At 36.3% G+C, this 72089-nt stretch overlaps 3 protein-coding genes across 5 annotated transcripts in view; 2 read left to right on the top strand and 1 right to left on the bottom strand.

The window, feature by feature from the left end:
- The window catches only part of LOC130233289 (uncharacterized), a 22327-nt gene extending 13969 nt beyond the window's left edge, over window positions 1–8358 (top strand). The window contains exons 9-11 of the mRNA XM_056463245.1: window positions 2079–2717; window positions 4773–4847; window positions 7375–8358. Coding sequence (XP_056319220.1) covers window positions 2079–2717; window positions 4773–4847; window positions 7375–7379 — 719 coding nt within the window. The 3' untranslated portion in view covers window positions 7380–8358. The remainder of the gene's footprint in view (window positions 1–2078; window positions 2718–4772; window positions 4848–7374) is intronic.
- Window positions 8359–21369: 13011 nt separating this feature from the next.
- Window positions 21370–53849, top strand: fhip2b (FHF complex subunit HOOK interacting protein 2B). Its single transcript, XM_056463240.1, has 17 exons — window positions 21370–21558; window positions 26249–26327; window positions 26519–26685; window positions 27282–27386; window positions 29870–29989; window positions 30103–30315; window positions 31975–32171; window positions 32256–32373; window positions 34172–34248; window positions 39128–39320; window positions 39641–39810; window positions 42252–42392; window positions 45355–45445; window positions 45566–45706; window positions 49851–49991; window positions 50105–50205; window positions 52998–53849. The coding sequence occupies exons 1-17, from the start codon at window positions 21508–21510 to the stop codon at window positions 53098–53100; spliced, it is 2208 nt and encodes a 735-aa protein (XP_056319215.1). The 5' UTR covers window positions 21370–21507; the 3' UTR covers window positions 53101–53849.
- Window positions 53850–60992: 7143 nt separating this feature from the next.
- The window catches only part of nudt18 (nudix (nucleoside diphosphate linked moiety X)-type motif 18), a 14965-nt gene continuing 3868 nt past the window's right edge, over window positions 60993–72089 (bottom strand). For all 3 annotated transcript variants that reach the window (XM_056463244.1, XM_056463241.1, XM_056463243.1), the window contains exons 3-4: window positions 69241–69454; window positions 60993–62187 (exon numbers count right to left, since the gene is read on the bottom strand). In XM_056463244.1, the coding sequence (XP_056319219.1) occupies window positions 61577–62187; window positions 69241–69454 (825 nt within the window). In that variant the 3' untranslated portion in view covers window positions 60993–61576. The remainder of the gene's footprint in view (window positions 62188–69240; window positions 69455–72089) is intronic.

Genomic DNA, 72089 nt, shown 5'->3' with positions numbered 1-72089 from the left:
GCAAATCCTCACAACGCAAACACATTTAAAAAAAAAACTTGCTACACACACATTTTATGAAAACTTCATTTTCTCACAACACAATGGAAATGTTTCAAGGGGACCCTAAAACGTGATCGATCTGGCTATTTAGGTTATTGTTATTAAGGCTAATAAAAACTAAAGACACAAATAAACAAACAAAAAACTCACCTTTCAAAGATCTCCTACAACAGTAGTCACAGCACAGCGACGTCTGTTACGTTTTTGGGTCCCCTTGAAACATTTCTATTGTGTTCCATTCTTTTTTGGTGGTTGAAACTGCAGCATGTTTTATTAATTGTTTGTGTTGTGTGAAAATGCAGCATGTTTTTAAGAAATGTGTTTGTGTTGTGACGATTTGCAGCACGTGTGCTGTCAAACTGATGAAGATCTTTTCTCAATTTGCAATTAGTTTTTTTTGTAATTGCATGTGTTTTCTTAAATTGCAGCACGTTAAGCTCTCTCGGCCATCGTAGTATAGTGCTCTTCACAATTAGTATCCTTCCAAAGCAGCTTTAAAAAGGTGAATGTTATTACATTACAATCAAAATTACATGGTGTATTGGATGGACTGTATATATACACAGTGTATCTGAAAAGTATTCATAGCGCTTCACTTTATCCACATTGTTTTGTTACAGCCTTATTCTAAAATGGATTAAATTCATTTATTTCCTCAGAATTCTACACACAATACCCCATAATGACAATGTGAAAAAAGAGTTTTTAAAATTGTTGCAGATTTATTAAAAATAAAAAACCTGAAAAATCACATGTACATAAGTATTCACAGCCTTTGCCGTGAAGCTTTTAAATTGAGCGCAGGTACATTCTGTTTCCATTGATCATTCTTGAGATGTTTCAGCAGGTTAAATGGAGTTCATCTGTGGTAAATTCAGTTGATTGGACATGATGTGAAAAGGCATACAACTGTCTATATAAGATCCCAGGGTTAACAGTGCATGTCAAAGCACAAACCAAGCATAAGGACAAAGGAATTGTCTGTAGGCCTCTGAGACCGTATTGTCTGGAGCCACAAGGCTGGGGAAGGTTACAGAAAACATTCTGCTGCTCTGAAAGTTCCAATGAGCACAGTGGCCTCCATCATCCATTAGTGGAAGATGTTTGGAACCACCAGGACTCTTCCTAGAGCTGGCCGGCCATCTAAGCTGAGTAATCGGGAGAGAAGGGCCTTAGTCAGGGAGGTGATCATTAACCCGATGGTCACTCTGTCTGAGCTCCAGCGGTCTTCTGTGGAGAGAGGAGAATCTTACAAAAGGACAACCATCTGTGCAGAAATACACCAATCAGGCCTGTATGGTAGAGTGGCCAGACGAAAGACACTCCCCGCATGGAATTTGCCAAAAGGCATCTGAAGGACTCTCAGACTATAAGAAACAAAATTCTCTGGTTTGATGAGACTAAAATTAAACTCTTTGGAGTGAATGCCAGGTGCTACGTTTAGAGAAAACGAGGTGAAGCATACAGTGAAGCATGGTGGAGGCAGCATCATGCTGTGGGGATGTTTTTCAGCGGCAGGAACTGGAAGACTAGTCAGGATAGAGGGAAAGATGAATGCAGCAATGTACAGAGACATCCTGAATGAAAACCTGCTTCAGAGTACTCAAGACCTCAGACTGGGGCGACGACCTAAAGCACACTGCCAAAATATCAATGGGGTGGCTTCACAACAACTCGGTGAATGTCCTTGAGTGTTGTTTAGAATTAAACGTTTAGAGATGGTGTGACCAAAGTCCCTGTAAAAATTCTGTAGTCTTCGTTGTGACACAATAATTACCTTTGTGTACCTTTGATGTACGTTACCTCTTGATGCTTCTTACGTCGTTGTCGCAGCACCGAAATTCATATGCTGATTCGGTCCAGTGCATACCGGCTACATAGGTACAGCACTTGAGTTTACATTAATTTACATTTTACATTTGAATAGCCAAAATTAGAAGTTTCAGTTTTTTACTCACGATTATCTACGATTGACTGCACTAATTGCTGTATTACTAAGGTATTTTTTCCCTCTCCTGTGTTTTCTTCTTTATCAGGTGGCTGGGGATTCATCATGTGCCCTTGTGGAATCGTTTACAGTCTCAAATGCAATCTTCGAGCTGAAAGCCCTCAAGACTTCGCTGATTTGCTCTTATCATGGCAGCACATACCTAACGTCATCGTTTATGATTTTGCACAGGGTCTCGCCACTCACATGAATCTGAAGGCATCAGAAAAGATGCCGATCTCTCGATTTGAAGGACGCTTGATGGAGCCCACTCAGCATAACATAGAGCAGGCGAAGTGTGGACAGCTAAAAGTATCACTTCCTTGGCTGGAGGAAAAATTGCCAATGGCAGATCCTCACGGTCACCCAGTGACTGGTTCATCTGACCATTATATACTTTATCAGGATAGCATCAGAACAGACAGCGAAGAAGATGCTCTGAGGAAACTCGCACTCGTGCCTCAGCTAGATGGCAAAGTTAATGGTGGAACTGCAAAACAGCTGTTGGCTAAACTCAAGGAAAACTGCTGTTTCTTGAACATGTCTCTGCCATCGATACATCTGTTTCAAATGAGGAACTTCATTCACCACTATAATGAAAAGGAAGCCCAGAAAATAAGCACCAGATTGGCACAGAGTTGTGAATCCAGCTTGATGCAGACTGATGGGTTCGACCAGGCTGTGTCAGGTACGTTTGCATGTAAATGATAATAGACATTTGAAATGAGGTGGAAAGAATAAACAAAATTAAAGCGATGGTTAATACCTCACACTCATGTCATTTTAGTCCTTTGAAACCTTTGTTTGTCTTTGAATCACATATTAAGATATTTTAGGTGAAATCTGAGAGCTCCCTCATCCTCCATAGACAACTTTGTCCAGAAAAGTACCAAAACATCCTCAAAACAGACCATATGCAGTCAGTGGTTTAGTAGGAATAATATCACACTATGAGATTACTATTGTGTGTATTTAAAAAAAAAAAAAAGAAAAACAGTTTCAACGATTCTTCTCCTCAGTGTCAGTATAGGGCACACATTCACAAGTACACTGTATGTATTGCACTCGGTCGCACCCATGACTGATTGCCCCAGATGCTTTAATGATATTACATGTGCTTTGTTTTAAACATAGGAAGTCATGGATGGGATTTACTCTTGTAAATGCATTCACTATAGAGTGGAGGAACTATGACATTAATTTGTATGCAAAAACTCGGAAGCGAGTTAGCATTTTAGCAGTTCTGGTTCCCTCGTTCCAAAGTCAATGGGTTTTTTAAAATGGAATTTTGGTTAAATTGCTTAAATAAGGTTCGTGGCTAACACAAACTCCAGATACTTTCACGTTTTATTCTATGACATAAAACACATCAGTTACATCACACTCTTGAGTTTTTAATTGGTTATGCTAAAAAGACGGTTGCTATCAAGTTGCTAAAAGGGACTACAGGCGGTGTCAGAACTATTATATGTCATCAAGCTGAACTGGACTGGAACGCAACTCGCTTGCATTGGGCATTTGGATTTGTCTGTTATTTAAGTATTTTCATGGTATTTTAGAGTTTGTAGTATTTTTCTAATTGGGAATTCATATTGTGTGTAAATAATGCCGTCACTTTTAAAGACTGTCAAGACAGATTAATTTGTTAATCATTTATTTTAATTAAACAATATTATAAATATACTGCTTACCAGTGCAGCCTGTCTCTTTCCTACTCTCAGTAATGCAAACATGTGAATAAATGTGTAAAAAATACATACATGTTAACTGTCATTTTAACACGATTTTTTCATCGTTTTTTTTTTTCTTCATCTAAACACATTTAACTCTGTCATAACTGCAATATTTACACTCCTCCATAAAATGTGTAGCATATGTGACTGTATAGGCTGCTTTTCGCTGAACTTCGTGACAAAAAAACAAATATTGAATGTTGTTCTGTGTCCGTGATGGAACTTGCAGGCATATAGACATGTCCCTCACGCCTCATTTCTGTCTTCTGTTACTAAGGTAAGGGGGCTTTGTGCACGCGAGCAATACACTAATTATCTCATTATATACTCTTATGATAATACTACGTAGGCACATTTATTCAGTTTTAAAACTTTAACAACAATCGTAAAGCAAAATAAAATGTATTACCCACATAAAAACTATTCAAAAGGCACGTAGGTCTATATACAGATGTGTTTTTGCGTATTTATTTGTTTATAATATATAGCATGGATTATAATATAATGAACCGAGAGAGTAAATCTTTGTCATGGACCATATTTCTAAAAATAAGCTTGAAAATTTGTCTATAGCAGGGTGGTCTGACATCACAGACGAGTGCCCCGAAGGCACTGTAGTCCGTTTATAGCCTAATGTTTGCTTTTCAGTTCTTGCGTTTGCATTTAAAATCCAAAAGTGCTTAAAGATTATTATCGTGTAAGGATTATCCGATTGGACAAAACGTGCAAGTGTAATGAACGGTGTTTGAACACAGAGCTTATTATATGCAATCTTTGAAAAAACCTATGGGAAAATCCTATAGGGATTTTATCGAGGGAACCAGTTTTATGCTAGCAGCCGATTAGCCTACAAGGTGACGTCATAGTTCCTCCACTCTATACTGACACTGAGGAGAAGAAACATTCTTTATATTTAAAAAAAGTTATTTTTATTTTATATTTTCAGTGAACCAACCTATTAAATGAATTACAGACTTGCAAAAAATATACTTAAAATTTGTTTGTCATAGAAAATCCAGGAGATACCAAGAATACCGATGTAATTGATGACTCAATCCTGACATCTTTGGAGGAACTGAGCAGTCGTAAGTGCTTTTAGCAAGTTATCACAAATCCCAATGCAGGTTATAAGGCCTGTTCAAACACTGAGTGCACAGCCTTTACTAGTGATCGAAGCACTGCTTCTTTTTTTTACAGTCTGTGGTTCGAAGCATGTATCAGATTGTCATGTAACTTCAGTAAACAACTTTGTTGCATCATTACGGTTTCAAAACGTTTAGAAAATTAAATGGTTCTCCACTCTGAATCAATTTGGGGTGCGTTTCCCAAACAACAATGTAACTCGTGGCTGAACTATCATAGTATGATGCATCGTTTGGGTAAAGAATGATGTAGCAGTCGCAGATCCATCGCTTGAACCACGTTAGTTATAACGTAAAACGCCCAAATTGAAGCTCTAAACGTAGTGGTAACAACTTCTTTAGAGACGAACCCCATAATTTCTTTGTGCAAATTATATTGTTTTACACGCACACGCATTAAAATAATCCAATATTAGTTTTGGTAAAAACATGCACTCGCTTTCCATATTAATTTAAATATATGTATACGGCACATATAGGGCCTGTGTTTCCTTTACAAATATTATTAAGATTATTACATTACATATTCTATTCTAAAACATACCATCACTTACAAAAGCTAACACGTATTCTAATATCATACATAATTCATACTAATAAAATAAATAATGAGGCTATTAAGAAAAGAAATTTAATATTTATTATTAATTAGAAAATGAAGAAAATCCTACTTTAATAATATGATGATGATTATTATTATTGTTATTATGAAGTAGGATATTGTTTGTTTATTTTTTTAAAAGTCTACTTTTACAATTTGACACATGCAAACCACTGCAGAAATGTTCAAACCAACAGGCCCATGTCATATACAGTACAGATACTTAATAAATAACCTACTATAAATTAAAAGCATTAGCGTCTGCTGTGTTGTTTGTTTTCACAAGCTTTAGAGACGTAACATGAATTCTGCTTTTAAATAATAATTTCGTCATGAGCCACGGCTGTGTTCAAAATGACATCAATGTTTTCGAAGTCCACTGCGAAGGGAGTACAATTGTAAACATGATGATCACTAAAACTAAACTGTAGAAATACTTTGAAAGCAAATTTCAACTATGAGTGATGACTTCAATGCTTTTTTTATTTATAATTCCATGTTTAAATGTTAGAATGTTCTAAACGATTGGGCATAAGGGGGGGGGGGGGGGGGGGGGGGGGTAGCTGGGTATAGAACACAGCCAGGAACTATGTTTCTAACTGCAGCTCCAGGGGTGTAGTTGCAAGCATACAAGTTTGCGACGCAGTTTGCGAATGTTCATTAAAACGATGGATTTGGGAAACGCCAAATCAACAAACTATGTTTGTAATGACGGAACTTGCGACCTTAGTTGGCTAACGATGGTTTCCGGAAACGCACCCCTGAATAATACCTTAAAATCCTGTAGTGGCGAATCACTGAACGGGTTTTGTCATTTTTACTAGATCTTGGATCAATTTAACTGGTTTGTAGATTTTTTTAGGAGACATTGAGTATAGTATGTCCACCGTTATGTTGTGGGGATAGAAGCACAACAAGTCTTTTTTTTATTTTATTTCCTGATGTTAAAATAGCATCCAAATCCCTCCCAGTTTGAGGCCCAAAAACGTTAAGTAGGAGTGCGGTTTTCAGTACAATTATAAAAGAAGATGCTTAAATCTCGGTTTGTGGTTGCTAAATCAGGTTTATTTTGTACATTAACATAACGGATATCCATACAGCAGTGGAGATTAACATTTATCCTGTCACATTTGCGTTCAAAAACAGTGCAAAGTTAAACACACATGCTGTGTGTGTGTGTGTGTGTGTGTGTGTGTGTGTGTGTGTGTGTGTGTGTGTGTGTGTGTGTGTGTGTGTGTGTGTGTGAACTTTGTAACAACATTGTGTGTGACTCATCGTTCTCATTTTCTCTCAGGGAGAGTTTTTACTGTAGTATTTCTCACAAACGTTATACGTGAGATCTGCTTCATGTCTGTCACTGTGCTGTTTATCTGACACAGTCGAGGTGGAGATTGTGGCACACTCTGACAAGAACGTGGGAACGCTGGGCAGGGAGAACCAGCATTAAAGGCACAGGCAACAGAAACAGCTATATTGTGTTCAGAGCTGAAAATTCCAACATTCTGAAAGGTCTAATAAATAATCTGATGGGTGTTTTAAACTTTACAGACACATTCTGGAGACACAAAAGACTCATCTTAAATCTGGAAAATGGGTAAAATGGGTGCCCTTTTAGTAAAACACCAGTCTTGTTCATTGATTTTCCTAAAAGAACACCAAAACACACAAGTTTACTTAATGTCTGCGAATATGTACTGTTTATCAAGGCTGTTTCCGAACTGTTTCCTTCTGGGGTGACTTTGCAGATCCTTCTCATTCCTATACTAAAGGAAGTGTATAAATTAAATGTTAAATTGGCACATGTGCAGTATAAGTATGCAACAAGAAATACTACGCACTAATGTGTACTTTCTCTTTTCTGTTTTGAAGCTTGACTGGGCCTTCTGAAACCGTGTTGTGAAGGGGACACTATACTGTCAGTGAGCACCTGACTGGTGTCCTGACTCTTTGTGGTTATTATAAATCCCATGGAACTTCTCATAAAGAGTAGGGGTGTAACCACATCGTCCTGGCCAAATTCCCCTTATCGGCCCTTACCGATCATGGACTCCCAATCACCCTCATTGGCTCCATCACTGTCTTTCCACTCCATCAATAGCAGGTGTGTAGTGAGTGCACCGGTGCCATTGTCCTGTGGCTGCCGTCACATCATCCAAGTGGATGCTGGTGTGGTGAGAATCCCCTCATGATTGTGAAGTGCTTTGGGTGTATGGCCATACACGATAAATGCGCTATATAAATACACGCATACATTACAGTGTTGGGAAATCATTCTTGACCTGCTCAAGAAGTGAGAGGCTTGGTGAATTCAACAATGACTGTGAATTAAATGCGGTTTTCAAATTTGAATGCAAATTCTCCTGATTTGTTTGTTTTTATTGGTTGCACTCATTTTGCACTTTGTGTTGGGCAAATTTGAATGGGGAGTTGTTTATAAAATAGCATGGCTTTTTTTCTAATAGAAATTAACTTCAAAACATTTTTGTTTATATTTTTGCATAAGTGGTAATATAGTTAAACATATTGTTTGAGTATTTCAGTTGTGATGTTTAAGTTTTACTCAAAAGTATTGCAATTGTGGTTGACATGTTTTACTGGGATTTGTTATTGATGTTTATATTGATGTTTATTTTTGTGATTCTATTAATGTATTCAATTTACAACATCACAAAAAAGGGAAGTACATTTGAGTTAAAAAAAAAGATTGTAAATGCTACATTTTCCATTTGATAAAACATTTTAAACAAAAAGGAACTGAGCGATTTTGGTACAGTATATAATCTGTTGTTCAACAGAATAATTTTTTTAGTTGTTGTCTTCTGTGAAAAAGGAAACGGACTATATTCTAATAAATGGTGGGAAACAAGCAAAATAATGCTGCATTACATTTATAATTTTTAATATTCATTTATTCATTTTCTTTTTGGATTAGTCCCTTCATTAATCAGGGGTCACCACAGCGGAATGAACCACCAACTTATCCAGCATATGTTTTTTTTATGCAGCGGATGCCCTTCCAGCTGCAACCCAACACTGGGAAACATCCACACACTCTTGCATTCACACACATACACTACAGTCAATTTAGCTTATTCAATTCACCTATACTGTATGTCTTTAGACTGTGGGGGAAACCTGAGCACTTAGAGGAAACCCACGCCAACATGGGGAGAACATGCAAACTCCACACAAAATGCCAACTGGCCCAGCAGGGACTCAAACCAGTGACCTTCTTTTGTGAGGCGATTGTGCAACCCACTGCACCACCGTGTTGCCTTATATTAATATCATAAATATTATTACTTCTACTACTACTATTGTTATATTATTATTATTATTATTAACAAAATATGGAAGTAGACATAGGATTCATGCTCCGGAACAGCAGGTGGCGCAAATGTAATGTTTTATTATGTGCTCTGATTACGAGACTGAGCTGCATAATCTTGACACCCGCTGGATCAATATTGTGTGGCTGAGTCTTCTGTAACATGGGAGTGACTCTGACAACAAAGGTGCAGGTGCAAAGGTGCTGGGTAAAGTCTAGATTGAGTACGCGGTTGGCCGGAAGTGCGATATGTAAATCAATTATAGTAGCATTTTTTTTATGACACTGTCTAACAATAATTTATATTTTTACGTTACTGTGACGGTTGGGTTTAGGGTTGGGGTAGGGGTAGGTGTTAATAAAATACAATAAATGGAAAATTTAATAAAAAAATATAAATAATTCTCGTTAACTCCGGCAAGCAATGGTCAACACAAGGGCAAACAGATGTATACAGGCAATCCAGAATCGTAGTCAATAGGCAGGCAGATGGTCCGAGGCAGGCAGCAAACAGGATTAACCAAATAAACAAGGCAAGGATCAATAACACAATAAAGCATGACAAAGGAAACGCGTTGTAATGTCACTAGAACTAGATAACAAGACTCAGACCATAGTGTGTGTTTGTGCTGCTTATGTAGTGCACTAATCAGTCCTTGAGCAGCTTCAGCTGTGGGAGTGTAATCAGTCAGGATCTAGAATATGTGTGTGAACGGAGTGCATGTATGGAGTTGTAGTCCATGAAATGGCAGATTTGTAGTCCATTAGCGCTTGTAAGTGTTTTCCAGTGATCTATGGTGTTTTAGATTGCTGGTGATCGTGACACCTTCGTTCCCTCATTCATTCGATCATATTTTTATTCCTTCCTTCTTTAGGTCCTTTGTTCACTCATTCATTCGTTCATTCCTTCCTTTCTTCCTCAGTTTGTTCAGTCCTTCCTTGAATCTTTCCTTCATTCATTTGTTATTTCCTTCATTCGTTCGCTTGTTCTTTCATATTTTAATTCCTTCCTTCATTAGGTCCTTTGTTTATTCAATAATTCATTCATTCATTTGTTCCTTCCTTCCTTAGTTTGTTCAGTCCTTACTTGAATTGTCCCTTCATTCATTCGTTCGTTCATATTTTTGTTCCTTCATTAGGTCCTTTGTTCCTTCGTTCGTTCCTCCTTTCATTCGTTCACTCACTTAATCGTTTGTTCATATTTTTGTTCCTTACTTCATTAGGTTGTTTGTTCATTCATTCATTCATTCTTTTGTTCCTTCCTTAGTTTCTTCAGTCCTTGCTTGCATCCTTCCTTCATTCATTTGTTTCTTCCTTCGTTTGTTTGTTCATATTTTTGTTCCTTCCTTCATTAGGTCCTTTGTTCATCCATTTGTTCCTTCCTTCCTTAGTTTGTTCACTCCTTACTTAAATCCTGCCTTCATTCATTTGTTCCTTCCTTTGTTCCTCCTTTCATTTGTTCACTCACGCACTCATTTGTTCATTCATATTTTTGATCATTCATTTATTTGTTATTTCCTTCGTTCCTCCCTTCATTTATTCGTTCCTTCATATTTTTGTTCCTTCCTTCATTAGGTCGTTTGTTCATTAATTCATTCATTCCTTCCATAGTTTGTTCAATCCTTCCTTGAATCTTCATTCATTTGTTCCTTCCTTCATTCCTCCTTTAATTTGTCCTTCATTCATATTTTTGTTCCTTCATTAGGTCCTTTGTTCATTCATTCATTCCTTTCTTTAGGTTGTTCAGTCCTTCCTTAAATCCTTCATTCATTTGTTTCTTCATTCCTCCTTTCATTCGTTCACTCACTTACTCATTCGTTCATTCATATTTTTGTTCCTTCCTCCATTAGGTCCTTTTGTTCATTCATCCATTCGTTTGTTCCTTACTTAGTTTGTTCAGTCCTTCCTTGAATCTTTCATTCATTTGTTATTTCCTTCGTTCCTCCCTAAATTTATTCGTTCCTTCATATTTTTGCTCCTTCCTTCATTAGCTCCTTTGTTCATTCATTCTTTCCTTCCTTCCTTCCTTCCATAGTTTGTTCAATCCTTCCTTGAATCTTTCCTTCATTCATTTGTTCCTTCCTTCGTTCCTCCTTTCATTTGTTCTTCATTCATATTTTTGTTCCTTCATTAGGTCCTTTGTTCATTCATTCGTTCCTTCCTTCCTTTAGGTTGTTCAGTCTTTCCTTGAATCCTTCATTCATTTGTTTCTTCCTTCATTCCTCCTTTCATTCGTTCACTCACTTACTCATTCGTTCATTCATATTTTTGTTCCTTCCTTCATTAGGTCCTTTTGTTCATTCATTCATTCGTTTGTTCCTTACTTAGTTTGTTCAGTCCTTCCTTGAATCCTTCATTCATTTGTTATTTCCTTCGTTCCTCCCTAAATTTATTCGTTCCTTCATATTTTTGCTCCTTCCTTCATTAGGTCCTTTGTTCATTCATTCTTTCCTTCCTTCCTTCCTTCCTTCCATAGTTTGTTCAATCCTTCCTTGAATCTTTCCTTCATTCATTTGTTCCTTCCTTCGTTCCTCCTTTCATTTGTTCTTCATTCATATTTTTGTTCCTTCATTAGGTCCTTTGTTCATTCATTCGTTCCTTCCTTCCTTTAGGTTGTTCAGTCTTTCCTTAAATCCTTCATTCAATTGTTTCTTCCTTCATTCCTCCTTTCATTCGTTCACTCACTTACTCATTCGTTCATTCATATTTTTGTTCCTTCCTTCATTAGGTCCTTTGTTCATTCATTTTGTTCGTTCCTTCCTTAGTTTGTTCTGGCCTTCCTTGAATCCTTCCTTCATTCATTTGTTATTTCCTTTGTTCCTTCATATTTTTGTTCCTTCCTTTATTAGGTCCTTTGTTCATTCGTTCGTTCCTTCCTAAGTTTTAGTCCTTCCTTGAATCCTCCCTTCATTCATTTGTTATTCCCTTCATTCCTCCCATCATTTGTTCGTTCCTTCATATTTTTGTTCCTTCGTTTATTAGGTCCTTTGTTTATTCATTCATTCATTCGTTCCTTCCTTAGTTTGTTCAGTCCTTCCTTGAATCTTTCCTTTATTTATTTGGTCCTTCCTTCATTAATTCAGTCCTTCCTTCCATTCCTGGTTCGGATCTTCCTTAATTCGGCCATTCATTCCATTTAGTGATTGTTTGGTGATTTCAGTCATCATACAGTCGACATCCTTCATTTTCTCATCAGTGACATGCAGTCTATAAAAAGTCTCTGGGTCATTGTGTGTAAAGACTTTGCTTCCAAAAGGTTTGTTGCATTTATAAAATGTCCATGTCTTAAGGTTGTTCAGTATGATGCGATTTACTATGTGCGATTTGATTGGACAGGAATCGCAGGACTGATTTTTCTACTTTAGCCAATCACCATAGACAAGAAAGAAATAAAGTAGTGACTGCAGGTTGAATGACAATAGAGGAGTAAATGTACAGATACTGCATTAAAAATGTACTCAAGGGAAAGTAAAAGTTCACATTTTTAAAACTACTTAGCAAATTACATTTCCTGAGAAAAACTATTCAATTACTGTAATTGGAGTATTTGTAATTTGTTACTTTACACCACTGATTGTATACTGTATATGATGATATCTGATCCGAGATACACAAGATTATGGCATGCACTATACATGTATACTGGGCTAAAAAGATACTTTGAATCTAGATTTAAAGTGAAATCATATGTCTCTGGCTATTCCAGAGTTTTGAAAGCAGATGTGAAGATGCTGTGGCTCCTTTACTATTAGAGTACTATTAGAAAGTGTTTTTAGGCAAGGTCCAAAGTTTTCAAGCAGGAATTTATCAGAGTAAAATAAACAGTGCGAGATGGAACAAAAGCTCAGGAGATAAAGAGATAAAGTAATCTGGTGGCAGTCTAGGAAGGAAGTAAATGCCATAGTTAGAGATTGTACAATTATTTTTGATTGGGTTCTCATCAAGCGTGGACCACTACACTTGAGGACAAAAAAAACAAGTTCTCTTTATTTGCTAAAGGTGATGGAGCAGCATTTTGACATATCACTCAACGCACACATACACATATGTCACCAACGGTCGCTGTTATATGTGTAGCCGGTGTGATGACAAATCGATTCTCCCTGAAATCAGGCTCACTTAGGACCCTGTGGTATTTTGCCTGATAAACTAACAGTTATAAATGCATGTACTGTAAATGTGACTACTTGCATATGAAGTGAAAGTTCATTCATTCATTTTTCTTTGGCTTAGTCCCTTATTTATCAGGAGTTGCCACAGCGGAATGAACCGCCAACTATTCTAGCACATGTTTTACGCAGCGGATGTCCTTTCTCATTCTCATTCACACACACACACTCATAATCAGTAGATGTATGATATGCTAGCACTTACATTTGCTCTAGTTTATTCTCTGTAAGTTTTCCACAACACACAAAGTTTCCACTGGAGTTCAATTATTTAAGATGACGTTGAGGCAAATTCCAATTTTACCAAACTCGTCACATATTCCGCATCATTTGCGCTGCCCAGTGGTATTTCTAATTCCAAAAATAACAAAAAAACTACTATTTCCCATCTCGCTTGGACAACACTGGAATACATCAAATCCGGTCAACCGGTCGCAGGTGTTCAAAAAATTTAACGGATTCGCAGCTTAAATCGGATCCGAATTTTCTGCATACGGAGATGATCGGAACTCGCATCTCCTGGACTACTCTCCTTTGGAAATGAATGACTTCCGGTCTGTCACTTGTCGTGTGCAGTGGAAAGGCGGCTATACTTAATTCTGTGTTTGGTGTGAACCCAGCATAAGAACTCTATAGATGCTTAATTTCAGACTAAAGATGAGGTCACACTGGACTTTTCTTCCCATAGACTTCCATTCATACACACACGAATGCGTCAGACCGGAAACGCAAGATCATGCTTCAAGTTCGCAGGTCGCTGCAGTGCAAAGTTCAAGCTTAGTGAACTCTGACCTGCGAAATCGCATCAATTTAATTCACCTTTATTTGTATAGCGCTTATACAATGTAGATTGTGTCAAAGCAGCTTCACATAAAAGGTCATAGTAAATTGGAACAGTGTAGTTCAGTTTTTAGTGTTAAAATTCAGTTCAGTTTAGCTCAGTTCAGTGTGGTTTAAAAATCACTACTGAGAATCCAAACACTGAAGAACAAATCCAAAGATGCGCAGCTCTACAGATCCCGAACCTTGCAAGCCAGTGACGACAGCGGAGAGGGAAAAAACTTTACTAATTGGCGAAAGTAAAGAAAAAAAACCTTGAGAGAAACCAGACTCAGTTGGGCACGACCATTTTAATTTCTCCGCTGGCCAAACGGCTTGTGCAGAGCTGCAGTCTCAGCGGCGGAGGCTGGAAGCTGGCCTCAGCGAAGACTCGTCTGTCCCTGGAGCATCACAGGAATCAGTCTCATGTTCTTCACTCCTCCATGACCACCACAGTAGCTGCTCAGGATACGGCCTGGTCCAGGATATGGAAACCTTGGGATCATCTTATCGTTGGTCTTGGATCGAATCAGTGACTCTGTATAGTCTGAGAGCCTCGGGAAGAGCATCCCCAGGTGGAAATGGAGAATAAAGAGAATAATTAGCGTAGCTGATGTTCATAGTGTACATAAACAAGATGCAGAACCTGTGTGGAAACCCGCTAAGTGGTGCATTGAGTGCATGCTTTACTAAACAGATAGGTCTTTAATCTAGTTTTGAATTGGAAGAGGCGGACTGAGCCTAGGACGTTATCAGGAAGGCTATTCCAGAGTTTAGGAGCTATAAATGAGAAGGCTCGACCTCCTTTACTCGACTTAGCTATTCTAGGTACTACCAGAAGCCCTGAGTTTTGAAATCTTAAAGAGCGAGTTGGATTGTAGCGAGACAGAAGATTGGTTAGATAAACAGGAGCTAGATTATTTAAAGCTTTGTAAATAAGAAGCAACATTTTAAATTCAATACGAAACTTAACAGCAAGCCAGTGTAAGGAGGATAAAATTGGGGTGATGTGATCAAATTTTCTAGACCTGGTAAGAACTCTGCAGCTGCATTTTGTACTAATTGAAGTTTGTTAATAGAGGATGCTGGGCAGCCAGCAAACAGTGCATTACAGTAGTCCAGCCTAGAAGTCATAAAAGCATAGACTAGCTTTTCTGCATCTGAGATGGATAGCATACTTCGTAACTTAGCAATATTTCTCAGATGAAAGAAAGCAGTTTTTGTGACATGGGATATAAGATTTTTAAAAGTTAAATTGCTGTCTAATATGACACCCAGATCTTTTATGGTAGAGCTAACGCTAACTTTGTATCCCTCTAATTGAAGGTCGAGTTGTGTGATATGCTGTGTACAGGATTTAGGCCCAATAAGTAATAATTCTGTTTTGTCTGAGTTTAAGAGAAGATAATTGTTGGTCATCCAGTCTTTAACATCTTTAATACACTCAGTTAGCTTGGACAGTTTAGACATCTCGTCAGGTTTAGTTGAAATATATAATTGAGTATCATCTGCATAGCAGTGAAAGCTGATCCCATGTCTTCTAATAATGTCTCCCAGGGGTAGCATGTATATTGTGAACAGCAAAGGGCCTAAAACTGATCCTTGAGGCACCCCGTATTTTACTGGGCTGACTTGTGAAGGCTGTCCATTAATATTCACAAACTGGTAACGGTCAGCTAAGTATGACTTAAACCATTGTAGAGCCTGTCCCTGGACACCTGTAGACTTTAAGCGATTTATGAGGATACCGTGGTCAATGGTGTCAAATGCCGCACTAAGATCGAGTAAAACTAATAGCGAGATGCACCCTTGGTCAGCAGCTAAGAGTAAATTGTTGGTTATTTTCACTAATGCAGTTTCTGTACTGTGATGTGCTCTGAAATCTGACTGAAACACTTCAAAAACATTGTTCGTCTGCAGAAAGGAGCATAATTGAGCAGAAACTTTTTCTAGCATTTTAGACATAAATGGAAGGTTTGAAATAGGCCTATAATTAGCTAAGTTGCTGGGGTCCAGTTGTGGTTTATCAATAATAGGCCTAATAACAGCTAACTTGTGAGGATTTGGAACATGGCCTAAAGATAAAGAAGAGTTGATAACGTTAAGAAGAGGTTCTCCTATAACAGTTGGCAATTCTTTCAGTAGTTTTGTTGGAATTGGATCCAACATTCACCAAGCTGGTTTAGAACTATTTATAATTTTATCTAGCTCTTCCTGTTCTATGATTTTGAAGCACTGTAGGTTATTTTGATTCGATGGGATGTTTACTGGATCTGAAGTATAAGGCGGTGCAGAAAGTTTATTATCTCCTATTTTCTGTCTAAAGCCTTCTATTTTATTACTGAAAAAATTCATGAAGTCATCACTACTAATTTGCGGTGGAACGTTTTGTTCCGAAGATGACCGATTATTTGTTAATTTAGCAATGGTGTTAAATAAGAATCTAGGATTGTTATGATTATTTTCTATCAGTTTGCGGAGGTGCTCAGCCCTGGCAGATTTTAGAGCCCTCGTATAGCTGGACATACTGTCTTTGTACGCAATTCTAAAAACTTCTAAATTAGTTTTTTTCCATTTACGTTCCAGGGCACGGGTTGCTGTTTTGAGAGCGCGGGTATGACTATTATACCATTGTGTAGTTTTATTCTCTCTAGCCTTTTTTAGTTTGATAGGTGCCACAGTATGTAGAGTGCTAGTAAAGATGGCATCCATACTGCTGGTTACTACATCAAGGTCATTTGCGTTTGCGGATACATTTCGAAATGGAGAAAGATCAGGTAGGTTATTTATAAATTCGTCTTTGGTGGCTGGAACAATAGTTCTACTAGGGGGATATATCTGAGCGGATCTGCTAATTTCAGGTAAACACAACTTACACAGTAAGAGGTAGTGGTCTGTAATATCATCACTTTGTGGTATGATGTCTACATCAATGACCTCAATTCCATAAGAATTAGTTCTAGTGTATGCTTTAAGCAATGGGTTGGACCATAGAGAGACCATGGAGAGATAACATAGATTTTTGCATTGTGTCCGGAAGCATAACATTAAGCGCTAATACTTCAAAGGAGCTAAACATAAGTCAGTTTCTCTGATTAACATTAAGAATAATCACTAAAGATTGATGCAACTCCACCACCACGACCAGTTTGACGAGCCTCATGTTTATATAAGAATCCTGGAGGAGTTGCTTCATTTAAACTAATATAGTCATTTTGTTTCAGCCAGGTTTCAGTGAGACAGAGTGCATTAAGATTGTTATCTGGTATAATTTCATTTATGATAAGTGCTTTAGGTGCTAGTGACCTGATGTTTAGGAGACCAAGCTTTATGAAATTTGTATTTTCACTTTTTTGTGTTTTTTCTGGTTAAATTTTTAATAGATTATTTCTGGTGCACACAGTACGTTTATTTCTTGATCACCCACGTGGAGGACGACGGCACCGAGGCTCTCAGCAGCGCTCAGGATAGCAGGTATCTGTGCAGAAATATTCTTAACTCTGGCACCAGGGAAGCAGAAAGTGCGTACTTTGTTACCTTTGGAGGAAGCGGAGCGTACGTGGCGCACGATTGAGTCACCGATGATGGCCACATCGAGACCCGTCTCGCAGAGAGGGGCGAAGCGGTTCTCCGTGGGGATCTCGAACACCGGAGGAGGAGACGTTCTGCACCCATTTAGCAGATATGGGTCGGTTGCTGTCCTGTTTATACTCGCCACTTTATTAGGTACACCTGTCCAACTGCTCGTTACTGCAAATTTCTAATCAGCCAATCACATGTCAGTAACTCAATGCATTTAAGCATGTAGACATGATCAAGACGATCTGCTGCAGTTCAAACCGAGCATCAGAATGGTGAAGAAAGGGGATTTAAGTGACTTTGAACGTGGCATTGTTGTCGGTGCCAGACGTGCTGGTCTGAGTATTTCAGGAACTGCTGGTCTATTGGGATTTTCACATTAACTTAAATAACCACTCATTACAACAGAGGTATGCAGAAGAGCATCTCTGAGCACTAGTGATGGGCTAAGTGAGGCTTCATGAAACACTGACCCAGTCGGAGCAAATGTGTCGAAGCTTCGAAACGTTTTGAAACCCCACTCTACGGTGACACCTAGTGGTCATTTTTTATGCATTGCACTGAAATAGCTTCAGCTAAGAACCGTTGAGGTATTAAACCCCGCTTTGTGATTGTAGAATCAAAAGTGGTTTAGAGGAGGGGTTAGGGTTCCTGACTGCAGTGTGGGGATACTGGCTTCAAATCCAGGCTGATGAAGCTATTTTGAAATGCTTTAATATCAGTTTGAAATGCTTTGTTCTTGTACCGTTTTGTTGCAACATTGGTCTGACATCCTAATAAACACTTTATGAATAAATATGTCTTGTTTTGGTCATAAAACAGGGTTGTTGCTAGATCAGACATGTTGTGGCCAGAAGTTAACAAGAATTACTTATATTATTCAATAAATTTCCCATTTTATTTTATTAACTACTACCCAAAACCTAAACCCAACCATCACAGTACTGTAAAATATTTATTATTGTTTTACAATGTTACAAAAATGATGCTAAATTGATGGCTTATCAGCAGCTATATCTTATCTAGACTACACCATAAAACAGTAACATTATTAAAATACATAAAATTATGAATCTGGAGTATTTGTACAAGTCGGGATTTGAACCCTAAGTCATTTAAAGCTCAGTAGCACATGCACACGCACGGTCCACTAGGCTATATGAGACAGAATATTTATTAGACCCTGTTAGTCAAACGCAGATTCGCCAGGTCTCGAAGCGCTTCTGAGCTGATCGATGCTTTGAATTGGTTTAGTCACGTGACCAGGTGTTTCGAATCACTTTAGTCACGTGACCTGGGTGTTTCTGATCATGCTTCGGTGCAGTGTTTCGAAACACTTGCACTTCGGGATCTCGACACTGTGTCGAAGCGTCAGTTTCATGTCAGCCATCCCTACTGAGCACACAACACGTAAAAACCTTGAGGCGGATGGGCTACAGCAGCAGAAGACCACACCGGGTGCCACACCTGTCAGCTAAGAACAGGAAACTGAGGCTGCATTTAATGTTCACTGCAGACAAATTTTGTCCTTTTTATTTTTGTAAAATAAAATATTAAACAGCATTTCCATTTAAAATTTCACTTTTATCAAAGGTTTCAAAAGTAACATATGAGTCAAAACATCGAAAACTAATGTGTTAGTAAAAAATAAGGTTTGTCTATTAGCAGCTGGACATAAATACAGTGTTAATGTTGTCCCCACAGGAACTCTTGCCATTTAAACTCATAAACTGAAAAACAATTTAAACTCAAGGATGCGTTATTGCACTAAATAAACTGTAGATTGATCATTACAGTGATGGATGAAAGAGAAACACAACTTGTATTAAGGAAAAAAGAACCACTACAATAATGAACTTTTTGCACTTAAAAACAAATATTTGGAGCTAACTGCAGGACATGCTCCTGAAATCAGCTGATATTTGGCAGCTCCATCAAGGGTTGCATGTTGAATGTGCTGTTATAGCCTAGAAAGCAAATGCTGTCACCTTTTAAAAAGGTACAGATTTGTACTTGAAGCGTCCATATACAAATTTTAAGAGGAACACTTTTGTACTTTTTAGGCACTAATATATACCCTTGATGTATTAATATGGACCTTTTAGGTACAAATTTGACCTTTTGAAAAGGTACCACCCCAGTGACAGCTTGCGCACCTTTATTTCTTAGAGTGCAAGACTTCCAGAAAATCGCTTAATTACTTCATCTCATGTTACTTTGGTCCCCGCTCTCCCCTACCTTCAGTCTAGGGCAGGGGTGGGCAAACTCAGTCCTGGAGGACCGGTGTCCTGCACAATTTAGCTTTAACACTAATTAAACACACCTGAACATGCTAATCAGTGTCTTCAAGATCACTAGAAATCTATAAGCAGGTGTCTTTGATTAGAGTTGGAGCTAAGCTCTGCAGGACACTGGCTCTCCAGGTCTGAGTTTGCCCACCCCTGGTCTAGGGACTGCAGATTCAAAATAGCCTTTTGGTCAATTCTGGCACATTGTACATTTTACTGTATTATAATGTCAAGTAAAATGAAAAATAAATAAAATAATAGTAATTTAAATACATAGACTATAGAGACATTTATTCATTCATTTGTTCTACAGCGGAATGAACCGCCAACTTATCCAGCATATATTTTACGCAGTGGCCTCCCAGCCACAACCCAACACTGGGAAACACCCATACACTCTTGCATCCACACACATACACTACGGCCAATTTAGCTTACAGTCTTTGGACTGTAAGGGGAAACCGGAGCATCCGGAGGAAACCCATGCAAATACGGGGAGAACATGCAAACTCCACATAGAAATGCCAATTGAACCAGTCGGGACTCGATCCAACAACCTTCTTGCTGTGAGGCGATTGTGCTACCCACTGCGCCACCGTGACGCCCCACTATAGACATTGTTGCTGTATTTTAAAATATCTGGAAAACATCTACTGTGCTCAAACAAAGGTCTGACAAATGTCTTAAAAAGGTCTTCTGAAGAACATTATAAATGTCTTCAATCTTAAAGATTTGTTCTAAATGTCTATTTGATGACTGAAATTCGGCGTCTAATAGACATTTTGCAGATGAGCAACCTAAGTTTTTGCAGAATGTTTTTTTTTTCAGTTGTACTCTTCAATGCGCAACATAAAACCATGTCTGAAAATGAATAAAAATTGAGTTATCTGTTTCTGTATATAAACTCTTCAAATGCTCTGATAAATATGTATTCCAGATGTAAACACAAACATCATATAGACGTCTCTGTGATATACTTGTGCCATCCTGCTTGTCATAATAAATATTAAGAAGCATATACCAATACATGTGGTATTAAGATCTGCAATTGTGTTTGATTTTATTTACAGAGGTGGCCAAAATTATGAGTTGTAAAAAAAAGCCTCTATTATCTGTGTCAGCATCCTGTATATTACAAACATTTAGCCATTAACTAGCTGATAATTTTGCACAGGGAGTTTGACAGCAAATCTGAAATGTGATCTCACCATCATCATCAAGTCTGTCTGAAAAAGATGTGAAGAAACAGAAAAAAGAAAGATTCCAGACGAAGATTTCATGTACTTCAAAAATGTACCTGAAAATAAATTTTAACACAAAGAATGGTTACATATTGATTTAATAATTTAGTTAGCCAAATAGAACTGCTGAACAAAAATAAAACATAATAATAAAAATATTTTGTGTAATTTTTGAGAGCATACTTGTTTTACAGAATTTTATACAAGTGGAAAAAACTTTTAACAGCTACTCTAGTTTTTGTTTAAGCTCGCACCGGTCATGTATAAGAAGTCCTTAATTTTCTTTCTAAACTAACGCATTTTTGATCCATTGGCGTTTGTGTTCTTTCAATTCTTGCTCTATTAACCTAATCAGTGTCCGAAATGTGACATTTTAAAATTTTAAGTCTGTCAGTAGGCAGTACACTACTACCTTCATGTCAGTGGGGGTCAGTGTTCGCAACGCAGTGCTGAGGTTAAAGTAAAGCAGACACGTACAACCACAATGTTTATGAACTAAAGTAGAACAATATAGCGTAGCCTCATCAAAATGTTTAAAACGTCATATAGGATTTTATAACCTCTGCTGGCTTCCAGGCATGGACATGTTTAATAAAGTGACTGCTTTCCTGCAGCAGGCTTTGGAAACAGTGAGTAGACGCAGACTTTTGAACGTCTTCAGACTGACTAGCCTAATAGCTTAGCCTAGCTAATATAGTAAACAACTAGAGACGAGTTGCACGATACAACAAAACTTAATAAAAGTGCTATACACGGTATTATCAGGTGTATATGAACTACATATACTATTTGCTAGGCTGTAAACATGCTGTCACATCGTTTATATATACGTTAATATATGTTGTTTTTAAAATGCTAAGCTGAGCACATATAACTTATTTGTAACGTTAGATTGTCTTTTTATACACAAAGTCCTTTCTGATATTTGTCATTTTAAGGGATATGTGTAAGTTTTATTATTTTCACACACACTATTGGGGTTGTCATAGTCAGTAGTTTGTCCAGGTCGTGAAGGTTGAGATATTTGGACCCGAGTTTCTGTTTCTGAAATATCAACAAAAAAGCCTGTTTGTTACTCAGGATTATTACTTTTATGTTTTCCAATGAGGGATTATGCATTTGAAGGAACACGTTGTTCATGAGTAATTGATAAATATGAATTAATTTAAAGTTTTTCAATGTTTTTTTAAATAACATTTTTAATGGTGTAACAAAATATAATATCTTAATAATAATAACGTAATAAAACAGCATGATATATATATATATATATACATATATACACACACACATTCTCTCTCTCTCTCTCTCTCTCTCTCTCTCTCTCTATATATATATATATATATATATATATAAATATATATATATATATATATATATATATATATATATATATGTGTGTGTGTCAGTGACGTGATGCTCATTTTTTTGTGTCCATGTCGTTTAAATCAATTCAAGAAGGTTACAGTTTCAAAATAAATTAGCAAATTACTTGCATACATTCTCTACATTGAAGACCAAGTCTAATCTTTTTATTTATAATTCATTTTAGGATCATTTTTAGGGGATTATTGCAAGAATCTCACTGTGGTGTAACCAAAAAAATTGGTACCAAATAGTTTATATTGTTTAAAAAATGTGAAATTCTCAATGAAGCATCAGCTAGTTTGGCATAATTTTACACTAGTCATATTTAATAGTAAATAAAGGCAAATATAACACTATTGTTCTAAATATTATAATTAATTTGGGGAATTATGTCTGTCATCTCAAATTCTTGAAATGTCAAGATGGTGTAACCACCATTTATTGAGCCATTTTGTTAATATTGTCAAAATACCGTGAGACAGGAAATTGGATCACAGAGAGGAACTCTTGATAAGACTAGTTTCTGCATGCAAAGGTTAGTAACTCTCTTAAAAATGTGAGATACTTTGACCTTTTAGGGTATGGTCAGCTATTCGTAGATATGCATGTCAAATGGTAAGACCCCAGGAATGCACAGATAATTGATACTTATTATAAAAAGAAGTATTACCTTTAAAATTACATTTGAAATATTCCCACCAAGCCCATGTGCTTACATAGATGTTGATGATAATGCCTGTCAAAATTGATTTTAAGTTGAAATGTCAAGCGGTGTAACTGGTTACACTATTTGACTCGTATTGCAGGAGTCTTTCTGTTGAGGGCCAATTTAGTCAAATATCATTAGTTCATGATGCTGATTAAAATGCAATATCAATTAATCGACTATTTAAAACTATTTGTATTTATAGTGTTGGATTATTTATTTATTTTTGTTTGAGAAAGTGGTGCTTAATCCCAAACCTTACTTTTAAAGCTCTGTAGACTTAGGATAAAGTAATTATATTACACAACATAAATGTTTTTTTTTCAATGTTAATCCATGTTTCTATTTACACAAAATAATGTACACACTATCTTATTCACACACACATTCATACACTACGGCCAATTTAGTTTCTCCAATTCACCTATACCGCAAGTCTTTGGACTGTGGGGGACACTGGAGCTTCCAGAGGAAACCCATGTCAGCTCCACACAGTAAGGCCTCCTGGTCCATCTGGGACTAAACCAGCAAACTTCTTGCTGTGAGGCAACTGTGGTAACCACATTAGCCACTGTACCACCCTCCTGGAAATTTTTTTATATTTGTTTCTTGAGAAAGTCTCCTTTGTTTTAGCTTGGATAGAATAAAATCAGTTTTTAAAATGTTTAAACAGTTTTTAAAGGTGCAGTAGGTGATCTGCCAAAATGATAACCACTTAGCTTATCTTCGAAACACAGTTCCACCCCTTCCGTCCAAAGCCACGCCACGGAGATGACGGAGATTAGCTGGTCATCTCCCAGCCTGACCAGCTAAGACCAGGCTGGAAATGGCTGGAAACCAGCCTGGAAATTGCCAAAACCCCTCTAAAACCAGCCAACCAGCCTAGGCTGGTTTAAGCTGTTTTTTTCAGTAGGGATACAAATTGTTTATCACTTTTATATTATTATATGCAGTAATTAATATTTTTTTATGTTGTTTATAACTTGTTGAACATTTTCAGTAAATGAGACGGACATTGCTGTTATACTTTTAAAATGTAATCTTTTAGAAGTTGAGTGCTTAAGTTTTCTTTCAAATATTTGGGTTAAAAACAAATGTCACATCATACGGCACTTGTCACAGTAAAAGTCAGAAATAGTAGTTATAAATTTAAAGGGATAGTTCACACTAAAATGGTACCCTCAGCCGGTTCCAACCCTTTATAAATTTCATTAATCTGGTGAACACAATAGAAGATATTTCGAAGAAAGCTGAAAACACGCAAACGTTAGCTATTTTTCATCCAAAGATGCGAATTAGATATATTTTTATACTGGAATTTATTTAGTAAAAGTGTTTCCATTGTAGTTTATGAGCATTTTTCCTTATCGAATATTAGGTTTATTCTCAGCTTCTCAGTTTGCTCAATTTATTTTCCATAGTAGGAAAATAAACTATGGAAGTCAGTTTAAACAGTCTTCTTTTGTGTTTAATAGAAAAAAAAAATTACGGAAAAAGTAGGGAGTATTACATAACAATATTATATTTGAACATGCAAAAGAAAGTTCAATTTTGATAAAATCAGTATCAACATGTTTTAAACAAAACAATAATGTTTTCTGCAAAAACATCAGAAAAGGACATTCAAAGACACTGAAGATGTTAGAAAAAGAAGTACTGGTGTAACAGAAGTGGACATTATCTGTCTCATTAAAAGATGTTTCAGCCTTTTGTGTTAGATAATACTCCTATTCCCAGCTAACCAGTCATTAGTTCTTTGCAAGACATATTTGGATAATTCTCCATGAATATTTAACATACAGTTGTAATGAAAAAAAACTAAATCATTTTTAGGGGTTTCCAACAAAGGACAATACAATCGTAGCACTATTATTGTGTTCCAAAATGTGAAATATTTGAATGTTCTTATGCCCCATTTCTACCCACATTTTAAAACAAATAAGATCCACACTGGCATTTCATCTTGCATTCCTGAAAAGTTCTCCTGAAACGCACATCACGTGACCACGAACGCACTCTGGCATGTGCTGACAGTTGCTTCAGTGTATTTGGGGAAGGGTGGGGAATTTGTTCATTTTATAGCAAACGTAAGGGGATGTGTTTTCTTACAGTCAACACTTATGCTTTTGTGTTGCTCAATGAAAGAATTAAGCTTCCACTTACAATTAAATCAGTCAAAATTTAATTGTAATTTAATCCCATTTTTAATAACTACTAGTTTAAGTGCATGTCAGCTTATCAACAAAATATTTGTAGTTTAGTTTCTATATACAGTTTATATAAAGTTTCCAACTTGCAATATTTCAAAAATTCCTGACACAAAGTTCCCATGGAAATTTACAAGAAATTTCCTAAACTGTTGGATGGTTAAATGGATCTAATCCAACCCCAAAATACCTACCGTATGCAATTGTCTAATGCCGAATATTAGAAATTTGAACAGTCCAAAAGTTTTTTGTTAAAAATTGTTATCTGTATTGACCAGAAATATTTCATTGAAGTCAGAATTATTCGCCCCCTTTTTAATTATTATTATTTTTTAATATATATATTTCCCAAATTATGTTTAACAGAGCAAGGAAATTTTCACAGTATGTTTGATAATATTTTTTCTTCTGGAAATTTGTTTCATTTCAGCTAGAATAAAAGCAATTAAATTTTAAATTTTTTTAAAAACCATTTTAAGGACAAAATTATTAGCCCCTTTAAGCTGTATATTTTCCAATAGTCTACAGAACAAACCATCGTTATACAATAACTTGCCTAATTACCCTAACCTGCCTAGTTAACCTAATTGACCTAGTTAAGCCTTTAAATGTCACTTTAAGCTATATAGAAGTGTCTTGAAAAATATCTAGTCAAATATTATTTACTGTCATCATGGCAAAAATAAAATAAATCAGTTATTAGAAATTAGTTATTAAAACTATTATGTTTAGAAATGTGTTGGAAAAAAATCTTCTCTCAGTTAAACAGAAATTGGGAAAAAAAAATAAACAGGTGGGCTGGGCTAATAATTCTGACTTTAACTGTGTATAAATAAATTATTATATTTGTGCATCCCTAATATATAATACATTTTTTTACACAGGCTATATTTTTTTAAATATATTTTTTTGTCTGGTGAATAAACAAACAAACAAACAAAGAAAATCATAATCATAAAAATTATTATATGTGATTTAATGACAGTTGTTATGGAGTAATTGCAGTAAAATACGTTATTTCTGTTCTTATTTTAACAGAGGGAGCCCTCAATAAACCTGCTGGAGTCTTTTGTGGATCACTGGAAAGCAATAACCAACTATTACATTGAAACTACAGGTAAAACTATAAATAGAAATGCACATTGAGCAGGATTTTTTTACAAATGCATTTATGTATAATACACAGTGTGTTAAACAGTCAATAATGCCATGCTTCAATCTTTGATCACTTGAAGAAGAATAGAAAAACATTAAGCAGAAATGCAGTGAAACTAATGTTTGTCTCACATTAATCTTTTTTCTACAAAGATGAGTCTCGTGCGGTAAGGAATACAGACATCCCATGGAGACTCCGGCAGATGCTGGATATTCTGGTGTATGAGGAGAAACAGCAAGAAGAGGAAGCAGGTCCCTGCATGGAGTACCTGCTCCAGCACAAAATACTAGAAACACTTTGCACACTAGGAAAAGCACAGGTATGAGGACACAGATTCAAGACAAAACTAGAAATTAATTATCAAGATTTCCACACGTTTTACTTAAAACTACTAGAATTCCAGATATACGGATTCAAGGCTTGGAAAGTAATTAAAAACAAACTTTAAAGTGCTTGAATTCAATTTGAAATGAATTTTATGTTGTAATTTTAATAATTTTACTGTGCTCCTGTCAAAAACAGAATAGAAAAAAGAAAGTTTGTATTTAAAAATCTTAAATTTAAATCTTGTACAAGAACTATGATAAAGAATGCACATTTTATCAGTATTTCAGAATATTTGAATATTACTAGTTTTGAATTCAGCAAATATGTTTTAAAGTTGTTTGAACATGACTAAATATGATGAAATTTTAGATTTATTTCTTTATTTTCTGAACACATTGACACATTTGTAATGTATATATTAAGTGTAGGTGAAATGTTTAATACAGTAAGGACTTTCATATGGCTACTATACATACTGTATGCTTGGTGTGTGACTTACAACGGGGCTTGATTCAAATTGAGTGGTGCTTTAAAAAGTAAATCTGGTGCTCATGAAAGTGTGAATTGTATTATTTCTTCATTTGACAGTATCCCCCTGGCATGAGCCAACAAGTGATGGTGTTCTTCTCTAAAGTCCTGAGCCATATCCAGAAGCCTGTGCTACATCTAATTAATGTCTATCGGCCTGTACAGGTAAGACGTGCTCAGTAACAACTGTTACTGTATGAAAAAGATCCAAGAATATTTCCAAGACATTGTACATTGTGCTGCATTTATTCTATCAAAATTTTAGTAAAATAGTAATATTGTAAATTTTAATCAATTTAAATTAGAAGTTTTTTCTGAATTGCTAAAACACGTTTCTAGGAAGCAACTCTTATTTGAACAAAACCATAAACACAAATCCAAATCTTCAAAGTAAATGGACAGAACCCATGACTATTTCCGGGAAAATCCTAATCCAAAAGACATCTCACCTGTACTCAACAATAAACAAAGCTTTTAAAGGGGACCTATTTTGCACCTTTTAACAAGATGTAAAATAAGTCTCTGATGTCACTAGAGTGTATTTGTAAAGTTTCAGCTCAAAATACCCCACAAATAATGTTTTATAACTCTTTGTAACTGCTTCTTATAGGCCTTGATCCAAATTGTGCCTTTTTGGGGACTGTCGCTATATATCCAAATGAGATTGAGCTCTTTTTAAAAGAGGGCGGAGCTACAAATGCCTTTGCATCATCATATTAGTACATTCAACACAGCACTAATGTCTCTGTGAAAATCGGAAAATGTCGAAAGAAGTGTTTCAGAAGAAGGCAGTTTAAAATGTATAATTCCTTTTAGTAGCTGACATTATCTTCAGCAGGGACATTATGACAACTCTAATGGCAGACGGCTGCTTCTCACTCAAGGCTGTTTATGCTAATGAAGGAGAGATGGTCACTTATGGGTGTGGCTTTCCCCCCTCCGATGACACGTACAAAGGGAGAATGTCAATTTCTGAATGTGTTTCTGCAGAATGTGTGATTATAAAAAATTGAATTAATACATTTTTAACATTGGACGCTCACTATATTCACATGCCCTCTTATAAAAGGGATTTTTGGACAATAGGTCCCCTTTAAATCATATTCACTTTAGTCAGTAATATATACACTGCAAAGATCATTCATTAAAAATTACAATATTTGAGATATTGACCCTTCCTGTCCACACAAACACATCCATTTCATACACTTTTTGAAATGGTTTCAGTAAAATGTAATATAAGCCCAGCTTTTCTGGGTAACTTCCGTCTGCCTTGTAAGTCTAATACTAGCACATTTTCACCATTTTTCATGTTAATCACCAAGCTTACTCTACTATGTGTAGTTAGTTTGGCTGATCTGCTTGTTAAAGAAAGTGGTGCGCATTTATGGCCATAGAATATCTGCATTGTAATTGGACAAATCCCTTGTCAATCAAACTGCCCTGCTCATGGGTTTGCGCAAAAAAGAGACTGGAAGACCAAGGGCGAAAATAAATTTGAGAAAAAATTCTTTGACTTTTATACATACAATAATTTTGAGTAAACATTGAGGGAAAAAATCTGAAACAATGAAAAAATAAATAAATAAAAAAAAAAAAAAAAAAAAAAAAAAAAAAAAAATATATATATATATATATATATATATATATATATATATATATATATATATATATATATATATATATATATATATATATATATATGAGCAGTTCCAGCGTTATGGATGTGACATTTGCAGTAAAATCTCAAAACATAAATTGACAGAGACAGTATATGTTAACATTATACTGAAACATCTGCTTATATTTTGAAACAACTAACCAGTTATGGGATCAGAAAAACATCAATCTGTAAACATTTTTTATATTTTAAATGAGAGAAATAAACATGCGTTATGGATGTGACGAAAAAAGTCTGCAAGTTTACTGTCTACCACATACTTTGTAGAAATTCTGTGAATTAAACTGCATAACTCAAAATAAATAATGCTAATCAAAAGGATAAAAGTTGGCTCTCTATAGAACTAAAATTATTGATTTGATTTGACATTTTTTATTTTTTTATGTTTATGACAAAAAAGCTTTGTTATGGATGTGACAGATGTGAAATTGGCACTTGTGTGATTTTGGTTAATTAAAAATAATAGTTTAATAACATTAACAGAGACATTTTTGAGTATTTTAGCACTGTAAAATACTTGCTTACACAATAAACAGCAGAAACAGCAAAAACTTTTTTCATGGCAAGGTTGATATTTGCTTGGAATTGCTCATATGGGGAACGTGGGAAGAACATGCAAACTCCACTCAGAAATGCCAACTGACCCAGCCAAGGCTCTAACCAGCGACCTTCCTACAGAACACTACCTACTGCGCCACCGCGTCACTTATATATATAGAAAGATTTTTTTATTATGTGCATTTAATTGTGTACACATTTTACCAACTTTGTCCCAATTAGAACATTTATTTGCATATTTAAGCACAATACTTTTTCATTTTTAGCCACAGTGTTGATGTTTTTTTCCATTTGTAGAGTATATAATGTCACTAAATTGTAGTATGGATTTTTAAAAAATTCCTATGGAAAAATTAGGTTGTACTACACTTTGTGAGGTGGAAAATGTCTCTTTTTAATACTTTTATAGAAGCTGATCAACCTTTGCGGACTCCCCGATTCACAGACAGAAAAAGAAGAGTCTCAGTTTCTCTTTGCCATTTGCTCACAAGTTCACAAAGACCCCTATGTCCTCAACTATATCTTTGAGGTACTTCATTTTGTCTTCTTGTCATTGCTGTGTTGACACTTATTTACATTTACACTCTGCTGAATTTGGAATCTTAAAAGATTGATGATAACACACCTCCTTCTCTATCAAAGATTAAAAACGACTCTCTGAAGAGGTCTAGTTCTACCTCAGACGGGGCTGTGGAGAAGGGCTGCAATGGATCTTCCAGTCCTGAGAGAGCGCCCTCACCCTCCTCATCCAGTTCTGCCTGCTCCCATTTGTCTCGTAGTGAAGCTCATCCCGCTAACTCAACTCAGGAAGCCACAGGCATGATCCCGGTACTCCTTCACCTGGAAAAAAGTGAGGTAATTTATCCTGAAACAAAGCCCTTCTATGTAACCTTTTGTTCCTCATGTCAAGTGTTTCCCTAGCATTGTATTTGGGGGGTGCACCCCATCCCACCCCCTCCTTAAAGGTCAAGTTATTAAATTTTATTGTATTTATATAGCACCAGACCACAACAGACATTGTGTTAGGTTTCTTAATATGGAACAGGTCTATTTTTCATTATTTTATTAAACAAACAAAATAGCCTCATCTTATATCTTATGGGGAGTGTCTTGATGGCATGTCATTTCTGTATATCGCGTGGTGAAACTGGAATTGAGCACACTCCCACCAGCAGAGATGGTGTACACATCGTAAAATGTTGCATCAAGCAGTTGTAAATCAGAAAAAAATATTTCTACATAACCAAGTGAATAAATAAAGAAATAAATCCCACTTTCAGCTGCAAAGCTGCACTTGACATGTGACGTTATATAAAAAGAATGTCTCAGCTTAGATTGCAGTGATCTTTATGCAAGGATAATACCATTGAAATATCACTGGGCCTGGTGCAGACATGGTATGACAGCAAAATTCCATGATTATTATGCTGGAATGAAAGTATAGTTAGAGTCGGGTCTAAGACAACAGATAATTCTATAAAACATATTTATTTTTTGTATTCTGTAGAATTGTCATAATTAATATTCATGCAAAAGATTTCTTAAGTGAACTTAGCATATCACTCCAGTTGTTACATTGTTTTCCAGTAACATTTAGGATTGATTTCTGTTATTTATTTAAAATAATAATTGTATAATTATATCACTTTATTATATACTATCAGTCATTATTTAGTCAGAATTATTAGCCCCCCGGAATTAGTAGCCCCCCTGTTTATTTTTTCCCCCAATTTATGTTTAAGAGAGCAGATTTTTTTCAACACATTTCTAAACATAATAGTTTTAATAACTCATTTCTAATAACTGATTTATTTTATCTTTGCCATGATGACAGTAAATAATATTTGACTCGATATTTTTCAAGACACTTCTATACAGCTTAAAGTGACATTTAAAGGCTTAACAGGGTTAATTAGGTTAACTAGGCAGGTTATGGTAATTAAGCAAGTTATTGTATAACGATGATTTGTTCTGTAGACTATCGAAAGAAATTATAGCCTAAAGGGGCTAATAATTTTGACCTTAAAATGGATTTTAAAAAATTAAAAACTGCTTTTATTCTAGCTTAAATAAAACAATTAAGACTTTCCTGCAGAAGTAAAAATATTATCAGACATACTGTTAAAATTTCCTTGCTCTGTTAAACATCATTTGGGAATTATTTAAAAAAAAAAAAATGTAAAGGGGGCTAATAATTCTGACTTCAACTGTATATATAAATAATAGCTCATTGTAGACGTTTATTAGCACCATTTGTTGAGCCTCCCCGTACAGTTTGATACAGCGATTGGACCCGGAAGCTGTTTCACGTTACAGCATACACCTGTTATACAGATTACAGACCTCTCATTAGCCAGCTGTGTATGTGTGTATCTACATTATAAATCTGCAGACAAGTGTGGTGTAATGATCATTAGTTTGTGAATATGTTTGTATGCTGATTTCACACACATTTTTTGCTTAAGTAAATGAGCCCCATTGTTTTTAACAAGACTTGCTCTCCATCTCTCTTAGAAACGTCGGGTTGCAGATAGATCATTGGAGAGTTTGCTGCTTCTGGTCAGTTCACCACAGGAAGACACTGGACATCTGCTGGCTGAAAGAACTCCACTGTGTGACCTTCTCGCCCAGAGGCTGACTGAACTTTACTTACTCATCCCTTCAACAATCGACCCTGCAGACATCCACAGCTTCTCTGTTGTACAGTGGAGGTGTGTTTGATATGAAGTAACAAATTGATTTAATTACAGATGTGTTTCTACTGTCATTCTGAAGATTTGTTGTTGGTTTTGTAGGACTCGGTTCACACAGGAGAGTACAGCGGAGAGCCAGTCGTTTCCTGGCAGCGAGAAGGTCCACAGATTTTTTTGCTTTTTGGACTACTGCAATGAGCTCATCAAGCAAGCACCAACGGTTAGATGATGATATTTGTGTGCATTTCTCAACTGTATAATTGATTAAGTTAAATTATGATGGTATATATCCTGGTTCAAGTTACAAAAAATATTATGTTTAAGGGCAAAAGTTGAAGTTATAGTCAAAATTATTGACCCTATTGTGAATTTTTTTTTTTTTTTTAATAAAATATTTAAGTGATGTTTAACAGTCCAAGGACATTTTCAAAGTATTTCCTATATTATTTTCTTCAGGAGAAAAGTAATATTTCTATTTTAAAAAGCAATTTAAATTTGTAAAAAACTATTTTAAGGCCAGTATTATTGGAATGCTTTTCTTCAATTGCCTACAGAACAAACCACTGTTACTTGCATAATTATTTTAACTTGCCTAGTCAATATAATAACTTTATATTGCACTTTAATCTGGTTATTATTATCATCTACTTGAAAAATAAGTAGAATATATTATGCACAATGGCAAAGACTAAAGAAATTAGTTATTAGAAATTATTTATTTATTTTATTTATTTGTGTATTTGGCAGGGACAGTGTTCATTAATTAGCATTGCTACAAATGCACCAGAATTAGCCAGAAGGCTATTTTTCATCCGTTGTCCCGGGACAGATGTTAAAATTGTCACCCTAAAAACAATACAAACATACAATCAGTCAAGCATAATTAAGAAGCACTAAAATAGACACAGTAACAGTTGCAATCAGAATTATTAACCTCCCTGAATTATTAGCCCCAACCCCCACCCCCCCAAAAAAAAATTTCCACAATTTTTGTTTGACGGAGAGAAGATTTTTTTCAACACATTTCTAAACATAATAGTTTTAATAACTAATTTCTAATAACTGATTTATTTTATCTTTGCCATGATGACAGTAAATAATATTTGACTAAATATTTTTTGACTAGATCACTTCTATACAGCTTAAAGTGACATTTAAAGGTTTAACTAGGTCAATTAGGTTAACCAGGCAGGTTATGGTAATTAGGCAAGTTATTGTATATTGATGGTTTGTTCTGTAGACTATCGAAAAAATATAGCTTAAAGGGGCTAATAATTTTGACCTTTAAATTGTTTTTAAAAAAAATAAAATTGGATTGCAACTGTAACACGATCTTAATAAAAAATGTATATAAATAAAATAAACTAAAAACAACAACATTATGTAATGGAGATAAGAGTAGTTAAAACACATTTAAAGAATTTAAAATATAGTATTTAAAAGTATTTAAAACACTTTAAATAAAAAATTGAAATGAAATTTAAATAAAAATTGTTTAATTGATTAAAATTTCACAAAAGGGCTAATAATTTTAACTTCAATTGTTTGTGTTTCTAAATACACTGCAGATAGATCATATACTGTATCGATAGATCTGGGATGTAATATTTTCAGGTAATTCGATGTCCTTTCCTTCCAAAGTAAGCATTTTAAAGTTTTCATGTATCTATATTTTTACCACTTGGAGTATTTTGAATTAATCATATTTATGATTAGCCTCTTTATTAAGTTACAAACAAAAGGAATGACAAATATATACACAAAATAAATAATAGGTAGAATAGGTCGAATAGGTCCCCCCCCCCCCCTTATTCAGGTCTGGACTCTGTGTAGGCCATTTTATGACTGTCAGTGTTTTATCAGATGTTTTTATATGTTCCAAATGTTTGTATGTGTGTGTGTGTGTGTATATATATATATATATATATATATATATATATATATATATATATATATATATATATATATAAACAAAAAAAAATTATATGTTTGAGGGTTTGTTTGTTTGTTTCCTCAAGGTACTTGGTGTTAAAATGGCCAGAGCACTTCACTCTCAGTGGCTTAAAGGAGTCATCCAACCTCATCTGCTTCAGATGTGAGAGCAATATACCTTCTTAAATGTTACTTTTTTTGGCATCAGTATCAGTGTGAGCTTTTTTTGTATGTTTAATGGCCTGTTTTGGAGAACATAGTGGAGAGACAATTCAAAGTTCAAATATCAAATAAGAGTAGTACCTCTGAATCAAAAAACAGATAAATTAATAAAATTAAATGCATAAAAAAATTACAAAAAATATTAAATAAGTAAAAGATGAAACATCTAATTGTTTTCATTAAATTAAATTACAAAAATTAAAAAAGTGATTTTTATATGTCTAATGTATCAAATGACCAGTGATCTGCCCTAAAAACCCCCGATTGGAGCACAGTCATCTGTAATTTATTTCTTTATTGCTGTCTATAATTGACGCTAACCCTACCCTGTGAACCACCTAAAATCCTAACCATACCACAACACAACACCTATTCCTAACCTTAACTGCATTCCACCTCAATCACAGCAATGTTGTGTGTTATGTAGTACAAGTACAATATACCTAACAATTCTTTTTTTTGTGCTGAGTACATATTCAATTAAAGCACCATTTTAAACACTTTTTGTGAAATTAAATTGTACAAGTATTTAAGAATTTTTTTTTATGTTCCAAACTGCAAAATTGTTGTTTATTGTAATAACAGTATATTAAATTCTATGGTTAGGTTTGTATAACACCACAGGGTTTGGTTGTTTCCTGTAGGGACAGTGTTTGTGGTTATAATAGCAATACTAAAGGATGCTAGATTCACTTTTAACGTAATAATAAGAATACCAGTAAGTTTACCTTTGCAGTATTTAATTAACTTCAATCATAGGCTTGGTGTTTCGCTGTAATGCATTTAGCGTACCTGAGCAACTAAAATGAAATACCTCCACTGTAGACTATGTCAGAAATAAACATTAGTTTGTCTCCACTCTCTTTACATTACATTATATTTGGATGTTCAGTTAAGGTTTATTTTTTCCTTCAGTTGCACCAGGGGTTTTCAAACACTGTATATGTCAGGGTTGATGAGGGAAGAGTTGAAGACTTAAGTGCATGGAAACGAATGGATATTTATTGGTAATGACAGAACATAAAATGAATAAAAACAACAAAGAGGGGGTAAACTCCAAAAGACTGTACTGGGGTCCGTTCTTAGTATATGGATTACTCAATTAGCTGGATTTGGTTATTGACAATTTGACACGATCCAGGATCATTTCGTTCTACAAAACTCATCCGAGAGTTAGCAGCAGCAGTTCTGGTAGCTCAAACCTGCTCGGGAGCAGGCTTATTTCATATAAGCAGGATTAGATTGGGTCTTTTTAAGCAAAGGTGATACTGAAAGTATGAATGCTGATATTTTCTTACAGTAGTAGTTTTACACACTTGGAAAAAAAAGTAAAATAGTAAAAAAATATATAAATAAATATATTTGCAGTTTAAGTTTAAATAAAAAAATATATAACTAAAACTTATACAATCTGCACTCCTAAATAAAAGTTGGAAAAACTGTGACGGGGTTGTTCTCCCCAAGGGGTTCAAAGAGAAAATGTATCAATATGGACTTTTTAGATACAAATGCGTACTATTTTAAGGTACCGATCCAGCTTTAGTACAGTTTGTGTATGATAACAGACATGCATAATATTGGACTGTTTTATTTTTAAAGGAATAATAATTTATGCAGTCATGCACATGTTTTGACAGTTAATATGACAGTGATTTGATACTTCGCAAAAGTTGCAGAGAGCGATTTCAAAATGCTGTTTTGATGCAAATTAATTTATACAGCCAGTTATTCCTTACACCGATTAAAAAATTGAATAGGCCTGGGCTACTATAATAAAGAAAATCTGCTTTAACTGTAAAATTAAATAAATTGCTAAATGCTCCTGACACATGAAAGTGTAAAGCCTGTAGCCCACAACAAAGGTGGAAAGTTATTGCGTATCATACTTAACAAACCCTTTACTGCGAATTTTATGTAATTTTGCTCACATTAATAATTGAATATGAATCAGATGATGTCATTACGCTGCTGTGCCGTCAGCCAATCATTGCATTGCTGATCGTGATTTTTGAGGATCAATAGATCTTTCCTTCACAACACACGCAGTGATCTCAGATCAGTTCATCTAGACATTTTAATCTGATTCGAGAACTTGTTTGAAGAACCAAATTAGCCAGAGATCAGTTGTCAAGATCAAAAGATCCAGGATCTGGCAAATTATCTTAGATAATTTAAGCGAGGGACAAAGAACGGACCCCTGGGCTACCAAGGCTAGACGAAGCAGGATAAAAACATGCACTAAAGCACTGAAAATGAATGTCAATGAACTGGCACATGCCTACAAACAGACTATTAAAGCCACAGTCACGTGGTCATTGTCACTTTTCGCCTTATTGACTTCCACTCATTCGCACTTTAGTTCAAAGGCAGCATATATTTCATTCAAATGGCATTTAAGCGTGTCATATGTGAATTCAAATTGTATTTATCTACATTTATTTATGTATTTATGTACAGTTCTCAGCATATATAAGTACACCACTCACAAAACAACTGTTTTAAATTCATATTTTTAACAGGAAGCTATACAATATTATATTTGTGCATATACATTAGATTAGTCTGTACTGAAGCCAAATCTGGAGCTTATCTAACAAAATAACTTACGATAACAGTCCAAAAACTAGTACTGCCAAATTTACATGTTATAGAAAAATATTAAATACAAACTTTAAAAAGAGGAAAAATCAAGAGAAGCAAAAAAATAGAAATAATCAGTTGAAATTTTGTAGGTTGCAATTTTTTTTTTGAATATTTTGCTTGAATTTGATTGTATTAGCTTTCAATTTCTCAATTTGTTTGGTGACTAAAATATTATTTTAATAAATATATCTTTTTAATAAATCTGTTTGTTTAAATGCGCCAAAATACATTGCCTATATTCACTGAGAAATGGATACAAATATTTATTTTCAAAATGGGGTGTACTCAATTATGCTGAGCAGTGTAGGTATATTATGTCACACTTCACAATTATCTAGTAATACACTGCAAGCAGTGCTGTTGTGTAAATCCGTGAAGAAATGTTTTAAAGTGAAATAAAAGATTCTTGTGCTCCTGTAGAGTGCAGTGAAGCAGAAGGGACTAGGGAAGAATGCACACAGCGTAGGGGGATGTCAGTCAGAACACACGTCATGCACAGAGCTTGGTGATCTAAATTAGAAGGGTTAAATGCACAATATAAAGATTTTGTGGATGGCAAGGTCCAAAAACAAGAAACGCTGCTCTACTGTGACGTAGATGAAATGAATGAACTAATAATAAGGCAACAAGCTGGGCAGGGTAAAACAATAGACATAAGTGCGCATAGTACAACAAAACAAAGCCATGTGCTCACACAAAACAAGTAAGAGACAATGTACATCCAGCCGGTTGTTCTCGCAGAATAAAGCCCAACAGGTTTATCAGGCTGTTGTATAAATCCAAAGGGCTTTATTCCTCAAAAACAACGAACTGGATGCACATACTCCTCCTTATAACATGGCTATATCCATAAAACTGAATAACAAAACACAAAACATTGATCTGAGTTGTAATAATTTACTTCTGCTCTTCATAAACACAAAGCTTGCAGAAAGATTTAACTTTATATCGTCTTGACTGTGTGTGTGTGTGTACAAATTTATGTGGTTTACAGGGACACAAAGTTGTATGATGACCTGGGTATGACTTAGTTATACTCTTAAAGTGGTTAACATGGACACACCTCATGTCCCTGCAATTCAAAGCGGTTTAAAATCATATTTAACAGGGAGTTTTGAAATGAACTTTTTGCCACAGGTGTCATATGAGGGTTGAGTTTAAGTGTAGGGAAGTTTCAACAGTACAAAATACATAAGGTCTATAGAGTGTCCTTGTAGACAGTGTATACAAGTGTGTGTGTGTGTACAGTATGTGATAAGAGATAACACACAGCCAATCGAGAGCAGTCATAAGCCAAGTGTTAACAAAACTTTTCATCACGAAAGCAAAACAAGTCATGAGACAGGCAGTCAATGGAATGCACAAGCCGTCTGCCACACATAACATAAGATAACACAGAAGCACACAGTCAAAAAACAGCTATTGTAGTAGACGTGAATCCACAATTACAAGCAGAGACACGTGGTGTAAGTCTGAACCCTGTCTCCAAACTGGAATCAGTGCCAATGTGAGAGACAAAAGGAAGATATATTATATGGTTAGTTTGTAAAAATTTAACGTGATTGGAAGCAGGAAAAATGTGTAAGCTAAAAGACCAGAGCCAAAAATTGATAGCTAGATAGCAAAGGCTAGTCTTTCTGGTGTCAGAACACTGCAAAATCTTCAGATATCACTACAAAAATATCTAAAAATTCTTATATCAAGAAGCATAACATATTGTCTTGTTTTGAGAAATAATATGCCAATATTAAGTGAGTTTTTCCTTAAAACAAGCAAAATAATCTGCCAATGGGGTAAGAAAAATAATCTTGTTTTTCCTTTTGACATAAGATTATTTTGCTTACCCCTTTGGCAGATTGTTTTGCTTGTTTTAAGAAAAAACTCACTTACCATTATATAACTCGCCAATGACAGCCGATAAAACTGCGTATACGTGAAGCATATTCCAGTTCCTGCCAATATTCAGCAACTTCACATAGCCATTGAAGACCATTGAAGACTCCTATTATGAGATGAAGATGTGAAAACAGCAACATGTTAACATTAGCACAGAAAAATATGGATAGACTTGAAATGCACTGCAGATGGAGTATGCGTAAGAAAGATGTTAGCATTAGAATCATTATTTTGCAGGCTAATAAGAAGATTTGTTTCATTTTTTCATTCTGGTTATCCAGGTCAGAGGTTGGGATCCTTGTACACACTGCTCTGCTGTCATGTTCTGTACGTCACATACACTCTCCTGCACTCCTGGAGGAACTGGTTCAGTTTATGTTGGGCAGTGACACAGTTAGTGAAACGCGCCAGGACTCGCATACACATCTTCTGCGTTATCGCCTTATTGAACACTGCAACCACATCTCAGATGAGGTAAGTGGGCTTAAAGCATACCTGCCAACATTTGTCTCTGAAAATCCAGGAGACCCGGGTACGTAACTGTACTATGCACCTGGTCTTGGGTGGCCGCTGCGATCGGATATTATACCAAAGTAACCCGGAGGTGTTACAGACTGTAGTTTTCCGGGAGAAATAACAAAACGGGAGGGTGGCGGGACATGGGTCTGAAATACGGGAGACTCCCGGGAAAAATGGGAGTTTTGGCAGGTATGGCTAAAAGATTAACACTTTTTTGCATTAACACACTTGAAAGCATCACTATTTGTGTGATAAAGTGCCTTTTGTCCTGTTAGATCAGCATCACAACATTGCGTCTCTTTGAGGAGCTTCTGCAGAAGCCTAACAGGAGGATCTTGAGCAATCTGGTGCTTCGTAATCTTGAGAATCGCAGCTACAAACTACCTGGAACAGGAGCTACGGATGAAAGACACAGAGTCGAGAGTGATCTTTTGGATGAGTCTGAGTGAGCATTGGACTGACCTATGTTGTACAATAAACCAGTGTTTCCCAATCCTGTTCCTGAATACACACCAAAAGTACATATTTTGCATGTCTCCCTTATCTGAACCATTCGTTTCAGGTTTTGGAGTCTCTTCTAGTGTTCTGATGAGTTGATTCAGGTGTGTTTAATCAGAAAGAAGTCGAAAATGTGGGCTGTTGGTGTGCCGTCAGGAACAGGATTGAGCACTCGAAAAATAAGTGGAAAAGTTAAAAAGCCTTGGCCATTGGCTATTATTAAATAAACAGCAGTCATTCATCCACCTAAGCATTTTGGCAATCTTGCCTTAATCAAGGTGACAAACTTCAGGTGCATCTGGAGTTAATTTAAACAAAGATTGAACTTTTTTTCTCCTTTGCTGTGTTGAGAACTGTTGATTTGACATTATTATTAATATAATTTTCTATACTTTTTTAGTTATTTAATCGTGTCGTGCCATTGAGGGCTCTATTTTTTAATGATCTAAAGTGGGTGGTGAAAAAGCACTAAGGGCATGTCCGAATACACTTTTGCTATTTTAAGGAAAGAAAAAAATGGTCTGTGCACCGGCGCAAGGTCTAAAAGTGTTGTCCTTATTCTCTTAATGAGTTGTTTTGGGCATAACGTGCATTAAACCAGTCAGAGTCTCACCTCCCATTCTGTTTAAGAGTCTGTTGCATCATGCCATGGCGCATTTGCTATTTACATGGTGGATTTTGTAAGCGAAACCATCTGCGTGAGCTTAAAGAACACCTACAGAATTTGCCTCGTTTGATCTCTTCCTTCGACTTTAGATTCAGGAAATGGTGGTGGACACTCTCCACTAAAGACATCCATTATGTATTCATTCATTCATGACAGCGCTACCCACTGTGCCACCGTGCCACCCCTCCATTACATATTTAATTTCGTAATTTTGTTTGTTTAAGCGCAAAGATTTATTTCAAATCTATTTCTAAATTCAATTGTAATTTCGAGTGTCTCCTCGCTGCAATCTGTGGTGTGATGACCTACTCGATTAGGTGCCATACGTAGTAGATTTGAATGTGCAACCAGTTGTTGCTAAGAGCAAAAATTATTTATATTAGTTATTAAATTACCCATTACATTGTGTGTTATTGACGTCATAATGTAAATGTAATATGTATTTATATACTATGGCCATACACTCAAAAAGCATTTTACAATCATGAGGGGGGCTCTCAACACCACCACCACTGTGCAGCATCCATTTGGATGATGCAAGGGAAGCTACTGGACAACAGCACCAGTGTGCTCACCACACACCAGCTATAGGTGTGGAGAGACAGTGATGGAGCCAATTAGGTGGATGAGGATGATTGGGAAGCCATGATGGGTAAGGGCCGATGGAGGGAATTTGGCCAGGACACCCTGCTCTTTTAGGTGAAGTGCCATGGAATTTTTAATGACCACAGAGAGTCAGGACCTCGGTTTAACATCTCATCTGAAAGACGGTGCTCACTGATAGTATAGTGTCCCCTTCACTTTAATGCGGTATTAGGACTTACACAGACCGCAGGTTGAGTACCCCCTACCGGCCTGACTTACACCACTTACGACAGCAACCTAGTTTTTACATGTGGTCTCCCATCCTGGTACTGACTAGCCCTGCTTAGCTCCAGTGAGTAACTGGACTTGGGCTGCAGGTTGAAATGGCTGTGGCATGTCTTCCCCTACCCCAACCCGAAACCCAGCCATCACAGTAGCATGTGCGTTACAATGTCTACTATCTATTGGACCTGATCCAGTACGTCATCGTGCTATAGACTGCAGTGAGGACATCTTGCAATTTCCAGCAAACAAATAAATTAACAATAACAATGAAGTTTAATTAAAAAACTTATTCAAAAGTTATATCCAAACACATGTCCTATTCCTATGCTTTTAGTTGGTCATGGCACAGTCTGTTTGAGGTGCCTTTAAAAAAGCAATGCACAAGCAATGTGCCTGAACATACCTCTTTTTTTCGTCCAGCATGCCCATGTGCACAAATGGGCGCAAATACATTTGCTATATAAACAATGTGGTGCAAAATGTGAATATGAAACATGCGTCAGGTTGACTAAACTAACAAAAAACGTGTAGGATAGGGCTCTTAAGTGTTTAAACGAACTTCAGCCGCATGTGAATTTTGTCACTCTGATGAAGGCACATTTGTTGAAACGCGTAGGTCTACGAGTGCTGTTTTTTTTTAACATAAGCCATGTCAATAAAAGACTTTTGAACCTTTTCACTTATTTTTCTAGTACCTTGGACTCGATACTTTTTTATATCTTTAAGAATGTCTTATCCAAAGAGCACTAAAACATTAATTACCACTGAAGCACCTTTAGTTTTTTTGATTTCTTATATTGTTACTTTTCATAATGGCTTATAATTGATCTCCCACTGTCTTTATCTCTTAGGGAGCTGGAAGAGGATCCCTTTTTCACAGACATGTATGATGACAGTGGATACAGCAACCATGAGCCTCTTCTGTCTCTGCCCAATGTCAGAGAAAGACTTAATCCCAATCTGCACACGCAAGTTGTTGACACTGTCAACAGGTATGATTAAAAAAATACTTATAATTTTATATAAATAGTTTAAATGTAATAAATACAGAACATTCGGATGGAAAAAAACTCTTAATATCATCATAACCATAACATATTTGTAGCACTGTAAAAACACAATATTATATGTCTCATATTTAAATAAAGAATTATTGACAATAGCAACAGTGACATAATATTAAAATAATATTAAAGATTGTAAGTGAATAAATTGATGCAATGGACCCATATTTCAATAATGTATTGCCAAATCCATTCTTCATGTTTCTTTCCCTTCTTTTCATTATATAGCTGATTGCAAAGGAATTTGTTTGATATAAAAATTAGTGATTTTCCAAAGTTTTAAGTCAATTTTCTAATAGTTATCGAATAAGAAAAAGTTTAAGGTGTAGGGTGGACTTTAGTGTTCCAGTAAGGCACCATCATTTTAATAAATATTCTCATTTTACTCAGTATGGAATTATTAACCATGTTATGTAATGTAACCTGTTGTAACATTGGATACTGGCAACAGAGTTGATGATCCAAATGTAGCGTCTTTATTAACTAGAGCAGTCAGACAGGCAATGGTCACAAGCAGAAGCAAATGGTAACATAAAGGGCAATCCAAAAGTGGAGTCAGGTCACAGGCAAAGAGATCTGTTCAGGCGGCTAACAGCATAAAAAATACACAAGGTGAGCGCCAGGAAACACGGCACAGAAAGACATAACAAGGAAAAAAGTTTTGTAATGCTACAGGTGAAAAAGACTAAGCAAAGTGAGTAGGAATGTGAGCTGTATAAATAGTCTGTGTAATCAGTCTTTGAACAGCTCCCAGCTGTGTGTGTGTGTAATCATTGGTGAACCGGAACAGGTGTGTGAGAGGTGCATGACAGGGTTTGTAGTTCACATGGAGACAGAATTGTAGTCCTAGTGATAGTGTTTACCAGCCATCTGCAAGCCTGGATCACTAGTGATTGTGACACCTGTACTGTACTGTAGCTTAAAGTAAATAAATATCTGCCACAATTTACACTAGAAAGAGAATAGCATCTAGATACACTTACTGCAAGTAAAAAATACTACTTTTGCTTATAGCATTAATATAATACATCGCTAAAAGAGTGTAATACAATAATAATTATAATAATGTTAATAAAATACAGCTATTTTTACTCGGTGAAAAACAGCCTCTAATTGCTAACACATAAAGCTGCTGCCATAAAATGATATATACAGTCTAAGTGAGAATTATTAGCCCCCCTGAATTATTAGCCCCTTTTATTTTTTCCTCCAATTTCTGTTTAACGGGGAGATTTTTTTCAACATTTCTAATCATAATAGTTTTAATAACTCATGTCTAATAACTGATTTATTTTATCTTTGCCATGATGACAGTAAATGATATTTTACTAAATATTTTTCAAAACGATGGTTTGTTCTGTAGACTATTGAAAAAAAAAATTCTTAAAGGGGCTAATAATTTTGACCGTAAAATGTTTTTTTTTTTTTTTTTCAAAATTAAAAGCTGCTTTTATTCGAGCTGAAATAAAACAAATAAGACTTTTTCCAGAAGAAAAAAATATCAGACATACTGTGAAAATTTGCTTGCTCTGTTAAACATCATTTGGGAAATATTTAAAAAGGAAAAAAAATCAAAGGGGCCTAATAATTCTGATTGCAACTGTATATATGTACAGGGCTTGACATTAACACCCAGCAAACCACCAAATGTGGGTAGATTTCAGTTGTGGCAGGTTAGATAGCCGCTCCCACTAGCCACTTTGGCTGGTTGAAAATCATTTTTAAGTTGTAGTTTTCTTAAAAGCAGGGTTCGACAATAAGAATGGCCCAATATTCGCGCAAATGCAACCTTAGAATCAAGAAACAGCATCGTCTTCGCGCAAGCAAAAGAAAGCAGGTGAATACCAAATGAGAGAATGATCACTTGCACGCACAGGTTTACTTGCACAAAGCAACCGTGCCTAGAGGAAACGCAACGGGTGGGATCGGTTGTCTTTGACAGTTATTTTTGTTAATTTGGTTCATTTTTTTACAATCACATTGCTTTAAAATGAGATTAACTCCCCATTTATGAGTAGTTAACTGGTGATCTGGGACTATTAGCCGGGACAGATTACTGTGCATATTTTAGATACATGATAATAGTTTTATTAAAATGTAAATTTTTATTTTTTTTTAAAGAAAAGTTTTGAATTAAAAATCACATGTATACAGCAATATGGTGCTTGTTTTGACACATTATTTAAAACTTGTGGCTAAGAATTTATTTATTTTTGGTGTGGCATTTTTTGGTAATTTGGTAAATTCTAAATATTGAGCCCTGAAAAGTCATGAGAAATAAAAACTAATTGAAATGCGACACAGCTTATACACAACACACACAAAAAGTGAAATGAATGAGGAGGCATGTGGACATAACACAAAATGTAAATTAAGTAGTTTTAGCATGTCAAAGTCAACTTTATATATAAAAAAATATATATATTTTCCCAACAACAAAATTGTGGCTTGGGTAAAGTGGCTAGTAATGTTGAAAATCCACTGGCTGCTGATCAAAAAAGTACATGTCAAGCCATATATATATATATATATATATATATATATATATATATATATATATATTACAACTGAATCACTCAATGTATTAATGCTTTTAATTATTAAATTAATGCTTTTAATATAATACAAACTTTCAAATAATTGATCAAAAGTGAAAGACATTTTAAATATATTTCAAAATATTTTCAGTAAAAACTTTTTTTTCGATTTAATTAAAGACACTTATTATAATATTTAACATTATTGCTCATTTATAATGTTTTTTTGATAAAGGCAGCCTTAGTGACCATAAGACTTTTAAATGATTTTGCCTCCAGAAAGAGAGTATTATTACATGTGTACATGTGATTAATTTGTTTGAATATTTCTAATTTATTTTTAATTTCAATAGCTTCTTATGTTTAGTGCCCCAAGAGGCAAAAACATCCCATCTTGTCCAGGGAGCAGGATATGACACATACGTTCATGATGCACACAAAGTGGTGAGTTTCTACACAGAATTTTTATTTTATACACATAATTTGTTTCAGTTATCTACTTAAGCTGTTGTGTCTGTTATATTCTAACACTGAATCGCCCTGTTATTTCTTTCTCTCTTTTAGTTTAAAGAGTGTACTGCTCTCATACAGGACTGGAAGTGGCCAGATTCTGCTAAAGCCACTGTAAACAACACTTCTACGGACTTTTATGAAGGTCACTTTCTACAAATCCTGTTTGACAGGATCGCACGCATACTAGAACAGGTAGAGTAGTATTATCAGGATTTTACAGTATTATCTCATACTGAGTGTGTGTGTGTAAATTAATTAATGTAAGGAATAATTGATGAACGGGTCGTGGAATTATTAGAAAAAAAATGTTGACCCAATTATTTGCTTATGATATATTTGAATATTTTATTGCAATTCCTTTTAGTTTAGAGCCACAGAGAACTAGTTTTAAAACCCTACAGCTTTACTTGGCTTTACAGTCAGTCGTACACAATGTTTCATTCATTTGCAACATTCATTCACAGTTTGTGTTTGCAAAAGATAAGCCATTGGTGACATACAATTGTGTTATAATCAGTGTCCATGCATCACATTAATGCCAGTCTTGGACAGAGGACGATGTGCTATGAGAACTAGAGGTTTTGCTTTGTGGCGTGGCGGGAATCTGAACAGTGGACAGGTGACAAGAAATTCAGCTTTACCAAAGCTTTTTCTAGCTTGCATCCATGTAGTCCCGCACTGCTGTGATGTAATTTGTTTGTTTCCACTGAGTGGGATGGTTCGGTACTATGTTGTCAGCAAGATGGTGCTGTACATCAGTTATTAACGTCTACACCTACTCCACACCTAACCCACCAATTACAGTTATTAACGTCTATACCTACCACAAACCTAAACCCAACCGTCATTGTTATTAAAATCTACAATTTCCCCAAACTTAAACCAAGCTATCAGTTATTAACGTCTACACCTTCCCCAAACCTAAACCCAACCACCACAGTTATTAACGTCTACACCTTCCCCAAACCTAAACCCAACCATCACAGTTATTAATGTCTACACCTTCCCCAAACCTAAACCCAACCATCACAGTTATTAATGTCTACACCTTCCCCAAACCTAAACCCAACCATCACAGTTATTAACGTCTACACCTTCCCCAAACCTAAACCCAACCATCACAGTTATTAATGTCTACACCTTCCCCAAATCTAAACCCAACTATCACAGTTATTAATGTCTACACCTTCCCCAAACCGAAACCCAACTATCAATTATTAAAATCTACACCTTCCCCAAACCTAACCCCAACCATCATATTTATTAACGTCTACACCTTCCCCAAACCTAAACCTAATCATCAGTTATTAACGTCTACACCTTCCCCAAACCTAAACCTAATCATCAGTTATTAACGTCTACACCTTCCCCAAACCTAAACCTAGTCATCAGTTAATAACTGTTATAGCTAGGTTTAGGTTTGGGGAAAGTGCAGACGTTAATAAATATGATGGTTGGGGTTAGGTTTGGAGAAGGTGTAGATTTTAATAACTGATAGTTGGGTTTAGGTTTGGGGAAGGTGTAGACGTTAATAACCGATGATTAGGTTTAGGTTTGGGGAAGGTGTAGATGTTAATAACATCTACACCTTCCCCAAACCTAAACCCAACCATCAGTTATTAACGTCTACACCTTCCCCAAACCTAAACCCAACCATCACAGTTATTAACGTCTACACCTTCCCCAAACCTAAACCCAATCATCACAGTAAATAACGTCTACACCTTCCCCAAACCTAAACCCAACTATCAGTTATTAATGTCTACACCGTCCCCACACCTAAACCCAACCATCACAGTTATTAACGTCTACACCTTCCCCAAACCTAAACCTAATTATCACAGTTATTAACGTCTACACCTTCCCCAAACCTAAACCCAATCATCACAGTAAATAACGTCTACACCTTCCCCAAACCTAAACCCAATCATCACAGTAAATAACGTCTACACCTTCCCCAAACCTAAACCCAATCATCACAGTAAATAACGTCTACACCTTCCCCAAACCTAAACCCAATCATCACAGTAAATAACGTCTACACCTTCCCCAAACCTAAACCCAACCATCACAGTTATTAACGTCTACACCTTCCCCAAACCTAAACCCAAATACCAGTTATTAACATCTACACCTTCCCCAAACCTAAACCCAACTACCACAGTTATTAACGTCTACACCTTCCCCAAACCTAAACCCAACTATGAGTTATTAATGTCTACACCTTCCCCAAACCTAAACCCAACTACCACAGTTATTAACATCTACACCTTCCCCAAACCTAAACCCAAATACCAGTTATTAACGTCTACACCTTCCCCAAACCTAAACCCAAATACCACAGTTATTAATGTCTACACCTTCCCCAAACCTTAAACCAACTATCATGGTTATTAACGTCTACACCTTCCCCAACCCTAAACCCAACCATCACAGTTATTAACATCTACACTTTCCACAATCCTAAACCCAACCATCACAGTTATTAACGTCTACACCTTCCCCAAACCTAAACCCAATCATCACAGTAAATAACGTCTACACCTTCCCCAAATCTAACCCCAACCATCACAGTAAATAACGTCTACACCTACTCCACACCTAACCCAACAATCAGTTATTAATGTCTATACCTTCCCCAAACTTAAACCCAACCATCACAGTTATTAACGTCTAGGCTTACCCCAAACCTAAACCCAACTATCACAGTTATTAACATCTACACCTTCCCCAACCCTAAACCCAATCATCACAGTTATTAACGTCTACACCTTCCACAACCCTAAACCCAATCCTCACAGAAGTCAGCGTGTTGCATGGTGGAGTTGCTAAATAAAAGAATATAATAATATATCAAATGGATTGGTTGTGGATACATTTGGAGAAAACTCATCAAAACATTTAGTGAAAATGTTCTCCATTAAGTATTTCCGCCATCTTGCCAACAACATCTGGTTGTGACATCTCGCATGGTTCAATGGGATCTAGATAACTGCAAGCTACGCCTCTCTAACTTACTACAAGTTACAGCCCTTCATGTTACGCCCTCGTCTTGCAGTCCGCAGACAGATACACTTGGAGTACTACCCTTTTGGTAGGCATGGTGTTAGACAGAAAACGTCATTCTCGCTCGCAGAAATGTCAAAGTACAGCTGTACGGGTCATTCACATATCATTTGAGAAGCACTTCTCACAAAACAGATGCTTTATATACATAAATACTTGTATATAAATGTTCATGACTAACCTTTCTGTGAACATGATTTGATTATAACTACAGATCAATGATGCGAAATTGCCTACTGTAATGTCTGCGATTATATAAAATAAATAAATAAACGCAACATATATGAACACATACAGCCCCTTACAGTCTCCGATATGTTGCCAATTACAGTAAAACTACACACAGCAAACATTTAGTCCTTATTTGGGTACAAAAACAACACGCAACATAGCCCACAGTCACAGTGCAAACATCTGTATGTTTAATCTTCACCAGCACATGTAACCTCTGTTAGAGAGTAATTCCGTCACTCCGAGTTAGTCCATAATAGTCCAAAAGGCGATGATAATAGTTAAACATGGCAGTTTGTTCATATCTTAGGTTGCTGAAAAAAATTATTTGCTCCTTTGTTTTTTTAGGCTTCTTCTTTGTTTTTTCGTGCTTCACTCTGGTGTTTGTCCGTTTCTAAAAGAATGTCAGAAGCAATTCACCTTTTGGTACTCTTTTGTTGTGCTAGGTATTCTTTGGAAAGGGTACCCAAAAAGTGGTATGGTACAGTTTGCTCTTTGGTACCTTTTGACAGTGGAAACGGCCATAAAAGCGAACCGAATGTACCACTTAGTGGAAACGGGCCATTAATTCTTAACCAGTACATATAACCTCTTGTTAGAAAGTAGTTCCGTCATTCCAAGTTCATAATAGTCCAAAAGTTGATCATAATAGTTAAACAATGCAGTTTATTCGTGTTCTAGGTTGCTGAAAGGATCATTTGCTCATTCGTTTTTTTGTGCTTCACTCTCATGTTTGACCATTTCTGAAAGAATATAGGAAGCCGCATGGCAAGCAAACACAAATTAATTCTTAATTCTGAACTTTGAAAATTGATTCGGAATCACTAGTGAAAGAATCGCGATGCATCGATAAATAGATTATTTTCTCTCTCCCCTACCTTTATTATGGAATGGTGATGAACTGACAGGAACTGCCTGCTACATCTGCAATAAACTGTTTTATTGCACGCATTCCAGTCAGTCAGAATCGAGTTTTCAGACATGTAATGTCTGTCACTGTTTCTGCATTACCAAGTTGTTTTCTGTTTCCCTTTGCCAGCCGTATGAGCTGAATCTGCAGGTAACGTCAGTTCTGTCCAGGTTAGCGGTGTTTCCTCACCCCCACCTGCATGAGTACCTGCTAGACCCTTACATCAGCCTGAGCCCTGGAGCACGATCCCTCTTCTCCACTCTAGTCAGGGTGAGAACCATTTCAAAAGAAAAAATACAGTACAACATATGCTACTGTAAGTGAAGGCGTGTTGCGTGATGTAATTCATTTGGAAAATGTGAGAATATTGTCTTTTTTTGTAGGTAATAGGAGATTTAATGCAAAGGATTCAAAACATCAACAATGTAACAGACAGACTGGTGGTGATCAGGAGGCAGCTGATGGGACTGGATGAGGAGAGCATGTAAGAACATCACTTCATTTCTTAATGGGACTGTTCAAACTTAAAGGTGCCATTTAATAGTTATAATCTGAATAAACTGAATAACTCTGAATAATAGGAGTTCAGTAAATGAAATTGGCCATACCGTGAGCCTCAAGCACCATTGTTTTCCTTTTCTCATATAAATCCTGTGAGTGTAGAACCTTGATGAAAAACAGGCCGATCAGAACAAATCACAGACTGATACACTGCACACAGGACTATACAGTGGGGGAAATTAGAAAACAGTATTGAACATGTGACCATTTTTCTCAGAAAACATATTTGTAAAGGTGCCGTTGGCTTGAAGTTTTCACCGGATATTAGTAACAACCAAAGCAATCCATATATGAAAAGAAAACAATACTAATTAGTTTACAAATTAAGTTATGTGTTATAAAAATGAATGACGCAGGGAAAAAGTTTTGAACACATGAAGAAAGGGAGGTGTATAAAGGCAGTGAAAGCCCAGACAGAAGCTGAAATTCAGCAATGTTATTCAGCAACCCTCTGCATTCCATCATTGTAAATGAATATTAGCTGCTTCAGTTAAACATCTACATTAGCAGGATGGTGAAGATGAAACCAGAGGGGGCATTTTAGCAAGACAATGATCTAAAACACAGCCAAGGAAACTCTCAAATGCTTTCAGAGAAAGAAAATCAAGCTGTAGAATGGCCCAGCCAATCTCCTGGCTTGAATCCAATAGAGAATACAAAATAAAGATCAGCTTTGATAGACGAGACCCACAGAACCATCAAGGTTTTTATACTGTTGAAATCTGTGAAAAAATCCCAACTGAGCAAGTCATATGCCTTCATTCTTTATATGAGATTGTGTATTATTGGTTAATGATGAGTGTATTATTGGTTCATGCCAAATGGTAATGTAATGTTGGGTTCGCACCCAAAGTAAAATTAAGTATTGGGTTCATGCCAATTGTGAATATAATGCTGGGTTCACATCAATTTAAAAATAAGTATCGGCATGAGTAGATTATATACAATGCAAATCTGCAAACAAAGGCCAATATCCGCTAGGTGGTGCGAATGGTGAGGAATGTGCAATGGGTTTGCCACAAACATGCAGAATTCACCTCAGTTGCATGTAATTCAACATGAAGTTATAAAATGTAAACAATGTTTGAGAAAAATAGGCCTTATGTGTACATCGAAAATCTTTAAGGTTTTCTCACTACATGTCAACTTTGCCATGAAAAAATCTTCACCAGTTTTTGCTCAGGCTTGTAATTTACAGTACTGTAAAAATACTCAAAATATCTCTGTCAATGTTTTCAAACAATTATATTTAATTTACCAAAGTCACACAAGGGCCAATTTCACATGCGTCACATCCATAATGGAGCTTTTTTCCTCATAAATGCAAAAATCTCAAAATCAATAATTTTTGTTCTATAGTGAGCCTACATTTATCCTTTTGATGAACATTATTAATTTTGGGTTGTGCTGTTTAAATCTCACTAACGTTTTTGGTCACATCCATAACTCATTTATTTTCCTCATTTCTAATCTAAAAAATGTTTACAGATTGTTATTTTTCTGATCCCATAACTCTGTTGTTAATTGTTTTGGAAAATATAAACAGATGTTTCAATATAATGTTAACATACACTCACCGACCGCTTAATTAGGTACACCTTACTAGTACCTGGTTGGATCCCCTTTTGCTCTCAGATTTTGCTCTATTGGATTGAGTTCTAGTGACTGTGGAGGCCATTTGAGTACAGTGAACTCATTTTCATGTTCAAGAAACCAGTCTGAGATGATTCACGCTTTATGACAGGGTGTGTTATCCTGCTAGAGATAGCTATCAAAGATGGGTACACTGTGGTCATAAAGGAACAGCAACAATACTCAGGTGGGCTGTGGCATTTACACAATGCTCAGTTGGTACTAATGTGCCCAAAGTGTGCCAAGAAAATATCCCCCACACCATTACACCACCACCACCAGCCTGAACCATTGGTACAAGGCAAGATGGATCCATGCTTTCGTGTTGTTGGTACCAAATTTGGACTCTACCATCCGAATGTCACAGCAGAAATCGAGACTCCTCAGACTAGGCAAAGTTTTTCCAATCTTTAATTGTCCAATTTTGGTAAGCCTGTGTAAATTGTAGCCTCAGTTTCCTGTTCTTAGCTGACAGGAGCGGCACCCGGTGTGGTCTTCTGCTACTGTAGCCCATCCGCCTCAAGGTTGGATGTGTTATGCGTTCAGAGATGCTCTTCTGCATATCTCGGTTGTAACGAGCAGTTATTTGAGTTACTATTATTATTCTGTCAGCTGGATCCAGTCTGGCCATTCTCACCTGACCTCTGGCGTCAACAAGGCATTTGCGCCCACAGAACTGCTGCTCACTGGATATTTTCTCTTTTTCTGACCATTCGCTTTTAACCCTAAAGATGGTTGTGCATGAAAATCCCAGTTGATCAGCAGTTTCTGAAATACTCAGATCAGCCCGTCTGGCACCAATAACCATGCCACGTTCAAAGTCACTTAAATCCCCTTTCTTTCCCATTTTGATACTCTGTTTGAACTGCAGCTGATCGTCTTTACCATGTCTACATGCCTAAATGCATTGCGTTGCTGTCATGTGATTGGCTGATAAGAAATTTGCGTTAACGAGCAGTTGGTCAGGTGTACCTAATGAAGTGGCCGGTGATTTGACTGCAAATGTCACATCCATAACGCTGGAAATGCTGGTTTCTGTTTTAGTTGAGTGTATATTTGATGTCGCTCTGTTCTCTCTGATAGGGTGGATCACATGACCCTACTGAAGGGTGTGATAGTTCTGGAGGAATTCTGCAAGGAACTTGCCGCTGTAGCTTTTGTCAAACTACCAACAGAAGAGCAATGAAGCCACGGTAATAAAACCAAAGACAATAAAAAAAGATCCCAACAACTGATGGGAGAAATGCGTACTTTCACATACGTTTTTATGCAGAACACTTGCACAGATTTAAGTGGCGATATTTGCTTAAGTCACTTTTAAAGAACTTTTTCAGGGAGGGCTCAACCTGATGTCTGAGGGCGGTTTAATGTATGCCCAATATTGTTATTTTTAAAACATTCTATAGGATTTTCCCTGTCTGTATACATATCTTAAAGTACAATAGAAAAACAGCAATAATGTTATCTCTTGCACAATAATTGCACATTTATATATACATATATATATTTTTAAACTGTGTACGGTGTTTTATAGTTTTAGGCCCAGATCAACTGCTCAGTCATCAACTCCTCTAACTTTTTGTGTTTTTTTTTTTTTTTGTCTGAATATTTCTTTTGTTTAGTAGTGGTGAAGAGATCAGTTTTTCTTCAGATATGATAAACAAAACCTGAGATTAGAATTCTTGCACTATGGACTTTAAGCCACGGCACATCCCAACATTTTTGTTAACTGGATTTAAGTTAATCAATCATAATGGCATGGAAAGTCAATTTATTTATCTTTAATCTATTACAGGTACGTGTGTGTGTGTGTGTGTGTGTGGGGGGGGGCTTTTTTTGCCAGTGGCTTTTACTCTTAGTAGATGATTATTTTCTATAACAGTCTTATGTGTTGACTGTTCTCTGTTGTCACAGAAATAAAGTCCTAAAATATTCATGCACATATTATTGCATCAAACGGTGTCCTTTTATGCTTTTCACCATTTCAATGTCCTAATGTGTGTGTGTGTGTGATGTGAGGATTAAATGGATGGATCCCCATTTAATCACTATTTACAGAAAATGTTTGTGACAAGCGAACGGTGAGTATATGATGACTGAATTTTCATTTTTGGGTGAACTCTCTTTAAAAATATCTGCAAAGTTATACATCACAATCTCCACTCCAGAAGTTCTTGTTTATCAAGTATTATTATTATTATTGTATTAGAAGCACTGTTTTTGAATATATACAATTGTTCACTGTGATTCGGATACGTGAATCATGGATCTACCGCTGACAGAGAGACGTCATCCTGCAAACTCTGCATCAACCTGAACTTCTTTCTGAAAGACCAGTGTGGCCTTGTATGCATGAACAGAAAGATTGTTTCTGAAAGGGCTTCTGCCAATAATGCAGAATCAAAACTTTTTTAAACCCTGAATCAATATCAGAATTACTTTTGCACGCTGGAGGGTTATGCAGTTCAAAACAACGATCTGAAGGGTGACACCACGGCTGAAGTATTTCTTTTAGACAGGTATGTGTTAAAACTATTTTAGCCATGCAAAGCTCATGTAGATTGTGTTCTTGTTTATGAATGGGTTTATATGCATGGAAGTGTTGTTCAGCCACTGAAAACGTCCGGCAGAAGATCGCCTATTTTCAAGTTCATTGAGTATCTTTTACAGCATCGAAGTTTGAAGTTTAATTTACATTCACACATTTGTTAATTTTTTGAACAGTGACAGCCTGTGACACAGTTTTGTGGAACTATAATTCCTGCACCCGCTGGTCTGTAAACAACTACGCTTGATAAAGTGTGTGTCTCCATAGAATTTTCTAACTGGTGAATGACATGATCTAGTGTTATGTCTAATCGGTGCGTGTTCATGACTTAAAGAGGCGTGGCTTTGGACCGCAGGGGAGGCAAAGAGCATAAAATCACCAACAGGCGACACTAGTGCTAATTGGGAAACACTAGATGGCGCGGCGGCCATTTTGGAATGAAAATTCCAATAGAGCAACAGCATATTATAAGTCTGTAAAATAAACCATTAAAAGTGCTGATAATTGTGATAGTGTGTTGTATTGTCGTCTTTCAGGTTGTATCTCAGCTTTAATGTGCTTTTTAAATAAATAAATAAAAAACAAAGCAGCTGCTTGCCATCGCAGCAATAAGATCCAAAGGACAGCCGATCGCTTTAACTCCAAAATGGCGGAATCGCAGGACTGTTGCTGGGTGCTGCTGTTGCAGTGGAACTTTCTATTGAGTGTCACCTCTTGGTCATTCTAAGCTCTTTGGAGGAGGGTCGTAAAATTTTTAAGATGCTAATGCTAGCATTCTGGCAGATCACCTACTGCACCTTTAAGTCAAAAGATGACAGCAGAACCCTCTCTCATGTGTTGAGCTAAAGCTTGGCCGGCGGCGTGCAGGAATTACACTCATTACTAAGCCATACTTGCATGCTATTTCTGACCGAATATTCGAAGTAATGTTATACAATATAGGGAGCACTTCACAGGTTGTCATTGTTTAAAAATGAACCAATGTGATGTGACTATAAAACCAACCAAGTTACACCTCAGTAAAGCAGGCTAAGCAGAATAGAATATTTATTGGTGTTTTGTTGTTAAACTAAATAAATTCTACATTATCAATGCTGTAAAAGGACCTTATGAAACTGAAAATAATCACATCAATCTTTCACCGGGAGATTTCAGTGGTTGAACAACACATAACCACAGTTGCCAACTATTTTCAACGAAAAGGTGCTAAGCTCTGCCCGAAAGTAGTTAGATTACGTAATACGTTAATTTGCATATTACTGACGTCATCACGCTCTACCATTTCTGTTTGTTTAACAGCCTATGATCAATAAAATGGTACTTATATTTGCACTGCGCTTAATGTAAGCATGTCAATTTAGCTAAATTTATTGCTGTTTAAATACAGTCTATCACTATATATGTGTAGTGAATTTGCAGTAATCTCTCAGACGTAATAAACTCAGACAAGTTCTGAAATTGTCACTAAAATGTCTGTGATTGTGAACAAGAAAAGAATAAATGGTCAAGTTAAACTGTTAAAATAAAGAAGCAGATCGGTTTGACTGTACAAGGGAAATACCTTCACTACGATACCAAGTAAAATGAAGGCGAGTATCGGCGATATGTTTGGGAAATTAATGTAACAAATAGTGTACTTACAAGTGTCACTTCATACTGAATAGGAGACATATTACAGGTTATTCTTGTTTATTGATGAAGAATTATCATTCAAAAAAAAGAGCCAACTTGCATATTTATTGACAGCATATGAGCATCTAAAACGCCTGCCTGAACATCTTAACATAAAAAAAAAAACATTCACACTTTTTGGTTTTATGAGATGTTAATCCGGTGTTTTAGCTCCTAAAATACAGCCACATCTTTTCCCTCTGTACCTGGATAGTGCCTGCCTGCTGCACCCAAGGACTCTGAAAGCGATGTCTGTCCCCCCCTAGCAGCACCTATTTGCTCCAAATGACTGAAATATCGATATTTTGATAAGATCATCGATTCTAGGACATACAAAGCTGGTATCAGAGATATAAATATTTTACTACCGATTCGCACATCACTAACAGACAAAGGAGACATCCAAAACATGCAGTGTTGGTGGTCCTCCAGGAATGTGGTTGAGAAACACTGATCTAAATGATTGTTGGAAGATACGACTGTTCAAGAGTTTTGCTCTGAAATGGGAGATTTGAGATAGGATGAAAATTATTCAGGGCATTAATGTCCACATTAATGGTTTTTGGTACAGGGGTGACAGCAGCATTTTAAAGTGCTGCTGGTACAATACCACTGCACAGGGAGTCATTTATAACACCCAAAACAACAGAACATATAGGAACCGGGTCAACTAAAGTAGTAGCTTTGATTTTTAAAACCACGTCCCAGAGTGTGGAGGAGACATGAATAGCAAAGCTGGAGAGAGAAACGCCAGAATAAAACAGAAGTGTTTGAGGAAGAAGCAGCCGAAATGTGTTTATTAATTTAGTTCCTATAAAGTAGTGTCTCACAGACTTTACTTTAGATTGTTACTTGAAGACCGACGGGTTAAAAGCGATGCTGAGGAACTGTACTATTCACTTTAATAAAGTCTTCTCATAAGAACTTTGGTCAGCTTACTTATCTTATGTATTAGCATCGAGTACATTGGTGAAGAATGCAACAACGCTTAAGTCAAATACAGAAAAATGGAACAAACATTAGAAGAGGTGTGGTTTTTAAGTAGTGTGTTGATTAAGTAAAACAGTTGTTTAGGTTTCTCTGATTGCTAACAATTAACTGTGATAAATAACAGGGTACCCCCGGGATCCTCCAAATGAAATTTAAGGCTTTTAAGACCTTTTTTAAATACCATTTCAAATGAAATTCAATGCCAACTTCGTACCCATTACGACAGAAGTATGAGGGGAAAATGTCAAATCTGTATACAATTTGAGCCCTAGAAAATAATTATGTACAAGTGGGCTTGAATTGATTAAAACATCTGATTTCAATTATCAATTATATTTAATACATAGGCAACAGTGTGGTCGTCCACCCAGTAGCGAATATGAAGGTCCAACGGCTTACTTTTCGTCATCTTACTGAGACTCCCGTCAAACATGACCACAAACCCGTTGGCCTTATTGACCTGGTCAGTCAGTTCTTTAGTAATAAAAGGAGCCAATCCGAATTTAGCAATAGGTGCAGTTTTGTTGCTTCCACACGAGAATGTAGCTGCAACCTCGCAGTCAGGAAACATGGTTTTGAAAACCTCTGTAATGTTCTCATTCGATGTGTAAGAGTGGTGCTCAGAGATTGTTTTAAAGACCCACATCACCTCTGCCATCACCTCTACCACATCAGTTGGTGTTGAGCCACAGTAAGATAGGATGTTTCTTGGCTGTGGTGGCAATGATTCTAGGAACCGAAGAGGTCTCCGGTGAACAGAACCGCACAATAGGTGGTTGGTGCTGACGAGCAGTACTACACGTGGTGTGTTAGGCACCCCTTATATTGGAGTCCAGGGCCGTAACACCCATCGTCGCTAGCTTAAAAGATTTCCGGCACCAACAGACAGCATTCACAGTCATTTCCTGGCACAGGTTTGACCTAAACATAATTGGGATTTCTTGGCCACAGCAGATTAAACCGACACTCCCATTTTAGCCGACAAACTTGGCTAGGGACTATCTTGTTCTGTACCTCACTTGCCTAGTATGAATTTTTAATTAGCCTACATTTGTTAATTTTGTTACGGTATGAACTTAATGCTAGGAAAAGCAAAAATAAATAAAATAAGACCTTTGTAACAAAATCCAAGACTTTGTATACCAAATTCAAGGCTATTAAGGCCTTAATTTAAGATGATCAAATGTAAGACTTTTTCAATGCTTCTAAGACCTCGCAGGTACTCTGAAATAAGCAGATATAGCTGACACAATTTCACCCTTATATTCATGTAAGCCATCTTTCCAGGCCTGGCAACAAACAGTTAAACTTGATATGCCATCTATGCTCCATTTTATGGCACAGTCTTCCTGGGCGTATAAAAGAGACTGAGCATGATTTCTATGGAGCCAATGATAGCATAGAAACCTCTTCAGCATAGAAATCTTGTCATCAAGATCATCAAAATGAGAGACAGAAATCTTTAATATTGCTTAATTTTTTTTTTACATTAATTTGTTAATACTACTTTTCTAAGTAACGCATAATTACATAACTTCTGTCACTTGTAAAGTGCTACCCTAAACACTTGTTAGCACACATGTATGGGATCAAAGTCCTTCTAAATGTATCAAGTTCTCGGATCAAATGAATAATAAGCGTAAATAAAAAATAAAAAAATACCCTGCAATCACAGACAGGTGTTTGTATTATCTGAAACTCCTAAAAACAAACGAATCCCCACCCAAAGAGCATAGAATCACCAAGAGGCAACACTCAAGTGCGATTTGGGAAACAGCCACTAGATGGCGCGGCGGCCATTTTGGAATGAAAATTCCAATAGAGCAACAGCATATAATAAGTCTGTAAAATAAGCCATTAAAAGTGCTGATGATTGTGATAGTGTGTTGTATTGTCGTATTTCAGGTTGTATCTCAGCTTTAATGCGCTTTTTAAATGAAAAAATGAAAAACAAACAGCTGCTTGCCATCGCGACAGCAATAAGATCCAATGGACAGCCGACTGCTTTCACTCCATAATGGCGGAATCCGGGGCTGCTGCTGTTGCAATGGAACGTTGCATTGGATTGTCGCCTCTTGGTCATTCTAAGCTCTTTGCCCCGCCTAACCTGTTACGCTGAGCAGCAATGAGTTGCACTGGAGTGACATCAACTCCCCCTTCATCTGATTGGCTAGTGGAGCAACCCTTTTCACGTGACGTCACGCGGTGTCCGGTTTCACTCCATGCAGTGTGTCATTACTTCTGCCTACTCAGAAATCCCCATAGAGAACTCACCCAGTCAGCTGTATATTTACTACAGATATGGTTTTTATTGTCTGCATTCAAGGTGAGAAATTACAGATCATCCAGATTTCTGCTTGAACCAAGAAAATGGGACTTTAAACATTTAAAGTTAGTTGCTTTGTGTTGCTGTCTTTACTGCAGATGAGGTTGGTATGTAGGCTACTTGTCTGTATTTGTCAAATAAAGATTTCAGGTGTTTACACGGGTGCTGAACATTTTTTATGAAAGATTTATTTATTTATTTTGTATACTGAAGAATAAGCAATTAATAAAACTGGGTGTTTTACTGTGGTTGTTTACAGTGGGCAGCTGATTCACATACATATTCATATTATTCAAATTCTCAGATCTAACATTTTTTTTCTATATAGGTATTTTTTTCATTGACATAAAACATTTATGTCTATTTAATATTCAAATTAAATGAAATAGAATAACAATAGTGTATGTGATTCTCACTAATCAAACAAAATAATGACAAAAATTTACAATTGCTAAAATAACACCAAGAAAGCATCTGAATTCAGTATTATTAGATTATGAATTTATTTGTAACATTAGTTAGTACAGATATCAAATTAAATCCACCCAAAAGGTGGTAGGACATATTTAATTTATTCAAATAGAGAAACTGAACAAAACATTAATAGATCAGTAAATAATAAATGATGAATCTGGTTGCATTTATATACATAATTACCAGGTAATATAAGAAGATTTAGTAAAGAATTGTACTCATGCTGGAACATTTACATTTAACAAATAATATAAATGTACATTCAGAGCAGCATTAAAGTAAAAATAAACCCATTATTGAGGAAATAAACTTAATTAATAAGTAAAAAGGTTGCAAACATATACTTTCCTTAAGCTTATTCCTATAATAACTTTTAAAAAATCATTTTCAAACTCAGAAAGCAGTTCAGCATTGAAAGAGAAACATTAGGACACATGCCCAATACCAATAATAGTCTTAAATCAGATCGTGCAGTGATAATATTTTCATTTGTAAACTTTCCAGAAAATTCTCCCATTCATTCAAAGGTAAACCGGAACTAAAAATACACTGCGTTGTCGATAGGGGCAAGTGAAGTGACGTCATTGTGAAAAGGGTCTACTGTCAATCTCGACAAGTGGACCAATTAGGATGCTGAAGCGTCCTACAAGGTCACCATCTACAAAGTCGCTGCCAGTGTGAATAAGGCATTATTCTTCGTTTAGTTTTTGTTTTTTTCGTAATATAATTGTACACGCGATGTCAATTTTTTGATTTACGATTATTTTTTGATCTGCAACCGTGATACATTCGCCAGGTTCTTACTGAGATTTAATCAAGTCACCTTTTTTAATTATACAGGGTGGGCCATTTATATGGAAATACCTTAATTAAATGGGAATGGTTGGTGATATTAACGTCCTGTTTGTAGCACATTAGTATATGTGAGGCGGCAAACTTTTCAAGATGAGTGGTAACCATGGTGGCCATTTTGAAGTCGGCCATCTTGGATCCAACTTTAGTTTTTTCAATAGGAAGAGGGTCATGTGACATCAAACTTATTGGTAATTTCACAAGAAAAACAATGGTGTGCTTGGTTTTAACTTTATTCTTTCATGAGTTATTTACTAGTTTCTGACCACTTATAAAATGTGTTCAATGTGCTGCCCATTGTGTTGGATTGTCAATGCAACCCTCTTCTCCCACTCTTCACACACTGATAGCAACACCGCAGGAGAAATGCCAGCACAGGCTTCCAGTATCCGTAGTTTCAGGTGGTGCTACACATCTTGTCTTTTCACACCTCGACAACAAAGCTAGTGTGGCTATTCTTCATCAATGGAAACCTCAAGGCCACTGGATATTTGATATTGCTAAATGATGATGTGTTTCCCTCTTTATGCACTGAACCTGGCACATTCCAGGCAAGAGTTTTTCCAGCAAGATGGTGCACCACCACATTATCGGTGTCAGGTCTGAGCATTCCTAGATGAACAGTTTCCTGAAAAGTGGATTGGTCATCGTGGGCCAGTTGAATAGCCCCCAAGGTCGCCCGATCTTACCCCCTTAGACTTTTATCTTTAGGGTCATCTGAGGGCAATTGTCTATGGTGTGAAGATACAAGATGTATCTTGTATAAGATCACCTGAAACTATGGATACTGGAAGCGTTAAACTATAGACTTTGAAAAGGCAGAACAGACCCATCTTTAATCCTCTCTATTATCTTTCCTTTAAGACTCTGATTGGTCACCTCTTGCCATCTGTAACAGTCACTTTCTAATGATGGCGGGCTGCCAACTTCAGCGCCTTCCTCTGTGTTTTCCAATAACACAAGCGTGTTGAAGCAGATCCCATCAGTTTTGCCTGGAATTCTCCCATTGTGCTGCACTCCCAGAATGCCACGCATATGAACGCTTATGAACGATGAAGACATGCACTCCTTAATCAGTTTGCTTACAGCCTTTGAGAGGTATGTTCTGAAAGATACAACTATAGGAAGACGAGGATGAGGACTGGTGTTATTATTGCTCATAAGCAGCCACAGGTGGTCATCAGCGTCAGCTCTGCTGGAGATGAATGTGAGGAAAAGTCTTTGGCAGACAACATGGCAGGGGAAGTCAACAGGTTGTGTGACTGGGAACCAGGGATTTCGGCGATATTTGAGTCCAGCGTCGATGAGGGACAGTATGTCATGTCCACGAAGAGGAAGTGGAGACTTGCGATCCCACCAATGAGCTTGCAGAGATTCATCGTCCGCTTCTGCAGTTGTCTTCAGAGAGCCCCCTAGTGGCACAATGACCAAAAAAACAAATGGTTATCCTTATATATATATATATATATATATATATATATATATATATATATATATATATATATATATATATATATCTTTTCTTTTCTTTTTTTTAAGTAGACGTTTTCTGAATCAGTGTGTTATTTGGAGAATATTCAAGTATTTAATCATTTTTGGAGAGAACAACATAAAACTGTTGATGTAGGTTACATATTTTGAAGGCACAATATGCAAGATTATTTCATTTAAATATCCAAAAAACCTCCAGTACCTCCTTTGGACTTATACCAACAATTCGAACCAACAATTTGTTCATACCTTGAAAAAAACTATATAAATGTTCCTACAGGTGGGATCAGATGGTTTTACCCACTGTAGAATTGGTCACTTCAGGATGACACACAAGATTTTAATACTTATAGAAGATCCTCTAAAGCAATTTAGCTATGAAGTGTGTTCTAATAGATCTGGGGTGTCAAACTCAGATCCTGGAGGGCCGCAGCTCTGCACAGTTTAGTTTCAATCCTGCTTTAACACACTTACCTGCAGGTTTCAAACAAGCCTGAAGGACTCAATTAGTTTGATCAGGTGTGTTTAATTAGGGTTGGAACTAAACTGTGCAGAGCTGCGGGCCTCCAGGAACTGAGTTTGACACCTGTGTATTACAGAAGACAGTACTGACTTTAATTCGGAGAGGAATTTATTTTCTTCACTTAACCTGTTTTAAAGAGCCCCTATTATGGGTTTTTGAAAATGAGCTTCCATGCAGTGTGTAACACAGCTCTAAGTGAATGAAAACATCCAGCTGAGATTTAAATCTAATAGTACACCTTGTTTAAAACTATTGATTCTTTAGCGAAATAGTTGACTCAGAGTTAAATAAACGAATCGAGTTGGGTTCAGGTCCTTTGTTTCATCGCATTAATGTCGATACGGATACAGTACATCACCAAATATGGAGTTCCAGTTCCGGTAAAATGAGATCGCGCTTTAACTTCAGACACTGGCGGGGGCGCAGGGGATCACAGGACTGATCATGACACGAAAATGACGTTCACTGACAGATGGGCTGCAGGGATTAAAGGGTTAAAGTTCATTTTTACAACAACACTACAGTATAGCCAACCTAGTGCTGCGTTTGTTCCTGTAATTTTTCAGATTTTTGATACAATAACCTGCGCTGCAACGTGGGATTCGTCGGCCGTTTGCTATTGAAGGAGCAGCAGAGACTATGGGACTTTGTCAGACTTTGACAGGGACTTTGTCAGTAACTTTTACAGTTTAAATGGACCAGTTTCTTCTTCCTCCGGATCATAACATGTAAGTGTATGGAATAAAATCACTGTCATTAATATTTCGTGTGTAAATAAAATTCACGCATCCGTAATTATAAAATCGTAAAGGAAAACGGAGCGTACTCGTAATTTTACGAGGCTACAATTTCAAAATCTGCGATTAGAACAGACACAGATACGACATTTTGTTTTTCTGTTTGTTTATGACTGATAAATTTACTATGGCTGTACTTTACACACACGAAACACAGTTTCACCACGGACACGAAGTCCTGATCACGAGTACGAATCAAACAGCGAGACTTCACTGTCAAAATTACGTCACCGCTTCCACAGGCATTAATAAACAAGCGAGAGTCATCGATCATAACGGCGCGCCTGCTGGACGTTCGAGCTTACACACACCGTCTCAGATAAGATTTCTGTTATTCCCTCTTTGAGAAATGTCCGTCATGAGCTGTAATAAAGGTTGAGACTCAATGAGGTCCTATTTCGCTGTGTTTCTTGGACATTTTACTGAATCAAAATTAAGAACGGGCCGAGGATATAGAGCTAGCATAATGTCAGTTAACGTTACAGGCAGCGAGCGCAGAGTCTCTCAGTGAATCACGGAATGGTGTTCAACTATAACATGACATCTGTTGATTAAGTCACCTTTTTTAAAGCCAGATCGAATATTGATCTATTATGTAATGAAGATATCAGCAAAAGGCAGTTTAAATATTTGAGGGTTTGTGCTCACCAGAAGTTTGTAACGTTAAACATTTATGAGACTATGAATCAAAATAAATAAATGTTAAATATGTGACCCCGGACCACAAAACCCAGACATGAGGGGCAATCATCTGAAACAGACCTGTATGTCATCTGAAAGCTGAATAATTAAGCTCCTCATTGATGTATGGAGAGGAGATGATATGATCAGATTTTTATATATTTATATTATCTTTAAATTTGTACAAAGTAAGGTATTAGTAACTATTGATATAAATGTTTGTTATGTTATTTGTTATTATCTGTTTGTTATATTACTTGATTAAACTATTAGTTACATTATATTGTATTACTATAATTAATAAACTATTACCATAAACATTTATATTACCATTTAGCCGTATACTATTCTGTGTGTTTCTCTCTTTCTGTGTGTGTTTGTTCTATATTGGTGATTGTTTAATTACCACATTATATTTTGCTTATTCTGGTTTATTTAAAGTTAATTAATTGATAAGAGTAAAACTTTTCTTTGTTTTATCTACCTATACTGGATAAATCTGTCTAATTTAATTTGTGTTCTCTGGTGATCTTAGAGTATTTGAGAGTTATTTAAACAGTTAAAATAGGTGACTTAATCAACATATGTCATGTTATAGTTAAGTGATTCACTGAGAGACTCTGCGCTCGCTGCCTGTAACGCTAACTGACATTATGCTAGCTCTATATCCTCGGCCCGTTCTTAATTTTGATTCAGTAAAATGTCCAAGAAACACAGCGAAATAGGACCTCATTGAGTCTCAACCTTTATTACAGCTCATGACGGACATTTCTCAAAGAGGGAATAACAGAAATCTTATCTGAGACGGTGTGTGTAAGCTCGAACGTCCAGCAGGCGCGCCGTTATGATCGATGACTCTCGCTTGTTTATTAATGCCTGTGGAAGCGGTGACGTAATTTTGACAGTGAAGTCTCGCTGTTTGATTCGTACTCGTGATCAGGACTTCGTGTCCGTGGTAAAACTGTGTTTTGTGTGTGTAAAGTACAGCCATCGTAAATTTATCAGTCATAAACAAACAGAAAAACAAAATGTCGTATCTGTGTCTGGTCTAATCGCATATTTTGAAATTGTAGCCTCGTAAAATTACGAGTACGCTCCGTTTTCCTTTACGATTTTATAATTACGGATGCATGAATTTTATTTACGCACGAAATATTAATGACAGTGATTTTATTCCATATAAGTGTCATTAAAATTGTTGCCTCGTTTTGTGTAGTTTTCAAAATATGTGTTTAATTGTGTGTTATAAGTTGTAATCGCTCCGCGCGGCTTGTAATCATGTATCTATTATAGATCAGTGCTTGTATTGTATCTCTCAGGTTAAATCTCTGAGGCTGTTCACATATCGCGTCCAAAACCATGTTAAAAACGTGATGTGCTTCTTCCTTTACTGATTTTAAATGCGTTTCTGCAATGGCGATCCTCTGCTTTTTGCCTTTGCTATGGCCACCATCAGCTGTTCCTCACACGTGGTCAATTTTCAAAATAGATCAACTTTTCCCACTGTGTGGATTAATACTGAATGTGTGTCGTTGTTATTACTTGGGGTTAGGTTTAAGAGTAGAGTAATATGCTGGTGTTTAACTGCATTGCTTTATTGCAATCCTGCATTGGGCTCTCACATACTCTCTGGCTGGTATTTCATAGCCGTGGTGGGCTTTTCTCTCTGTCTCGTGCTGAACGCAGTCGACCAATCGCAACAGACTAGGTCATCGGACCAATCAGCGCAGATTAGCTTCACGCTAAGGAGGTGCTTGGGTACAAATGAATCGCTGAACAATTCATATGGGAGTCTCTGAGATAATTAGGTAAAAATAAATGCATATTATAAGACAATGAAAGGGTTTTTTGACCTTATACGCATATCAGCATGTTAGAGACCCCTAAAACCAAAATATGACCTTTTTTAATGCAAAATAGGGGCTCTTTAAAGAACATTTTAACACTGTTAACCTAATACAGTTTTAGAGTTTTTAGCAAACATAAATTGTAAAACCTTCATATAATACAACTGCGGTATGCAGTTTCTTGTGATGAAAATGTTTGCCAAATCTGGCATACCATTAAACACAAACAAACAACGGACTTATGAACTTAAATTATACCGAATGTTTTGAAGAATGATTGGTCACACTTTATTTTGACAGGCTGTTTGTTGAATTTAAGTAACATTGCATGCCAACTAATTCTTATTAGATTATAAGAAGACCTTTTAGGTTGGGGTTAGGGTTAGTGTAAGTTGACGTGTACTTGCAAAGTTTCTTATAGTCAGTTAAATGTCTGCCAAATCTGGCATACCATTAAACACAAACAAACAACGGACTTATGAACTTAAATTATACCGAATGTTTTGAAGAATGATTGGTCACACTTTATTTTGACATGCTGTTTGTTGAATTTAAGTAACATTGCATCTACATGCCAACTAATTCTTATTAGATTATAAGAAGACCTTTTAGGTTGGGGTTAGGGTTAGTGTAAGTTGACGTGTACTTGCAAAGTTTCTTATAGTCAGTTAAATGTCTGTAGAAGGAGTAGTATAAACATATTACGAATAGTCAAATGGACAATCAAAATAAAGTGTTACCTAATGTTTAAATGCAGAGAAATAAGCCATTTAGTTTGTGTTAGCATTAATGTAACATTACAGTTTTTTTTTTTCACAGACGCTAGGACACATTTCTTAAGACTTAGGTCACTTTTGTAAAACTCTTCACACAATTCTCCTAGCTGACTCTCAGCTTGGCAAAGCAGTTAATTTCACATTCAAAATGCACTACAACTACCAAAACACTTTATTCAGGTCTCAAATAAACTCATTCTTCAACAACACTAGCAAAGGTTGACAGCCGACAAACAGACTTTGTCACCCACAAAACAATGACCTAAAAAACACTAACAACATGCAGCATTACAGTGTTTTCTTGTGTAAAACAAGGTCACATCTCTGTTTATAATTGCAATATATATTGTTTATAACTGCAATATGTGTTACTGGAACATTCAGTTTTGCATTATGTTATTGTTTTGAACAGAAGTTTAACAGTTTTGAAAACAGTATGTAAGCATGAGCAAAATGTCCTGTTCGTACAAAGATTTTTGGCAGGTGTTGTGTCTGAGTGAGAAAAGAATTGATGAAATTTGAGAGATGTACTCATTGAATGCATTTTGTGCCAAAACAATGATAATTGATCCTCAGTTTAGCCTACATAGACTTCTGTTGTGCTCACTGTGTGAAGAGTTTTGCAAAAGTGACCTAAGTATTGAAAAATGTTTCCTAGCATCTGTAAAAAAACTGTTATAAAGAGAGCGATTGCTCCATATTTTAAATTTCTGTACAGAGAGGTCACGTTTTGATAAGAGTTCACCAAGTTTGAACTTTAGAACACAGTGACATGTGAAACTAGTGGCAAGAGCTTGTGTTTCCGGTCTTCTGGCTAAAAGTTAAGTGTGTCTGCAGTTTTACACGGTGTCCTAACTACATGTGGTGCCACTACACGGCATCATCAAACTATGATTTTGTTTGTTGTGAATACACACCCTCTAGTGGCGAAAATTACATACAGTGCCTTTAAACAACACATTGTAAACAACATTAATTGTAAACAACAAAACAAATTTTAAACGAATTAGGAATGCACAACACTGGGGAAAAAATTCTATATTATGTATTTTAAGCCATTTTTGCGATATCAACCTTAATTTCGATATAATTGCTGCATCCCAATTTGCATACTATCCGTCTTAAATAGTATTTGAAAATAGAATTAGTATGTCCCAAATCGTAGTGGGTTGAAAAAGAGTATGCCAAAAATTCCCGGATGTGAATTTGTATTTCCCGGATGTAAATTCCCAAATTTACCGGTTTACTATTTCCGGTAAAAATTTTAAGTGTAGAAGCATCCATACTCAAATTGCTGATATTGCCCAAAGTACATTGCGCTTTGGACATGAAATCATTTAGAACTACAAAACTATAATTACCCAAAGACCTGAAGAGATTTCTCTGCATGAAAGACAAGTGAATGGGAGATTAACAGGCTGCTGAATCTCCAATAAGGTAGGCAATTATATATGAAAGAAATGTGGATGATGTGTTGACGATTGACAGGGCTCATAACTAAGCAACACAACGACCTGTTAATGAGGAAGTAGTGGCTGTTTCTCAATATGCGTTCTTCAGCGGTCTTGCGTCCTCGTGTTCTCGTGTAACGTCATCATCAGCTGCCAAAGTTCAGTTCCAATACTCTAGACCGCAAGAACGGAGGACGCGTGAAACTTCCCGGATGTGTTTTTGATATCGAGGACGCACCGATGCAGATTTGAGCACCCATCTTGCTCTAGAAATCCCAGAAGTCATTGCGACTGGAGGTGGAAAGGGCAGCATTTTATTTAGATTTATTATTAAAATTTAGAGATCTCACTTATTTACCTCAGGAGTTTCCCTAAATGAAACCGTAAAAGTAAACATTACCATCTTAATAAAGGAATGAACACATTAAGGGTGTTTGTTTGCTGAAATTCGTATTAAATGTTATGTTATGTTATGTTGTGCAACGTATATTTATAATGTTTTATGCATAGTATATATTTTGAAAGTGGAAAAACAATAAATCATTGTGTGAATGCTGCAATGTTTAAATAATTTCCCATTAAAAAATGTGTGAAGGTCATGTGACCATCAGGAAGAATGCAGCATCTCTTTTCTCACAGGACGTGTTCTCTGTTCTCGTGGTCTCCCGAGTTCGTTCTTCCGAGGACACCTGGCAAGACCGGTCTCCACATAAACGCAAGTCCATTCTCTGTGTTCTTGGAATTGAGAAACAGCCAGTAAAGCTTGCATACTCTTCTGTTACACACTCAAAAGTATATACCTTTCCTTTACTAAAAAGTACATTTTAGGGCGTAGTTTAAGTATGCGAATCGGGACGCAGCAATAGTGTGCAAGTCTACAATCAACCATTCAATCTGACCTGTTTCCTCAGCAAGGAAGATGAAGCGAACCCATCTAGGCCCTTGCTCCTGCACCAGCAGCAGTGTGATTGGCTGACATTTGATTCCCGCCTCCTCTCTGACCTCCCTCTGCAGTGCCTCTAGAATGCTTTCACACTCTTCCATGCGACCCGCAGGGAGGTACCATCTGCCGTAACACTCTCTCTTTGCCTCCTGTACCATCAACACTTCCTCCTGCACAAAACAAGCAGACACAGATGATTTCGAGAGAGGCTGATGCGCATCAAGGCTAATAAAATGAAGAACGCAGAAGAAATATACACACAAATGTGCTGATGAGGCCAGCATTTTCATTTATATAGGTTATTAACAAACAATTAGGGAAGAGTGGGAAATGTGTGTCAGTAAAATTTGCATCATGAATTGATTGAGATTGTGATTGAGAGTTGGACAGCCCTGAAAAAAAAACCCATGGTGGTAAGGTAGGTTTTGACCAGGACCACATGCTTTTTTGCAGCAGCAGCAGAGAGTAGAAGCATTAAACATCTTATGTCCGAGGCATTTTTACAAGGCAATATCAAACCTATTTCAGTTTGATTAACTCGTAACTGTGTCATACATATGGTGTACTATCAGTATATAAAGCTTCTATGTTGTTAGGTCAAAGATAAGGCATGATTTATTACAGTAATTATTAATTAAATATAATACAACCCCAAAGAAAACTTCAGAAAAAGTTGGAACAGTGTGGAAAACGCAAGTAAAAGGGAAAATAGTGATTTCTAAAATTACTTTGACTTGTATATCATTGCAGACAATACAACAAACATTATTTAATGTGTTCCTCGTGATTAAACGTATTGCAATTTTGGTTCCTGCAACACATTTCAAAAAAAGTTGGAAGAGTAAAGCATTTACCACTTTGTAATGTTGCCATTACTTTTCACAACACTTAAAAGATGTTTAGTGACTGAAAACACCAAGTGATGAAGTGTTTCAGGTGTAATTTTGTCCCATTCTTCCTACAAAAAAGTCTTAGGATGGGCAACAGTACAGGGTCTTCGTTGTCAGATATTTCTGCTTCAAAATGCGCCACACATTCTCTATTGGAAACAGTTCTGGACTGCAGGTAGGCTGGTAAAATACCCGTATCTTCTTCCTCCGCAGCCAGGACTTTGTAATGTGTGCAGAATGTGGTTTTGCATTGCCTTGTTGAAATATGCAAAAGTTGTGCCCTTGAAGGTAGAATATTGTGCCCCAAAACCTCTACTTTTCAGCATTAATGGTGCCATCAGAGAAGTGCAAGTTACCAAAACACAACCCTATACCATGACAGACTATACCAATACCATGACAGGTTTTTGGACTAGCTGGTAAAAATTTGGATTAGGGCTGCAACTAACGATTATTTTAATAATCGAATAATCTGTCGATTATTAATTGATGAATCGTTTAAAAAATTATTTAAAAAACTAAGAAAAGCATTAATTTCCAACTCTTTATTCAAAAATGCTCATCCCTAAGTTGTTGTAATGATAGTAATAAAATAAAAAACGAAGTAGTTTTGTCCTGTTTTCAATCCAAATATCTAAAAAAAATTCTTAAATCAAGATACTAGACACATGAAATAGCATAAGAAATTATGTCCCAAAATAAGTGATAAAAACCACCTCAAAATAAGTGATTGTTTGCTTTAATCAAGCAAAAATATTTACCAAAAGGGTAAGAAAAATAATCTTAATGAGATATGATCTCAAACAGAAGTTTTAAACATCACTTCATTTTCTCATGCCATTTTTCTTGTCTAGTCTTGATTTAAGATTTTTTTAGATATTTGGACTGGAAACGAGACGAAATGACTAGGTAAAGGAAAGCTTTTTTTGCAGTGCAGGGATGAATTCCGTGAGTTTTCTGGGAGACAAAACAATAAGGGAGATGGGCGGGAGATGGGTCTGAAATACAGGAGACTCCCGTGAAAAACGGGAGTATTGGCAGGTATGAACAAAAGTAGGCTTTTGTAGTGATTTACCCTGCTGTTGAACTCCCTTCTGCCTCATCCCTAGCTATGAGGTGCCGAACTCTGTATCAGTGCAAGAGAGAGACCATGTTTACTCCGCTCCGTGCTGAACTAAAGTGTTTTCTTAGTAATCAAACATCTTCGTGTCCAGCGACACAATGAATCAATTATGAAATTCGTTGCCAACGCTTCTAGTAATCGATTGAATCGATTTAATCGATTCTTTGTTGCAGCCCTAGTCTGAATGATGTTTTCTTCTTTGGTCCACAGCACACATTGTCCATTTCTCCCATAAAATACCTGAAATACTGATTCATCTGACCACAGTACATGTTTCCATTGTGTGATGGTCCATCCCTGATGCCTCCGAGCCCAGAGATGTCGATAGTGCTTCTGAACATTGTTAACATAGGGCTTCCTTTTGGCACAGTACAGTTTTAACTGGCATTTGTGGATGTAACTGTGTATTGTTGTATCTGAGAAAGGTTTGCCAAAGTAGTCCATAGCCCATGTGGTGATTTCACTATTAGATGAATGAGGATTCTTAATGCAGTGCTGCCTGAGAGATCAGGTTCAGCTTAGGCTTGCACGCTTGTCTTTTACGCACTGAAATTCCTCCAGATTCGCTGAATCTTTTGAAAATGCTATGCACAGTTGAAGGTAAAAATATCCAAATGTCTTCCTATCTTTTTTGAGGAACATTGTTTTTAAACTTTTCAGTAATTTTCAATAATGTATTTGTTGGCAAACTGGCGATACTCATCACTTCTTTGCTCCTAAAGAACTAGACCTTTCTTGAATGCTGCTTTTGTACCAAATCTTAATTACAGTCACCTGTTGACATCACCTGTT

The sequence above is a fragment of the Danio aesculapii genome, chromosome 8 (assembly GCF_903798145.1).
Source record: "Danio aesculapii chromosome 8, fDanAes4.1, whole genome shotgun sequence".
In the NCBI taxonomy this organism is placed as follows: Eukaryota; Metazoa; Chordata; class Actinopteri; order Cypriniformes; family Danionidae; genus Danio; species Danio aesculapii.
Note: the sequence above shows the minus strand (reverse complement) of the source record. Positions and strands in the feature narration are given on the sequence as shown.

Excerpts from the sequence above, each read along its gene's own strand:
- fhip2b (XM_056463240.1), top strand. The coding sequence starts at position 21,508 with ATGGACATGTTTAATAAAGTGACTGCTTTCCTGCAGCAGGCTTTGGAA. Across the intron at positions 34,249-39,127 it reads CAACCTCATCTGCTTCAGAT|GTCAGAGGTTGGGATCCTTG; the intron begins GTGAGAGCAATA and ends CTGGTTATCCAG. Across the intron at positions 50,206-52,997 it reads GGACTGGATGAGGAGAGCAT|GGTGGATCACATGACCCTAC; the intron begins GTAAGAACATCA and ends TCTCTCTGATAG.